General features: G+C 36.1%; 1 protein-coding gene across 2 annotated transcripts; it reads right to left on the reverse strand.

Moving 5' to 3' along the window:
- Positions 1-2,865: 2,865 nt before the first annotated feature.
- Positions 2,866-49,189, reverse strand: CDH19 (cadherin 19). 2 transcript variants are annotated; one of them, XM_037128713.2, is made up of 12 exons: positions 49,065-49,189; positions 33,049-33,351; positions 30,096-30,390; positions 24,268-24,387; positions 20,792-20,956; positions 17,791-17,972; positions 16,872-17,125; positions 12,823-12,950; positions 7,499-7,620; positions 5,949-6,066; positions 4,325-4,582; positions 2,866-3,603 (listed from the first exon to the last, which is right to left on the reverse strand). In XM_037128713.2, the coding sequence occupies exons 2-12, from the start codon at positions 33,241-33,243 to the stop codon at positions 3,110-3,112; spliced, it is 2,331 nt and encodes a 776-aa protein (XP_036984608.2). In that variant the 5' UTR covers positions 33,244-33,351; positions 49,065-49,189; the 3' UTR covers positions 2,866-3,109. The 2 variants fall into 2 exon arrangements, with proteins under 2 accessions (XP_036984608.2, XP_053520112.1); XM_053664137.1 differs by lacking the exon at positions 2,866-3,603 and having other exon boundaries at positions 4,428-4,554.
- Positions 49,190-72,089: the final 22,900 nt, after the last annotated feature.

Genomic DNA, 72,089 nt, shown 5'->3' on the forward strand with positions numbered 1-72,089 from the left:
CTTTAATAGACTCAGATAGCATTTCTGATGCAACTCAAGAAAACACTTTTTAGACTAGAAAATAGTTATGCAACCAGGTGTGCTCTTCTATGTATCCTATGACTAACCTATCATTAACTAAACCAGAATTTAACACATCCACTTCAGGCCAATGCACACAAACATAAAACCCAGCTGACACACACATTAGATCAGTGTGCCTTTTTAGAAGGTGTTCATCCAAATTGAAAAGTGGTTTATAAGGACTTTCATCTGTGACAGAACCTTCTGAATCCCCAGAAATCCTTCTTCTTTATTTCTAATCTATTTCTCCATAGATTGCTTTATCTGTTGTTTATCATACTTTCCAGCTTTTCAATCATAATTATATTGCACTATTTTTTAAATACAGGGGAAAATTCTTCCAGAACTAATTTATTTTAAAAATTCTTAACTATACTCTTTCAATTTTTATGTTAATAGAGTAGAAATATAAATGTCTTCTGAACACAAAAATTGCTATTTTATTTGCAAGTTTACACTCTTTTTTAAAAAATATTTTATTTATTTATTTTTAGAGAGAGCAGAAGGGAAGGAGAAAGTAGGAGAGAAATATCAATGTGTGGTTGCCTCTCGTGTTTCCCCTACTGGGAACTGGCCTGCAATCCAGGCATGTGCCCTGACTGGGAATTGAACCAGTGACTCTTTGCTTCACAGGCCTGTACTCGATCCACTGAGCTACACCAGTCAGGGCAAGGTTTCACTCTTTTAAAATTATTTTAAATATGCTTAATCTTCCCTAAGTACATAATGATATCTACTTACTTTTGTCTACTTTTAATGTCATCCTAAATTGTAGTATGTCAAGTCTAATTTTCTCAGGCTTTTGTAGAAGTGATGATATCTGCGTCCCCACCATAATGGTACTTGATTGATATTGATGAAAAAACTTTTATGACATGGTGTGATGTCGACATTTCAAAGTATAGAGAAAAAATATTGTAGCTGTTCAATTACTATATCTTTAGCTCAAAATTATTCAAAAGTATTGGATTTAAACATACATCCCCAATTTGGTGCAGCTCAAGTTTCACATACTATTTATATAAAGTGAAATCAATTTTTAGGTCACTGTGTTGCTTGTGAGGCTGGAGTCGGGGTGCTTCCCTTCCTTGGGTCTTGCCTTGCTCACAAGAGAATTCAGGTGAGGGACAGCTCACACAGTGGAAATGAGTTACAAGTCTATTTATAAAGTACACTTGAGCACAAAACTGTAGGCAGGCACCCAATTATTCTGAGTGCCGCATGTATACAGCAATAAAATCATGAGTAAGTTTGCTCTATACACTTGAGCCTGGCTATCAGGGTTCAGGGCTTATATACCTTGGCCAGTTTCTAGGTTCCCCTTCCTTTTCCTCCTCCAGATCTTGGGATTAATACACAACCTCCAAGGCTTTCTTTCCCAGCTGGTGGAGATGATACACACAGAAGTCCAAGGGCTCCCCTCGTGCTGAAGGTTCAGAAAGCCTGGCAGTCTTATTTAGCTGGGCTCAGGACGGATGAGTCAGCAGATGAGAGGGTTTCCTTTTTGTTTCCAGCCTCCTGTGTTAAGTTCTTCATTAGGTTGCACTGGGTGAGGGCCCTGCTTTATTTCCCCTCCGGCCGCTCTTTCCTAGCTGCTACCTAACAATTATATTCACTACTTTCTTCCTGGATAAAACTACGAGTTTTAAATTCCACCTGGATTTGAATAGACTAATAAGGACCATTCTTAAAAAGCTGATTAAAATGAAAGTGTTTTATCTTATTACCTAATATTACCATAAAGCTTTATGTCCTGCAGTTTAATATTAATCCCTCACTGTGTTACAGTAAAAGTTACTACTGTACCTAATCCATTATTCCATAATAAAAAAGACAGTGAAGAATAAGTTATTGTTTAAGCTCTTAAGAAAAAAGGAAGAGCTGAGAATTTCGTCATTTTTTTTCTGTGTGTGGTAGGCTTCAGTGCAGTTGATCACAATACTTAGAATGAATATTAATTCAAGTTTGAGTACATTTCTCCTTCATTTACCTCTATCATTCTAGTAGATAAAATTCCAGTTCAAATTTTTCACATTTCCCACCCTTTTCATAATGTTTAACATCATGATGAATAAATATCTTGGCATTGTATTATGACATGATAAAGATGCATTCATTACACATGAACACATTTGTGAAAAACTCCTAAACATCTGTACCCTCCTTTTTTATACTAAGCTATAATATAAAAAATAATACAAATTTATACTATATCTTTGTCTAATTCACACATATTAATTAGCAGTCTAAGTTTAAAGTTAGTTTTAAAATGTGGTCCTGACAAAGATTTAAAAATGTAAAATTAGAATAGATCATAGATTCCCAGTAGTAACTTGTTATTTATATAAACAAAATGTTTTTTTCAAGTTTTATGTGATTATCCAGGCTCTCTAGGTGTTTATTATGTCTGTAGAGCATCAGGAATTTAACACACCTATTCACTTTACTCTCATTTGGTAAGATTTAATAAAGGCAAAAATGAAATATTATTAAAGTACCCTAGGTTCAATGCCTTTCCCACCTTAAACATTCAAAAGTGTTGAGAACTTGTATTGGGTAGCTCTGAAAACAATGGTAGGAGAGCGAGTCAGCAGTGGGTAGGCTAGAGGTGCCCCGACAGCACCTCACTGGCTTCAAATAACCATGGGTATTCACTGCAGGGAAGTCATAAAACACTATAAATCAGGTTTCCCCCAAAGAACAGGAGCATGCAACTCTTTATCCAGAGATTACCAGTTTGCCCAAAAACATATCAGCAGTTTTAACATTTTTATTTTAATGGAATTTATTGGGGTGGCATTGATTAATAAAACTATACAGGTTTCAAGTGTACAACTCTACAATATATCATCTGCACACGGCACTGTGTGCTCACCACCCAAAGTCTCTTCCTGTCACTATTCACGCTTTGTCCTCTCCCGCCTCCTTCCACTCCCTCTCCCCCTTTCCTTTCGGCAATCAGCATAGCACTGTGTGTGTCTGATTCCTTTTTCTGCCTAATCCCTTCACCTTTTCCACCCAGCCTTCCAACACCCCCTCCCCAGCCCTAATCATTTGACTGCACAGTAGAACCAAACATGCATGCTAATCTTTTAAAGCGAGGTCCCAATTCATGAAGGTAATCATAATTGTCATCCCGATCAGAGGCTGCTGATCCTAAAGAGCTCAGTGATTCGGCTAATGACCCTGTCCCCTCAAAAGCGTAGGTCTGGAGGGAGTCAAAGGGAGGGGCGCAGGGGTCAGTGTTAGCTTCTCTGAGCTTTTCCAGAATGAATTCCCGAATGATGGCGTTATCGGGGCCGACCTGCAGAGACTGCCTGTACAGGCTGCTGAGCTCCCCGGCAGCTGTCCTCTTCCGCGTCCTGTGTTCCCTCAGGACTGGGCCGCTCTTCAGCTGCCCAAGGTCAAAGGCCTCTGTATCATCCTCACCTCCCCCTTCATCATCATAGCTGAAGATATTCTCTCTGAAATCTTCACCTTTCTCAGGAAATAGAGTCTGTTTTCTTCGTTGTTTTAGACTGAGAATCAAAAGAATAAGCCCTGGCAAAGACAGTATATCAAAATATTAATATAATAAATATAATTAATAGAACATAAAACAACGTAACATGATTTATGATAAACTTTATAATATTTGCTGTTATTATAAGCTCGACATAAGCTTAGATTTTATTATTTTAAATCTAAAATATATTTTCTGTTGAAAGCTTACAAAAGGGGCTTGCAGAATGACATAGGAAATACAACAAACTTTCTAGTTGGTGATTTAGAGTAGAAAAATATCATAAAATCACAATGAGATGTTTTTGATGATGATCAATTTAAAACCTAACATTTAATTTTTTCTCATATATCGGAAATAGAACAAAGCAGACTATGGGAACATTTTTCAATACATATGCACTTGTCCAGTTAGAATCAAAGATACAGGTTAATAAAAGTTTAGCATAATGGAACAGTTCGATAGCCCCCAGTGAGTGAAATGCTGTAGCGGAATTATATTCCAAGTTAATATTTACTGACTACAAAATAGACAACAGGCATTTTTTTCTAAAAGCTTTAAAACTTTTCATTGATCTGTGCACAGTCACTATTTGTTAAATTCACTCCACTTAATTTAAGAATTATAATGTACATTCAGAAGAGGACTTAAATACACACACAAAGCCACACTGTACTGCCATAATGAAATCATCTATTTTTCCATAATTATCACACTACTCTCAATAAAAGGAGACATGTTTGGTTCAACACTACTTACCAAATATTATCACAATGCATATCAGAACAGCAACTACAATCACAATCTCTGTCTGGAACCTCATGGAGAATGTGAAGTCTCTGTCACTGCAGGTCTGTGTACTGCCATTGTCACCACAGTCACAGACGTGGATGGTAAGGGTGTTAGTACTTGTAAGTGACGGGAGTCCATTGTCGGCAATTAGGATGGACATGTGGAAGACGGGCTCTTCTTGGAGGCTAAAACCAGTTCTATTAGTCAAAATTACAGCTGTGTTATCTAAAACAAAAATTCACGTGCATAATTTTTTCAACAACATATGAGAAATTCATACCAGGCATATGTAGTAGAGGCAATAGTACAGTGATAATCTAAATAATATTTTTTAGTTTAATTTCTTATGCCTCAGTATTGTTTTCCTTTTTTTGTTCTTGTTTTTGGTATCTCCAACCCCTCAAATATTTTCAGCAGCAAACAGACTAACTGTACAAGGCAAACCATGAGATGCAAGCAAAGGAAAGTGTTTCAGAATATACGCCTACTTATGGCTTTTTTCACATCATCTTTTTAAGACCAATTCTCCATCTTGCTCTTGAGTCTACAGAACCCTCTTGATTCTAGTTACTAGACAGATATAAAGGGTGAGAGAATTTATATTTTTGATATATAGGTTATTTATAACTATACACATTAAACATAATCAATTATTTTCTTTGTTTCAATATCTTTATTTTGCCTTAGAGCTTTATTTTGTATCAATACCAACAAAGGTAAGCTACATCTTATTTCTTATGTTGATATTCAAGGTTTTTATCCCAGGTCTAGTTGAGGTCCTTTCGTTGGGGAATATGACAAGGAAAAAAGGAAATCACGAGTCTGTATTTACTGTTCCAACAAAAGATGTCCCCACATTGAAGACAAAATCCTACTGTCCAGAAGGACAGGGGGAGGCATTTGGTAACAGATGCTTGAATAATAAACCCAAAGGTGATTCACAATTTGGGGATATAAAGCAAAATTAATATGAAAATCTATATGACAATAAAAATATTTTACTGAATTTAAGAAAAGAACAGAGTGGCTCTCTATAAAGTTCATCACTTCTATGGAAGGAAAAGAAACACTGTGTCTCTGTATGGGATTCTTAGAACATTTTGTCCTTACAGTGATACAATCATCCCATTTTGAAGGAAAAAAATATTGAACCAACTTCATAGAGTTACAGACATAATTATTGACACCCATTATCTTTGACTTAACCAAGCAAACATGACTATGACAAGTTAAAGATGCATCCCTTTCTCTCCCAGAATCTACTGAAGTTTGACTTTTGTGATGATGTGAAAGGAACCATTGTGTCAGAACTGAAATTACATTACAGAGTCATCCAGACTTTACAAGGATTTATAGCCACTGATGACTTGAAAAACTGCTTCTAATTTCAAGAAATCCAGCAGAAAATATGGGTAGTATTTTCAGCAGTTCACATTGGGTTTTGTTTCCCATTCTCATTTCTACTTCTTGCTCTCTGTCTCAACATTATCATGTTGCAGTAACAGTGTAAAAAGCAACGCTGTAAGTTCACTTAATATCACCACGATGCTAGGAGAGTAGATCAAAAGCCATCACAAGTGAATGGAATTACCTTGGTTATCTATGAGGGTAAAACTAGAGTTCTGTGTGTGCTCCACAGATAAATTAAAGGAAAAATAGTGGTCTTCTATGGATTTATCTCTATCCACGGCACTGATGGTCTGAATTATCTAGAAAAAAATAGAAAAAGTGGGGTTTTTTTCACTCAGGAAAAAAGATCATTGTTACCATTGTCATTATTTTTTTTGAATTGCTTTATAAAAATGTACGGACGTCACAGAGGATAATTATCAAAATGATAGAGATAATAACATATTTCCTCAGGTTAAAATATCTTTATTTGCCCTGTTCAAAAGAGTTTTGAAATTATATAACAAATACATTTTATTATAGCCAGACAGTCTCCATGAGCTCTTTGTTAGACATTCTCAAAGACCCCCTCCCGACCTTCCTGCCATATCCCCTCTCTCTTCCCTATCTGAATGCCAGCCAGTAGGATATGCTGAAAACATATAGCCCCTGCTTATATCAAGTGCATAACTGTGATGAAATTATTGTCTCACTAAAGTATTTGCCAAAGTAATGAGATTTTAAAGTTGATTTAAGAAAATAGTGCATTTAAAGCAAAAGAGTGATATACATGATTTCCTTTGACTCATAAAGAATATAATAAACGTGTTCCGCATCAAACAATCTCCTGTATCTTAGATCATAAAAGGGTGAAGTGATGAGCTATGAAGAAATCAGTTCTCAATTAATTATCTTCTTTCAAGACATGAATGTGTCAGTCAAGTTGTTCATTATTGTCAAAAAGGAAGAGATATGCTGTCAAGATCACATAGTGAGATTGTGATTAATTCTGGAAATTAAAATAAGGTGAATATACAAGTTAATAGCATGTTTATACTCCTAAATGCATTGTTTTTGAGTTATTACCTTTTAATACTTTCAGAAATTGCTTTTAATTATAATTTACATGTGATATTGACAGCCTATGTATAATAATGTGTTTGAATTTGAGTTTATATGTGTATGTTGGCATTTAATTTTGTCTTTTTTTTTGCTACAAGTATTTGAAAAGAATGATACAACTTTTAGGCTATAATTCCTATCTTACAAGGAATTAGTAAATATAGAACTCTATTAGTTAAGTAAATGGGCAGAACTGGCCTTTATTAAAAGTAATTTTGTTACTATGAACAGTAATAGTTAAGAGTAGGGTCACACATTACAAGTTCTTAGCATGGGCCTCAGTCCTTTCTTAAGAGATTCGGAATGAGCTGTAAGATATCTGTGTCTATGAACAGTGTGGTGATTGTTATGGGGAGCGGGGAAGCTTGTTGGAGGATGGTTGGGGGTGGAAGGACTGAGCAAATGGGAGAAGGACTTGTGGACATGGACAATGAGTATGGTATTTGTGAGGGGCCAGGGAGGTTTAAGGGGACTGCATGGTAATGGAAAACTGTAATAAAGATTATATAAAGACATTGAAACACTGTCAAAGTGTGGCATGTTATTGTTTTTCAAAAGAAATGTAATTTATACAGAACACACAGCATAAAAGCATGTGATTAATATGTCAGGAGTTGAGTAGGGTCTTACCTGACCAGAGTCTGCATTTTCACAAACGTAAGTCTTATAGTTGTCAGAGAACTCGGGAGCATTATCATTAATATTAAGAACTTGTACATATACAGGAATGGAAGAAATCTGTTCAGCATTGTCTGCAATACACAGAATAAAAATAAACAATGTTAATTCTTTCACTAGGGGGAAATTTATAAAAAGCATGTTAGAGGGTATGTGATATAATTCCATTAAATAAAAGCTGTCTCAGGACAGCCTCTCCATATGATTCATATGTTCACCAACAATACAGGCTAGAAAAGAATGTTCTTAGCACATTCCACTCAACCAATTTTTATGAAGTGCCTTGTACCTGCCATACACATAGGAGCTGATGAGAAACTATAGTAAAAAAGATAGTTATATGAACATCCTCCTAAAATCCAGGAATTTTTAACAGATTTGTGTTCATTAATCCAATGCTGATGAATATGTGTGCTATTATTCTCCCCAGCTGGAGTATTAAGAACGTTGAGAAACTGTTCAGTGTCATCAATTACAGTTAAATGACCCGCCTAAGGTCACAGCTAAAGCGTACAAGGCAGTTAAGAAGCTGCTAGTCAGTGCTCTTAATGGCACCACGACCCAGTGTTGTCTTTAAAAACAAAACAGGGCATGAAATAATTACCTAAATACGTGGTAAAATAAGATAATGAAAGTGATATCTAAGTAGAGTTTTATATATACATTGAGTTGGGAGTGTGTTCTTAATGAGTCAAGAAATAGAAATACAGGAACTATGAAAGAATGGGAAGATGCGGTAAATACACTTTCTAAATGGCAGAAAGCAATGTAAAAAAGACAAATCAAAACCAAACGGCACTGTTCTGGATAAGTGTTTGCATCACAAGATGAAATGTTAATAGCTCTCATTTTCAAATCCTGACAAATGGCATGAAAAAGACAAATCAGTGGAAATATTCACAAACCACAAATTCCCAGATGAGAAAACTTCAAGTGATTTCAAACTAGGCCTTCTTGGCTTTGTCGCTATTGACACTTTAGACTGGATGAGTCTCCATTTTGAGGGGTTATCTGTGCATTGTAGGACGTGTAGCAGCGTCTTTTGGTCTCTATACTAACCCAATGCCGGAAGCAATCCCGACACTTGCTGCGATATTCAAAATTGTCCTCGGACATTGTCAGATGTCCCAGGGGGCAAAATAGCCCACAGTTGAGCAGCCCACGCTGCTCTATTATAACATTCACAAAGGCTCTTGCTCACCGAAAGTGTAGACAATGATGATTTGGTCCATGAAATTGGTGTTAAATATGGGGGGGGGGTGGTAACAGGGATGGTGGAATGCTGAGAAATAATGGGAAGGAAAACCTGTTCTAGAACCTTATCTTGCAACAGACAGTGAAAGCTACATTACATATATCTTTGGCCCAGTAATTTGCATGGGAAACCTGGGGTCTGCCCCTGCCCAGTCTGAAATGTGTGAGTTCTTGACTCCATGCAGGAAGGATTTCACAGTACCAGTCCAGGCGATTTTGAAAGTACCTTTATTAAAGTTGGGGGCAATGAAGCAAGAGAAGGGCATAAGATAGAAGAGGCAAGACCACAGCAACAAGAAGGAGCCTAGGCAGAGCTGCCTCGGCCTTTGGGAAACATGAGGAAGAGTCAAACCTAAGTGCCGCTGTGTTGGCCCTTTAGAAAGAAAGTCAAGGGGGCAGAAGATGTGAGCTGGCTGGGGAGCATTGACTCGGGAAACGAGTTACAGAGGCAAAGGGTGTCCCTTGGAGACAGGTTCAGGGGTTTGCCCAGGATAAGTGGCTACTTCCCACTGTTCCCCTGGTTACAAGTCTCCTGGGAACTTTTAGAGCTTTAGAGGAAAGAAAGCAAAGATACATCCCTGAGGAAAGGAGGGGGGAAGGCACAGACATGCTGAAGAAAGAGAAAGAGTGTGCACTGGGTCCTTTATTTTTAAGAATTTTTATCTGTTAAAGGCAGAAATTTTATGGGAGGTCTCAGGGAAGGATCTTAATAGAATATTCATCAGCTTTCCAGGTATGTCCTTCAATATGCTGATTTATCAAAATGAGCATACAGAGAGGTCAGGGTCATTTTCCGGTCAGTTTCACCTTCAAAGAATGTCACCAGAGAAGAACCAGGACCGAGGCAGGTGTGCTCCAGCACCGTCTAGAATGTATAAACCATTTGCTCCTAAGTGTCCTTGGTTAGGGGAGATAAGATGTGATTTATTATTTGGCTGTGAATTGCTCAGCTATTTAACTATCTGTCTCCATTCCCCCATTCCACCTGCCAAGGAACTTCCCTAGCTTCTTGCTATCCTGCTTCAGCACCAGTATACAGGAGTATAGGATTCGGTGTATTCATTCCAGAACTGTTGGCATCACAAATAACTGGAAATAACCCAACTGTATATCAGAAGGGAATTGGCAAAATAAATTACAACCATCCTATGAAATTCTGGGTGCTTATTAAAAATGAATGAGTCAATGTAACAAATGTGTTAATATCATGAGTTTTAAAACTGACTTTTAATCTTAGTTCTCATTTTGAGACAATTACTTAGATACTGTTTATTTCAGTTGATTCTCTGCAGAATGGAAATGATACTAGTATCTACTCCCAGAACTGTTATAAAGATTAAATAAATTAATATTCATAAAGCATTTAGAATATTTCTTAACATATAAAGGAGCGATAAATGTCAAATGTTATTTTATCTACTAACCAGAGGTAATATACATATTTTGTGAAATGATTAAAACAAGATGGGACATAATATATTCTATATATGTATAACATTATTTTTAATACTTCTCTCTCATTTAAACATGCTGTTGGAAAGGTATACACAATTAAAGAGTAGGAAGAGGGAGGTTACTTCATTTCTCTTAATGCTTTTATTTATAATCAATAGGTTCTCTTGCTCCTGTAAAAGCATTATATTGACAACTGTAGTTTTTAATGTGAAGCCTCTTTTAAAGAGATAATTCTCAAAATGAACAAGCAAGCATAGTATAGCCAAAGATATTGAAATTGAGAACAGGCTGAGGGGATAATGGGGGGAAAAGGTGAAGGGTTTACAGGAACAATGATAAAGGACACACGGACAATAACAAGGGGGATAGAAATGGGGGAGGGATGTGGAGAGGAAGGAAAGGTAGAAAACTGTACTTGAACAATAATGAATAAAAATAAAAATAATTAATGTTACAAAATAAAATAAAGAGACAATTCTCTCTGTTAAAAGTAAGGGAAAAGACCGTCTTTCCTTCCTCTTAGAACATTTGATATGCATGTAAGCCTTTTAATAGTTAGAAGTCCTCTTGCCAACTTTCCAACACAGCTCTGTCTTTCTCAAGTACTGGGAGCCGACCCTTCAAAATGTGCCATCTAGTAACAAACTATAAAAATGATCCCTGAAAGTAAAGTATAGAATGGAAGGGCAGATAAAGTGCTTCTCAGATAAGATCAAATTCAAGGAGTTCATCATCACCAAGCCCTTATTATGTGAAATGTTAAAGGGACTTATCTAAGAAAAAGAAGGTAAAAAAGATGAACAGTGAAAGGACAGCAAACTCACAGTTCTTAACAACCACACCTAAAACAAAAGCAAACTAAGAGGACAGCTAGATCAGGAGCAGAACCATAGAAATGAAGATCACATGGAGGGTTAGCAACAGGGGAGTGGGAGGAGGAGAAGGTACAGAGAATAAGTAGCATAGATGGTAGATAGAAAATAGACAGGGAGAGGGCAAGAATAGTATGGGAAATATAGAATCTAAAGAACTTGTGACACATGGACATAAACTAAAGGGGGGAATGGTGGGTGGAAAGGGGTGTGCAGGGTGGAGGGGAATGAAGGGGGGAAACAGGACAACAGTAATGGCATAATCAATAAAATATATTTTTAAATAAATAAATAACTTTTAGGGAAAAATGTGTCATCTAGCAGGGAGCAACCTTCCTTCCAGTTTCTGTGAGGGGCTGGGGGCCAAACGTCGGCAAAGGCCATGACCCAACTTGCAAAATTACCTTTTGTCATACAGGAATGAAAAGCTTAGTTTTCATTTGGAGAAAGTCAATTAGCAAACTCAGGTGGGCAATCCAACTACCTAGTGAAATTAAAAGGAGCTGCGTGGGACGAGTGATGTGAAGCCCTCCTACTTGAAGGCTGGTAATTGCTTCTCTTGAGAACAGCTTGTGATGGGCTGTGCCTGCCTGGGTGTGCAAGAGGGAGAGAGTTCCTTCCATCTTGGCAGTCTCTTAGCAGATTTCCTTGAATGCACATCATGTTCTGCATTAATGCTTTTCAGTGATAAAACTGTTTATTTTCCATTGTCATAGAGAAGGTTTCTGGGTTGGGGTGAAATTTTGTTTGTAACTATCTTCCCCAATTAATCAGTTACAATTATGATAGAAATTGCAATTTTCATTTACTTCAATATTATAAATTGCAAGTTTAATATATACCACCAATCCATGGCTCTTAGGAAATACATAAGCCATTAAGAATTATTTCCAGCCTCTTCTCTATCATGGTATATTTAGGAAAACAAATAAACATATTAAAATATAAAAAGCATTCCTAGAGATTTCAAGATGGAATGATTTCAAATTTAAGGTGCATCTTTGAATGATTTAAACATGTAACATATCACCATAGAAAAATTTTTTTGTTTAAGTGAGTGGAAAAAAATTCCAGGTACAAATAAATTGAAGAAAAATTAGTAAGAAATTCATTTTAAGTTTCTATTCTTGTTCTGTGAAAATTCTGTTTAAAATTTTGTTCAAATTAAACTTTTGACATGACTATTTAAAACATACATGTACTGATATCTTCACAGCTTTATTTTAAGATAGTGGTTCTACTCACTTAGCTGACATGCTGATAAATAGCTTGTTGCTTAATTTGGGAAGTTTTCCAGGAAAGAGACTAAGCACCGTGAACTTCATTTGCTGAGAAGGCAAATGTCCCAAGACAACATCTCTCTCCCACAATCCATGTAACTGTTGTGCCTCATGCTTCCAGGTAGCTGCCACATGCAACAGGTGTTTTTTTCTGACACTTTCTTTGTGATCCTCTGTTTTCTATGATTCAGGTGGTTTGTTTATTACTACTACTGAAGTGTAAATGGTGAAGCAATTTATAAGCACAACAGCAGCAACGAGCAGACATTGTTAACTGAAAATAATGAAATAAATACACATGTATAAATTGACATAAAATATTTAACCCTAACTCCAATAACATGGTAAGCAAGCTCTTGTCCCTGTGCCCGGGCATCGAAGTGAACTGATGTGCAGTACCCAAGTGAAGACTTACACTCTTCCACGGCTTCGATGCTCAGGTTTTGCCAAGCACTGGTCTCTCGATCCAGAGGACTGACTGTGAAGATGGTGCCATTGTCATCGATGCAGAACTCGCTGCTTCCGGTGACGTGTATAGAATACCTGAACCAAAGAAGAGTGTCCCTTCATTTTATTTTTTCTCTGTATTCACGCTTTCAAAACAATAAGACACATTGTTAAACGCATGCTCCACATAGCTAATTAAATTCTGAACAATTTTCAGAAAGAGATATATACGCATACATATATATATGCATATATACACCTATATATATGTATTTCAATTGAGTCAAGATAGGAAAAAAGAAACTAAAGTGGCTTCAGGTTTAAACTGATGTTTGCTCAATCTAAACTCATATTCATTCTCAAGAGAGAATGTTAATAAGTGAGTAACTTGTTTAAAAAGGAAATGGCAAAATGTAATTTACAAAATAAGGAGAAATGCAAATAAATGGGGATAAAAATGAATGCATGTGAACCTTTTCTTTTTAATATGAAGCAACATAAAACAAATTATTAGCTTAGATTGCTTTGTCTCACTCCAACACACAGAGTTGCTTGCTAAATCTGTGTATCATAGTATAATCACCTGATAGCCAAGCTATCAGAAATTATTAGTTTTTGTTTGATGAAAGAAAATGTATTAACTATTATCACATTGTTATGTATATAAAGGCAAAGGCAGGTTGACAGTTGTTTGTATGGAAATAATACAATAAGTTATATAAAACATAATGTATGTAAGATATAATTTATAAATAATAATAATACAGGAATAAAACATGTTTTGCATACTGAAAAGTCTGGAAAATGATCTTCAACTTCACACTGAAAGGAGCCTTTGAAGTACTCAGCATGTCTTATCTGGCTGCAAATGATTAATAATGAAAATTAAAGAAGAGTAATAACTAGGGTTAGGGGAGGGCTTCTCATTGCAAGAATATTCCGGAAGACTTTGATGAGACATCAATGAGGTTTGCCATAATTGGATGATAAAAGATGGGACTATTTTAATCTTCAATTGACAGGTTTCTAAAAATGTCACTAATTTGTAGCTTGGTATTCCAGGGAGAATTAAAATAGAAATTACAGAGAATAAAGCTTTAGAGGAATTCAGTTTGAACTTTACTCACTTTTAAACTTTATAAGTGATTTACTTACATGCCCACAAATGGTCAAATTTTCTACTGAAGATATTTGTTGACACATGAAACAGCACTTTACCAGTTAATATTTCATATTAAATATCTAGAATATCCAGTTTCTATACCACACCAGTCAAAATAAAACCAATTAAAAGTTAAAGATTATTTCCAAGTAAAAGTTTTAAAAATCATGATCTTCAGTGAGCAGTAGCATTTTAAGTAATAGTCAATAAACACATTTAGGATAGGAAACACGTCTGAAATACATTTTTAAGAGCCTGAGCTAAAAAGCTTAAAATGTAAATGTTTGATGCTTAAAAGATGAATCTTTGGTTCACTTCACATTGCCTTTTATGGACTCTCCATTTCTTTAAAAATGTACTCAATCGCATACTACTCAGCCATAAGAAAGATGCAATTCTGCCATTTGCTACAACATAAGTGGATCTCGAGACTATCATGCCAAGCAAAATAGAAAAAGTTAAGAACCACATGGTTTCACTCATATGTTATAAAACAATTTAAAAGTTGAATTTTGAAACTGAAAGCAACAAACAGACAGACAAGAAGAACAAATGAACAAAATAAATCTCAGACACAGGCACCATTATGGTGGTTTCCAGAGGGAATGGGGCGGGGGCATAACAAAGGACAATAGGGGTGGGTGCTAAATAGTTGACTCTGGGTGGTGGGCACCCAATGCAACATGGGAGATCACGTGTCATAGAATTGTACATTGAAACCAAGAGAGTCTCATTAACCAGTGTCATGCCCAATAAATCACGTTTTTAAAAAGCTGGATGAATAAAATGGGACGGTGCAATGTTTTCTCGTTGCTCAAAGCCCCGGCCAAAATTATGTAAACAAAAGATTCTTTCATGACTCCATCTCCAGCTGCCTTTACATTTTGTTCTTAACGTTTGTACAACTACAAAAGTTCTATTCCCATTTCTCAGAAGAAATGGACACACATGCAAGCCAAGTATATATAGATTTAATTTTGTTTCCATGATATGTTTTGCACATTTGCTATATTACAAGGGAAAAAACTGAAAAGTAATCTTACTTAAAAGATACTTCTAAATGGAAAAAAATGTCCAGAAAAGGCATCAAAATATATTTTTGTTGATAGGTGCTCCACAAACTATTTTTAAAAGTAATTAATTTCAGTATAAAAATGAAAACTCTTAGTAATAAATATTTTTGTAAAAAAATAAGATAAGTAATCACCAGAAGTGGTACTGTAAAATGCACAACCTCTATTAATATTTGTCTCACCTACTTGCTTCATATATACCTAACATTTTACTTGTAGTAAACATACAACGCTAATAATTTGTATTATCTTTTAAAATCATACTATGTTTTTTAATCAATGTTCATAAGCATTGTTGTAAATCATCATTCGATGCCTTATTTACGTCAATAAAATTCAACATTTAAATTGTTTTCAACATTTTATTATCATAAATAATAATATAATGAACAGTGGAGTCATTAAAGCATTTTAAAAATATTAGGTAGCCCTGACTGGTGTGGCTTAGTTGGTTGGGCATCATTCTGCAATGCGAAAAGTCACAGGTTCGATTCCCGGTCAGGGCACATTCCTGGGTTGTGGGCCCAATCCCAGGATGGGGTGCATACGAGAAACACGCAATCACTGTTTCTCTCTCACCTCAATGTTTTTCTCCCTCTGTTTCCCCCCTTCCCCTCTCTCTAAAAGTAAACAAATAAAATCTTTAACTATATGAATGAAAAATATTTGATATTCTTAAATATTCTAAAAAGAACAACAAGTTGATAAATATACTACAAAAATCTAAACAACTGATTTACTGGGTAATAATGATACATATATATATTATTTATACACTTACAGTTTTTCCTAAGATTACTATAACTAAACAGGAACTATATCTACCTATTAGCAGTTTTTCTGATTAGTAATTAGAGTGGGAAAGTGGGAGCTTCTCTTTCTCTCACAGATTTAAGGAAGCTTCTTCTTCGAATCTGCAGTCTCTGCAAAGCGCACGGCAGAGGCAGCGTCTACATGGGGGGTTGTGGTAAATACAAGATGAAGGGAACATGGAACAGACTTTGTTCTTATGTCTAACCAGACCTGTAATTCACATATTAAAAAAGAAGAAGAAGAAAACAGAGTGAATACAGCACTCTAGTGTATGGCAAATGCTGTTGAACAGTAACAGAAATTTGTTTCTGGTTAGACTTACTCCATTTTTACCCATTTAAGTGGTATCCTATAAAAAACTTTCTCAATTTTATTTTCATTCTCACCTGCAAGTATGTTTATTGATTTTTAGAGAGAGGGAAAGGGAGACAGCGAGAATGAGAGAGAGAGAGAAAGAGCAACAGTGATGCAAGAGAGAAAGAAACATTGATCGGATTGCCTTGTAAGCTGCAGGACGGGGGAAGAAATCTGCAACCCAGGCAGGTGCCCTGAGCAGGAATCAAACCCACATTCTTTTGATGTGTGTGACAACTCCAACCAACTCAGCCAACTGGCCAAAGCTGAAAAAACCTTTCTCAATTTTTGAATACCATTTTAATTAAATACTATTAAAATTGAACCACATTTGGATCAGCTTTGTGTCTTCCTTAATTGGGCGTAATCAAGGATTCCTTTACCTTCACCTTCTTAACCCTACTCATAGAGATGGTCGCATCCAGTTTTAGATGATGGCTGTTTATTTCTTGCATGTTTGCAGTTGCTTATTTCATGGCTTTCTAACCAATAATGAGGCCCTTAAGTACTATATAGATAAATATGGTCACATCCTTGTTTCATAGGCATAACATCGCAAATTTAAGCCAGTCTTTGTCCATGCATTCATTACTGCAGTTGGCCTTGTGGACATACCGGATAGGAGATCCCTTCTGATCTGGATCCATGGCAGAGACCCTGCCCACTGACGATCCCGGAGGGCTTCCTTCGGAGATTTCAAATACGTAATTCGGGAGGTGGAAGACGGGGGGTTCATCTTCGTCTCCCACCTGGACCTTAATGATCGTGGTGGAAGTTTCGGCGTGGTATTTCAGGAGCTGCTCATCAACATGGGGGTTTTTAACTTTTGCTTTAATACGGTAGTTGTTCTGCTGCTCAAAATCCACCTTCTATAAAGAAATACAGCGTACACAGAAGAAATGGCTTTAGTAACCCAAGGCATTACTTAGAAAAAGAAAGATTTTTGTTGTTGCATTACCTCAGTTTCAGTTAGGTTTTACTTTTTTTTCCCTTAAGTTGTTCTGTTTTGTATTTTTCCTCTTAATTTACTTTATTGCAGTGACATCTTTTAATAAGATTTTATAGGTTTCAGGTGTACATTTCTGTGCCCATGAATGGCATATTGGTTTAACTTTTTATCTACCTGGACCCCTTTGATGGAATCATTAAGCAGTTGCACAGTAAATCCCTATTTGTATTTTGTTATTTATATCTATTACAAAATGCTTTGGGATGCTAACTATATTTTTAATTTAGGTTTAAAATTATACTTTTCTGGGGATAAATATCTTGTGGAATTAAGAATTAATTTTTGTCATTTAAGATCTTTTCATAAAGTTTGTCCTCTACCTAGAATATTTTTAAAAAACATTCTGCATATAATTTAAGAAGCTCTGTAATAACAAAAATCACATCTCTGAATTCCATGTCTCCCTAAACCATAAATAAATCACAGGTTCTCATTTCAAAACCAACTGGCTACACAAAATAATTGTATATATTTCTGATTTGATTTTGCATTATTCTGAAGGGCAAATAATTTTAATATATCTACCTTTTTTAATACAACTATTCCTTCTTGGGTCTCATGATTAGTGATGATATCGAATGTTTGTGAATCATCTTCAATGATATACTCCATTTCTGCATTGTCTCCTATGTCATTGTCATAGGCCACGACTTTTCCTATAGAAGTACCGGTGGGTGCAGATTCGGAGACATTCATGCGGTATAAACCTTCAAAAACAAAATTCAAGATACTTCATATAAATAATAAACGTAAGAATCTCCCAATAATAGCACCCTTTATTTATGGACCCTAGGGAAACCCATGCCCATCTTTTTTTAAAGATTTTATTTGTTTTTAGAGAGAGAGAAAGCGGGGGGAGGAGGAGGGAGAGGAACACTGACCAATAAAGGACTGACCCCAGGACCCAGGCATGTGCCTTAACTGGGAGTTGAACAGTGACGCCCAGCCAACTGACACATGTGCCTGTATACATACATGCACTTCCTTTGTTTTTACCATCTGCACAGTTCTTCAAAAATTTATTTGAGCATCTTTTATGCTCTCTTAAATATCTTAGTAAGTCCTATTACCAGTACATATAATTTCCAAATTTCTACTTATAAAAAACCTTCCCAATATCCACTGATATATTTTATTATACGCTTCAATGAACCAACAGTAAATCTGATTAAAAAGTTTTTCAATTTCACTTAAGCATGCTTATACCTAAAATAACCGAAAACATGTAAGCATGAGTTAATGATGGGACAGACTATGAGCTATAGTTGAATTATAAGTATAATAGTTTGACTTTGAGGTTTTGAGCCTGGATTCCATTAGACTTACTTAGTGGAAGTGAAGAAGGAAGTTAGACCCATAAAATTTGGTAAGTGGATGTAGTAGAAACACTATGTTTAAACTAGATGACTTTATTGTTTAGCAACAATAATATAATGGTAACTATACTTGAAACACATAGATAATAAATAGAAGTAACAGCTCTTTTCCTTATTTACAGAAGTATCTTGCCTAAAACTGAAAAAGACTAGCCAGTCTTATATTATTAATTTTTCAATTTATACAAAAATGTAGGAAATAATAATATATTGTATTATTCTAAAGAATGAAACTTCTTAGTATTAAACAGGAGACCATGTAATATAATTTTCTTTAAGGAGATTATTGATTTCCTCAGGAGCATTCTTATTTCTTTTAGCCACTTCACAGATCACCTTGAAGGACTTTCCTTTATTTTTTTAAGTGAAAATGTTACTTTAAAGTTGCTAGCCTGTTATTCTTTAAGGAAATAACAGTTTAGCTGTGATGCAGTGTTTATTTCACTGTGGGGAAATAAAAATAATTGTTTATTTGATCGCACAGTATAAAATTTCCAACGAATTAATCTGGTGAAATAGACTAGATTTGTTCAGTGAATTCAGCCACTATTTTTCTATGTTGTCTATGTATACGCCAATTATTTGATAAAGGTCTGCACATTTTGGATTTCATTAGACATTGTATTCTTGCCTATGGGGATATATTCACGTGTGGAGAGAGTCACAAACACGATACCATTCATAGCGTGAAGGTGAAGGTCACACAATGCTACCCCACTGCCCAAATTGTATTCACAAAGGAATGAGGAGATGTAGCTCAAAGGCTACAAAGCTGCAATTACGTAGGGTGACTACATCCTAGAAATCTAGAAATGAGTTCTAGAAATGTAGAGCGTGGTGACTATAGTTAACATAGCTATATTAAATAATTTAAGTTTGCTAAGGGAGTAAACCTCAGTGCACTCAGCACGCACACACACAAGCAAGCTGGGCAGAGACAATACGTGAGTTAGTTTGACCACAGTGATGATCTCACCATAACTCTTTCAAAACATCATGTCGTACACCCCAAATATTTACAATTTCTATTTGAAAATAACACCAGTGGCTACATTTTCAAACTAATAAAATTTAAAATTGGATGATAGCACAGGAGTAAATATTCAGAATTCTAGTGTTTCTCAAAAGTTCAGAAAAACCTGACAACCCTGGCCTGGCACACAGTGGTCACCCTGAGCGGAGTCTGCATCATTTCATGTGTGTGTGTCTGCTCGATCTACTTCTCTCTTTGTTCTATGCTCATCACATTTTCCTTCCATCATGATAATTGCTCATGATTTCTGGAAATGCTTGCAGATTTATTTCTGTAGCTAAGACAGACACCCCTGAAAAAGAAGCTCCATAAAAAATAAATTCCTTCTTGTTATGTCAAAAGAAATTCTGATTTATTCTTGCTAAATAAAAAATAAGATATATTCATTTTAGATCATTACTGGTCAGAGGCCAGAGAATGACTCCCAAAGGTATTTGTGTCCTAATACCCCTGAAAACATGCAACAGGGAATTAAGGTTTTAGGTGGAATTAAAGTTGCTAGTCAGCTGACCTTGACTGTGGAGATGGGTCTCTCTAAATGGGCCCATTGTAATCACCTGTGTCCTTAAAGCAGAAGAAGAGGTAAAGCTGAGGGTCAGTGTGATGGCAGCCTTTGCTGCCTCTGAGATATGTGGCTTGCACAAAACCCAGAAAGGGTCCTCTAGAAGCTGGGCATGGCCTCCAGCTGACAGCCATTGAGGGGACAGAGACCGTGAATCTACAAACACAAAGAACTGAATTCTGCCAACACCCAAATCTGAGAAAATAGGTCCTGCCCTGGAGCTCAGAGGAAGGAAGGCAGCCCCTACAGTCACACCGTGGTTGGTCAGACTTGACCTGCTGACCCCTGTACCAGACATCTTTAAGGTAACCAGTTTGCGTTAAGACATGAAGTCGGTGGTGATTGGTTACAGAAGCAATCGAAAAAGAACATATTGCTCTTTCATTTGTATTTGACTTTTCACACTAATGAAAATAATCACAATTAGAACCATTAAATTTGTTTTATATAATTTTAGGGCTGTAGCAGTGCTCTTAGAATGCGAACTAACAGCTGCACGTATACTCAGCATACTTACAATGACACTAATAAAATTCCAAGATGCTTTCTACGTACCTGTTTGAAACATGGGCTTATTGTCATTAACATCGGAAAGTTTAATTAATACGCTCGTTGTTCCTGACAGTGCCCCAGGCAGGCCGATCTTGTCTTTGGCTTGAACAATTACCCAATACTCATCTTGCAGTTCTCTGTCCATTTTAGAAGATATTCTTATAGTGCCTTTAAAAGTGGGATAAACTCCAATTATTATTCTATTAACCATGGCACCTTCCTAGTTAATTTTTTAAGATTTCAACTGTATAATCATACTTCTGACATATTTCATATCATCATAATGTACTAGATACGGCTCCAGAGAAAAATAACAATAATAAATCAAACAATTCTGCCTTAATTTTAGTGTGTCATCACAACATTAAGAACACTAGTAGACCCTTAATAAAACCCCACTTTATGATAACCCATGGGCACAAAAGAAGACTGTCTTATTTTTACATCAACTATTTTCTGCTATCTTCTCTAGTATAATATTAGTGTGCTACAACTAACTTTTCTTCTTAACTTGGCATAAGATAGTTTATCATGGGTAAATGTGTAAATTACGACACCAAATTTATGTAAAAAATATTGTGCACCTGTGATGTCTATTTTGAGTCCTGATGTATAAAGAAAGGTTGGTTTTTTGAAACATAATTATGATATGTATCATGGAACGAATTTTGAACGGATGTTAGACTATATTATCGCAATCTATCAGCTGCCTTACACAACTTTAAATAGAAGATGATTTCAAGATATAGTCTGATACAGATGCTTTCACTTGGATAAACTAGGTGAAATCATATATCTGTACCATTTATTTGGTATTTTTTAATTCAGAGTTTAACCTGTTATGGTGTTAACTATGGTTGAAATATCAAGTCAAATGTGTTTTGTAATGAGTTTGCAAGATAAACTTGAGTTAACTGTCAAAAAATAATTACTCATGATCTACCAATAGAGTTGAACATATGCACAAATGTTCAAACTCAAGATGAACCATGATAAATATGGTAATGCATGACCACTTTCTAGAAAATCAGTTAGTAAAAACATTATTGCTGAATAAAGCCTGGGAAAGATTTCAGCGGTTCCTAGGGGAATGCCATCCTGAAGATTTGGGGACACTTAACAAAGACACAGGAAATATAATCCTCAAATGCACCTGGAAAAACAGCCTTCATCAGAAAACTTATGATATCAGCTATTTCTAAATAATAAAATAGACTGCATTGTGACAGGATTTTAACTGTGGATAGGGTATTTCACAATTATAATCAATAATGGGACTCAGTATGAAAACCATTGAATATACTGAACAGATGCGGCTAGTATCTCCCAATGTGTGACTCAAGAGGGAGTTATTTCATGTTAGCACAGGAAAACAGTGTTAGAGCTTCTGGCACATGTGATCCATCCAAAGATGTGGAGGCCAGTTAAGCAGTGAGAGGAACATAGAGACCTTTGCTCCCTGGGTGCAGAGACTTCCATGAACTTCATCTTCATTATTTTTAACTTTTCTTCTCACCTTCAGACTGAACAAAGGATATACAGGGTCTGGCACAAATAGCACCCTTTTTATTACAAAATCTTTTATTACAAAACCATAAGCATGTCATTCTGTGATACAGCAATGTCCCACTCAAGCACACTGTAGGACATTTTAAGTGAAATGTTCAAATTGCTATCTTTTGTGTGACATTCGTGTACCCTACCAGCCACACTAAGGTGTTCTTTCTGCTGGATCTTGTATATTCCCAGACCCTCTCATATACTCCAAAACTTACAACTTCATTTTTTTGGAGGCTCTCATTTTTCTTGCTGCCCACTCCACCTTGTCTCCATTAATGCAATTCATAGCTTTCCCTAAGTTGCTCAATACATTTTTTAAAAAACAGTGATGGTTGGGGGAAAAAGACAGGAAAAGATAATGCTTCAAAATGGTCCAGAAGCTCCAGTATGACCCAGAACATGTCTATTGTTCGGATACCTCGTTTTCTACTCTCCTGCTCTGAGCTTTTCCACGGGGACCTCTACTCTAAGAGCTCACCACTGTCCCAGCTCAGGAGCGCCTCATACATTCTTCCCAGGACCTGGAATGCCCCTGGGCTCTCCGCTCTGCATTCGGGTTCCAGTGTGTTCTGTCTTGACCACACGGTATAAATCAGTCCTCTCTTTCTCTTATTGGGTCATGTTTGTTTCACTTAAATAATATTCACAAGCTGAGTATATGTATCTGTGAGTGCTCACATGTTCAATCTACACTTGTAAGTTCCAGGAGAGGACTCCATGTTCTTGTTTTAGGTTGTAACGTTCCAAATCCAGCGTGTTGGACAATGCCCGTCACGCATTCAACCCTTCTCGACCGAGATCCGGTGAGCGAATGAAAACATAATGTCTTAAGGAACCCACTACACGTACTGACATAGCTTTTGTCTTGTGCACCCAGAATAATAGAGGTACATATAGTACTAGGTACTGTGCTTGGTAGAATTACAAATACAGTCACTCGAGTTCTATTTTTTAGAATCTCTCCCAAGAAGCCCTGATTGATAAAGGCCAAGACATTTATAATCTGCTCATTGAATGAATCAGTAAGAGATGTTTGAAGGCCCACCAAAATGTTTTCATTCTTTTAAGCTTTTCATGTCACCAAGATGGAAAAATAATTTGCCTTTTATCAACCAGCATAAATGTTTCCTTCTTTTGCCACATTCTTAGCAGTTAGTTACATACTCGTATGGGTTTTCTCTTTCCAGTTTTAGAAACTATAAACTCTGAAAGGCAGGATTTATATGGGCTTAACCTTTGTTTTGGACATGTTAATCAGTGTCTGTAAAATGAAATAGTGTCATATAATTCTTATGTATTCAATGCACATATTTAAAAAACAAGAAACATGTCCTATTTATTTTATAAAATATTCAATTAATGAATGAAAATTGGAAAAGCAATATTAGAAATTCAAGTTTTACATCTAAATAAAAAATAGACAAACTGCAAAAAAATTATTTTTTGAAAGTGAATGGCTCCTGTCCATTGCTACATCCAGCTGCAAATTCATGCTTCATGTTAGTCATTCTGGTTTGGTTTGCAGGTGTATCTCATTGTGGTTTTAGTTCAAATTTTAGTGATGACTAATGAGGTGAGCATTTTTAAAATGCTTGTAGACTCTTTGTAAATTGCTTGTAAAGTTCTTTTCCCCATATTTTTAACTGGGTAATCTGTCATTTTCTAATTGATTAGCAAGAATCCTTACATATGGCTTATTTCCCATACACTAGCCATGTGTGGTATGGATGTGTAAAAACCAATCTTACAACCTTAGAAAGATTAGCTAAAAGACTAAACATGATTGTGTTTAAAATAAAACCCATTTATTTGTGTAACAGTAGGTCTACTTTACAGCATGTTTGTAAGCTGAATGTTTTTGCTGTTATATTTGTCTACAGAGAATTATACAGAATTGCACTTCGTTTCATTGAAAATACCTGTTTTTGCTTCAATGGAGAAATACGGTTGGCCTTGCAGCAAACTGTACACAAGATGAGCGTTATAGCCAGTGGAAGGGTCATCAGCATCACTTGCTGTCACCTGGATGATGGACGTCTCTGAAGGGAAAGTAAACGGTTCCAAGAAATTCACTCTGGTATGACTGAACAATCAATTCAGTTCTGCAGAGGTTTCTTTCTTAGCGAGTACGATGATGATATATGGTCAAATACCAGCACACCTCTTTGTTCTGAGTTTGAATACTATGTAATATATTTTTGTACAGACAAGAGAATGCAACCTCATACAGAATGGCTCCAATTCCCATATAGCACGTAGAATTGTGTGTAGACCTAAGACATGATTAAATGAACCATTGACCAATCCGTGACAATGTGTAATTCAGGTTTTTCAAAGGTATGTTATTAGCAGAGAAATGAAAAAAAATGAAAAAACTTTCCTTCAAAAACTATGTTGTGATCAGTAACTCAAAAAATTGGAGAATGTTGACGGAACATTAATAAAGGTTATTAAAATGAACTTGAGACAGTATCAAATTGAGGACGGGCATAACTATTTTGCTTTTTAATTTCCTTCTGTAAACTACCTTGTTGCTTCAAAAACTTTTTTTAAGTACAAAGCAAAATCTACCAGATATTGATTAGCATTTGGCATTAAAATCCAGTTGCAATCAATAAAAATATAAAAAAATAAGTACTTGTACATTTAAGATTAATGCTCAAATTAAATTTCTTTAAAAGTACTAAGTTTTTCATTATCCCTATGGAATCTAGCATCATGGATTTTCTTCAAAATTCTCATTTATTGATTTGTGATGTGCCATATCAATAAGACCGGTAAAACTATAACACAATACCCAGTAGCCCATGTGATTTTCTTTGCAACAAACACCAGGATTTTTTTCATTACAATCTAATTTTAGAAACCAAGAAACTCTACTAGAAAATCCTTGTAATCTTTGGTAATCAAATTGAAACTTTACCATGGACCTTAATTCTATGTAATGTCTTTGTAATGTTTCCTGGGGTTTTTAAAAAGATTTTATTTATTTACTTTTAGACAGAGGGGAGTAGAGGAAGAAAGAGAAAGTGAAAAATGTCACAGGCCCCCAGCTGGGGAACCTGCCCACAACCCAGGCATGTGCCCTGACTAGGAATTGAACCAACGACCCTTTGGTTATTGGTTCCCAAGCTGACATTCAATCCCCTGAACCACACCAGCTTTGTTCAGTATTTTTATGTTAGTTTTTTAACACTTGTTTTATACTGCACGACTACTTAAAATGTACACAAATTCATTTCAAGTGTTTTAGAATATAGTCCTGCCACTTGTGACAATTTGGGTGGACCTTAAGAGCATTATGATAAATAAGATAAGTCAGACACAGAAACACAAAACTAGACAACATCACATGTGGAATCTAAAAAAGCTCAACACATAAAAACAGACGGTAGATGGCTGGTTACCAGGGGCTGAGAGTGGGAGCATTGGGGAGTTACTGGTCAAAGAGTAGAAACTTGCATTTAGAAGATAAGTTTTGAGGAGCTAATGCTCACTATAGTGATTATCATCCAAGATACTGCATTATAAACTTCCAAGTTGCTGAAGGGTTAGATCTTAAAGGTCTCACTGCAAGAAAAGTAATGATTATGCGACGTGATGGAGATGTTAGGCAATGATTTGGTGGTAAGCATATTGCAATATATAAATATATCAAATCAACACATTGTATACCTTAAACATATAGAATGTAAAATTAAAGTTATAGCTACATAGACAGATAGATAGATCAATCGATCGATCCTTGTAATGATTATGAAGTTATTTCAACAAAAGCCTGCTTAAGAGTAATCAATTTAATCAATCAGTTAGTATTTGGCAAGATGTTCTTTTAACTGTTCTTCTGTGAACACATCCCTTACTTCTCCTAAGAGATCTCGTTGTCTTCACCTAATTTCTTTCCATTGTGATTTTCCATTCCTAGTGTCCAGAACTACACTACTTATTGCTGCTTCAGGAATAGTAGTCAAATACATGATATGGCTAGTTGTTGAACCAAAGAAATTTTTAATATTAAAACTCTATATTTTGTAGTGCATTATGAAGATACATGTAAAAAGTAGATGCCAAATTTACTCTAGCTTATTGTAATGCACTTACTAGTAATATTAGAATTTAAAAAAAAACAAGATTGTGTGTTTACCACCCAAGGTTCACACCCAATACAATTTATAGATAATGTATCACAGAATCATGCATTTGAAACCTACATAGTGTTATTAACCAATGTCACCCCAATATGTGTATTTAAAATGGTGAAAAAATTAAAATAAAAAATCAGGGACAAATGTTTCTAGAAAGATTCCAGAAATAAAATAGGATTGAACAGAGATGCCCTGGTTAAAACTGGACACGGCATCACCCTACTTTAGAATGCCTGCGACAATACAAAATCACCCCCAGGATTGTGTATACAGGTCAGTGACTACCCCAGGACAGGTATGTGGATACTGAATTGCCCCACCCTTAACTCTTACTATGCCATCTTAAGACACCTTCCTGTAATTAGAATTGGCAACTCTTAAAGTTTTAACTTGGCTAGATCCTTGACATTGAGTTAGAAAGGAATGTAAACCAGAAAGTACAGAAAGCTTTCTGGGAGAAGTCACATTATCTTGATCAGACATCATGTGTAAGTGCAAACAACTTCATTTCCTGCCTAAAATTTTTCTTAAATCAATTTTATCTATTCTGTTAGTGAACAGGAGTTTAACTACAAAAAATGGTTCTCTCAGAATTATACAAATAGAACATTCAATAGAACAATCCCAGTTTCTACTATCACAATGATAGTTGATAGTGTTGGCCAAAATTACCCTTAAGAGACTTTTTCAAAAATGCAAATTTAAAATCAGTTTTATCTTCCTAGCTAGTTTCTGCATCTTAAGAGCTTATTTTATTTTATTTTTCAAAATAACCTTATGAAAGTAAATTTAAGAGGATATTTGATTTTGCCTATTTTATTAGACACACTGTATTGCAAAATCATATTGTTATGTAGGTCACATAAGAAGTAAAATCATACCAAGTGCTTGAGAGAAAACATCATACTTTAGTACTCCCAGAATCTTCATTTGCTGACATAATTTTTCATTTGTTATGACATAGATAGAAAATTAAAATGAAGTAATGGTATGTTAATATAAAGCATTTATTATGTATGAGGAATGAAAAATTATGCTTTCTATAGTAGTGTTGATAAGTGCTAAAACTTATAAAACTACATAAAATGTTTGAAGGTTGAAAGCATTATTGATAGCATCAATTATATTCTCAACACCTCAGACCTATTTACCCACTGAAAGTAAAATCTGATGTAAGAATAGTATAACTCTGTCAGTGTTGATTTATACGGATTTTAGTACAAGCCAGGAGAATTACAGAGAACTGAATGATTCTCACCCAAATGTTGTTTAATATTAGTAACAAAACTGTATTAGATAGCAGTGTCTCATATTTCACACAGAATACTTTATCTTCTCATTATTTGGGGGAGGCATCCAAACATAAAAATGCAAAACAGTGATAAATTCTGATGGCTAGGTTAAATATCATGTAAGCAACAGAGAAGGCAGCAACCTGTGGTCAGAACATTATGTATGTTAAGTTTGCATTTATTACAGAATACTATATAAACAGCATGCCACAGTGTAATATCATGCTTGAATGCCAAACTTTCAACTGTAGATTTCAAAATGATTCATTTATTTTTGTATGTAATGTTTTTGTTTTAAATCCAGTGCTAAAAGTATTAACAGGCTTTTCTTAGGATGAAGATACAAATTGTCTAACAGAAAAGCTATTCTTACTCGCCGTTTTATGATGAGTACACTTTGATTAATCTCCAACAAATTTATTGAGATGATGTGGACTTGTCTAGTGGTCAAATTCAAACTCACAGTAAATAATATTCTTTTGACCTACAGCCTGAATCTGTGATCTTGGTAACAAAAGCAGATATAAGCTATTAGATGATCTGGTAAAAAGGCAATTTTCAGAAATTAAATGCATGATGGGCATAATGGTTTAATCCGTGAATCTGCACATTTTTGGACACTGAGAACTTGTTTTGTTAGTATAAGGGTTATTAGTTATTTACAAGTATTGATTGGCCCATCCCTGCTTGTATCTGAGATGAAGCTACTTTACAACCTAGGACCTCCAAGTGACACTCAAGAAACAGATGGCATTTCCCTCTTGTCAACACAATTGGGCAAAGTATTCTTTAAGTAATCTTGTTTTCTGTCCACAATCACCTGAAAATTAGGTCATTCTTATTATTCTTGGGTTGCAGTTTTTACATCTCTGTTTTTAATATTATGAGAGAATTTAAGTCAAATAAATTGGTCTGTATTTAATAAATAATAATATATTCATAAAGAACACAAAGGACAATCGATCATAGTACCCATCAATTTCAATTTATGTGTCCAAAGGCATAAGTTTCATAGGATCTAATTTTCATATTTGATGTATTTTAAGAAACAAAGATTTTTATATTTCTGAGAAATCTCTGCTACACATAATGCTTATTACAATTCATGAAAAAAATAGAAATCTGTATATATTTTTCATAAATCCCCTTTCATTTAATCTCCTTTTTATGATGGCTCTACATTATGACATATTTGTGCCATGTTGATGATAAATAATCTTAAAGTGAAGTTTTTTTCGGCTTTATTGAGATGTACTTGACATGTAATATTAAATAAGTTTAAGATACATGATGACTGATACATGCCTATCCTGGGATATGATAACCACAATAAGGTTAGTTAACATCTCCAACACCTGAAATAATTATAATTTTGTTTTCATAGTAACAACAGTTAGGATCCACTCTCTTAGCAACTTCCAAGGATATAAAACAATCCTGTTAACACTACCAATACTATGTATTACATTCCCTGGCATAGAATCATCTCATAATCGGAAGTTTGTGCCCTCACTGGCTAATGAATCACACATTCAGTTAAAACAGTTCTTGAGCATGGAAACATTTTAAATGACCATAACTGGATCACATATCAGTTCATCACATGTTAGTGAATTGTATCAGTTAAATTTTATTACATATTGTGTTATCAAAATTTCCCGACTCAGTGAGTGAGTGGACTAATTTTGCACAACCACTCTAATTCCCTCCTGTTATAAAGACAGTTCAGATTCCTGAGGTTGTCAATTCCATATCTCATGGAAAAGTACTCTACATGTATTACATTTAAAATATTTATAAAAGTGGCATTGGGTTTAAAAAGAAACTTGAAAGTGTGGGCAGCTCCGCAGAGGTATTCATCCAATTTGCTTTGGGTTTAGTCTTCACATTTCATGATCTTGATGCACAGAGAATTTTTGTCTTATAAACTTACTCCTATCTTTTTTTCCTGTATACCTTTAAGGTTGACCACTTTTCCTCTTTAAAATACAAAAGTATACTTCTCTTGGAAAATAAAGTTTCATTTTGAAGAAACTAGTAAGTGAACATGTTTACACTTTCTCTCAAATAAACATGTTTAAACTTTTCCTTATTGCTTTGAAGACTGAGAATATGTTTTAACAAGACAAATAAGTTACCAATATTCACAAAATTTTAGTAGAGTCATTTTTCAAGTGTTTAACTTAACATGCTTATAGAAGGAATTACAAATGTAGAAATTTCAAATAACTCACTTCCAAAGCATATACTCAAAATTCTAAATCCGTTTTCATTATTAATATGTGCTTGATGTAAATTAATATGTAATACCTTCTGGAGACATCTCTGGTACGATGGCCTCGTACGGTCCATCTAGGAACGTCGGTTCATTGTCATTGATGTCCGTGACTCTGATGGAAAATTCGGACTCGGGTCCCACCGCCCTCCCAGTCATGGTGTCTATGACCTGGGCTCTCAGAGTGTAGCGCTCTCGTTCCTCTCGATCAAGCTTCTGTACCGCATATAAGACACCTGTTTTTTCATCAATGACAAAAGCACTTCCAGCTCCATCACCAAAAAGCTTGTACTGATAATCCTTGTTTTCATTGTCTATCCCATATTTCAACTGCAAGTAAAAAGACAGATCCTTTAGTTTCCAGACATGCCAAAAGGGACACTTTTATTGTAATGATTTTATTTTCTTGCCTCTCTGTTATTTCTGAGGTTAATAATTGTGTGTGATTTCTCTGTTATGTTAAATAAGGTATAATATTAATTTTAAGATTAAATTCTACCACCAGGCATATAATACTCAATTCCCAAATATACCTATTATTCTCAGTCTCATTACTTTTATTTTTTCAAAGCAAAGTGAATCTGTTTACCACTCATAGCATTAATATAATTCTTCATTTTACATGTACAAAGGTTATTATGAAATAGGCTATATGTTACCATAGGCTATATGTTACCATTGGCTATATGTTTTTTTTCATATCTAAATTATTTTGACATAGAAAGGAAAGCCTGCAATAAGCTCCTAATTATTGTGATTCTCTGGCTTTCATGTCTCATCACTTATGAATATGCCCTTCTTCAAAGTGACGGCTTCTCTGAAATTTTATGTTAACCAAGAAATACAATTCTAAATTCCTAACTTGTCTGAGAGCTCAAGGTACAGTGTATTACTCTGTACTAGGTAATACTTTTTTCTATGTATTTGGGAGAATACCTGAAGATATCTTGAACAACTAATTTTAATAATTTAATAACATGTTGAATATCACTGCCATGCAGTGAAAGAATCAAATTGTTACTACTAATAAAAAGATAAAAAGGTCTATCTCTTTTAATTTGATAATCCTTCATTATCATAAAACAAAAAGGAAGGCTTATGACCTAATAAGAAATTAAGGAAAATAAATGGCCTCTTAAATAAATATATTAAATGAAAGCAGAACTTTCATTTAAAACCATGGCCCATGGTTTTCAAATATCATTTTGAAGTAGTTTGAAGATTTGATTCAATATTAGAATGGAAATAAGTCAAATTTGGTAATAAATACATGCATTTCGAGTATATTTAGAAGGCAATTTTCACAGATCAGTGGGCTTGATCTTTTTAAAGGCACAGATTTAAATTTAACAAAAAGCAAAATATTGCATTTTGAACACCTGCCTCTTAATGTCACAAGATGTGTAAGTTAAACACATTTCAATTCCATGGCTTCTAGTATTATAAAATTCCTACATTTCCACTCAAAATATATCTTCCTAATGAAGCAGTTATCATCAATTTGGCAAATCAACATCACTTGAAATTTTTGCTTCATTATGCTTTCCAAACTTAATCTCTTTTAACAGATCAAAAAGAAAGTTCTGCCAGACACATCAGCTAAATTTTATTCTTACCAGCTATTTAATTAACAAGCACCTAACCATGCATTATTATTCTCATTTCAAATAGTTATCTATGTATTTTTTAAGCCTAATGAGGTTTTTCAGGGGGAACCTATCTGGTTGACTATTTTCAAAACTACCTTTACAGAATGAACAAATATAGGCAAACTCAATTGGTACACGTGAAAGGAAAGCAAAGGGTGGGATTTGTGGAGGGAGCAGAAAAACAAAAACCAGAACCTGTGACTGTCAGCTAGGGAGGCAGTCCCTGCTCCGAGGACACGGATGCCCTGCCCGGCTGAGCCAGTGTTCGTCAGCCCGCCACCACTATCAGCAAATGCGGAGCAATTATGGAGCTCCGTGGGGCTCACTGTAAATGTAGTTAGGGAGCCCCAGTTACATAGCAGACACTTCATTAAGGACCTCATTCGTGGCTCTCTGCCTGTGATTTACCTGCAGTCACCTTAGAAAATAAAAAGGGACGAGATAGACTGCTTGCGGGCACACACAGTTTGAAATCAGTCCATTTGCCTAAAATCCTAAGCTAAGCCTTTGGTTGAAGGTCATTGGGATGATGGGATAGATGAGCCCCGGCGCTATCTGGGCAGCAGGATAACTCTGTGTCTCTCCTGGAAGGGTCAGGGAAAAGGAGTTAATGAATTTTGAGTACTTCGCCCTTTGGGCCCAATTAAATTTTAGTGCCAGTTAATTAGCGGTTAAACTTACTTCTGTCCATTCATCTAGAGAAAGAGCTTTACAGAAAAAGACAGGATATTGGAACTACCTCTGTTTAAAGAAAATCAAAGAATAATAAAAACCAAAAACATATATAGGAAATGTCCTTTCTCATAAAGGAAATTCTTTTAAAATATATCCTTATAAGAAAGTGAAAATAATTATTCTTTATACTTCAACTTCCCTCATCAAAACAAAAATAGCATAGGCTCTTGAAGCTAACTTAACTGTAAAAGGATTTGACATTAATCTGCTTCATTAAAAATTAGTGAGGGGTAAATCAACCCCGACTTTGCCTAATAGAAAATCAGGCTAAATACTATTTGTAATATTATTGTTCTCAGTGTAGTTACTTAGCTCCATTACCAAAAATAACATCATTAAGTTTCCAGATGTTGGTGATGGCAGCTGTACTTTTTATACGGGAGTCTACAGTGAAATGGGAAAACCAGCACTTTCCTTCCCCCTCAATCCTGTGTGGATATTTTAGCTGCTAACAAATCTGGAACAATTAATTATGTGGGTATTCCAAGTTTTCTACTGGTTCTACTGAGAATATTTAAAATTCATCAAACACCAAAGCTGCCTCGACTCATTTGTTTAGGTTTACACAACGGTACTTCCTGTACCATTTTCAGAAAACCAGTACCTGGCCAATGGAATGATTAGTCCTATTCATTTCCTCTTGTACAAAAAACTGGTTCCACACCCAATCACGCTTCACTCTCCAATGAGACCACCCGGGGTGCTTAACTTCCTCAGTTTTAGAGTTTCCGGTGGCTGTAAGGTATGGCCACAGGAGAGGAATTCCCATCATAAAAGGCAGCAAAAAGCAACAATTCATTCTGTTCCTTCAGCTCCAGCCGAAACTCCTCAGAAGAAACAATATGTTGCCAACAAAAATGTGATGATCCTTTATAATCTTTGTAAACTCTTAGGTAACTTTCATGTCCTAAAGAACAAGAAACAAAACAAAATTTGACATTTTAAAAACAGCTTTTTTCTCACACAATTGCTAAAGAAAGGATACAACTTTTGCATCCATAAAAATGGAACACAAGTATACATTTAATGGACGATTCAATTAAGCTAGTTAATTATATCTTGTAGCTCAGCAATAACATGAATGGAATAATTATAAATTTCTGTTCAGGCACTGTCAGTTTCAGAGGTAGTCAAATCTGCCTGAGGCTGGAAAGTTGCTGGAGCAGTCTCCTGGGTTGACAGCTGACATGTAGATAGACATTAAAAAAAACCTCTTTTAATTCTTTCATTTTATCTCAGTTAAATAAAAACAAACTATCCCACTAAAGCAGCAGTCAGCCCAGCAGAGGGAAGTATAGTTTGTCTCCTATATTTCAATGGAAATATGTTTTTTCATACAATTCTCCAAACTATCATTTATGTAGTAGTATTAAGTAAACAAAAGGACCATTCACCTTAAAACCCAGGGGATTTAATAACCACTTATCCTGATGTTATAAAACACTGTGAATAGAAAGTCAGTGCATAATAGTTACAGTTTTATGCATGAAAGATAGAAAATTAAAGTTGTTTTCATCTTAACAAATGACTCAATTTTCAGAAAATACAAAATTATAGTGCCTGGGTAACCATGGCTGAATACTTTTAATATGTAAGACAGAAGATGAAAGTATCTTCTAGTACATGCTAGTAAAACAAAAAACTCAAACTGTGAAATTTTCCATTTAAAACTCTCCGTTTACCTGGGACTGATCATACCAGCTCCCTCTCAATGATTTATATGTAAATGAAAAGCTTCACATTTTCTACATCTACAGAGCACATCCGTACAACCAAACTGGACTTGTTTGTTTGGATTTTGGGAAGGAAGAGGAATAATTTCGCCACATCTACAATGCAGTTTAATGTCACAATCAATAGCGACAACAAAAAGCCATAGTGTTCCCATTTCTGTTAGGAGTGTCCTATCTGATACTGCCTTGGATGTCCATGTATTTCTGGACAACCCCTGAGAGATGTCTTGGGTCACTGGCTCCTGTTAGGAAGAGCGGAAAAGTACCTAATTAAGAACGAACACGCTGCGGAGGTGCTCTGGTCTCCCTGGAGTTACTCACAGCAAATGTGTTCTTTGATCAGTTTATTTCATGAAGGTCAAGAGGAAATGCAGCTGAGGCGAAACTTGAAGATAAATCTCACCCTTACGTGACTATTTGAGATTCATATAAAGTATGTTATTTAGAAATTGTTAAATAGGTATACTTAATAACTAGTGAATAATGAAAACATTTGGAACATGTAGTTTGCTTTACTGGAAGATGTGTTGCATAAATTTAAGAAATATTACTAACGGTAATATTAAGTAAACTTATAATGTTGGGCAAATAACATTTTTTGTCAATTTTATATTAAGATATTTTCATACATCTAGAAATAGAGAAAATAGTATAATAAACACCTAGACACCATTACTCAACTTCAAAATTATCAAGGTTATGACAATCTTATTTCATCTATGCACATATCCATTTTCTGATATTAAAACAAATTTCACACATCACAGCATATTAACTATTCATTACACAGAGACCTGTGCACTCTGGTAAAAATGCTTTATATATGGGTGTATTTATCCATTTAAAAAGCAAATTTTGAATATTACAAATTAAGGATGTCTTTAATATAATCAAATATTCAATTAGTACACAAATTAAAATATTTAAGTATCTTTGATTCAGGATTCAACTGTGTCCCCATAATGTGGCTTATTGATGCATTCCTTTTGTCTCATTTAGTCCATAGGTTTTATCACTCTCAAATTTAATTTTTCTTTTAATTTATGAGTTGGACAAACTGTGACTTATCCTGTACAGTTTCCCACAGTAAGGATTTTGCTATGTCCTGTAGTGTGATTTAATATGTTTGTTTACCTTCTATAAATAGATAGAGGCTTGATTAGATGCAATTTTAAGTAATTGTCAAAAATACTCATCTTTGCCCTGGCTGGTGTAGCTCAGTGGATTGAGCGTGGGCCTGAGAACCAAAGGATTGCAGTTCGATTCCCAGTCAGGGCACATGCCTGGGTTGCAGGCCAGTTCCCAGCAGGGGACGCATGAGAGGCAACCGTACATTGATATTTCTCTCCCTCTCTCCTTCCCTTTTCCTCTAAAGATAAATAAATGAAATCTTTTAAAAAATCAGAATGTATTTAAAAAATACTCATTGTTGATGCCCTGTACTACCTATTGTGCAGTGTCTGGAGGCATAAAATAAATACCTATTTTTTTTTTTTTACATTTTGTTTTTAGTGTTGAAGCTGTTCTTGTTTCAAGATTCATTAGTAGATTCATGTACCATGAATTGGTTCAATATTATTTGGGTCAATATTGGTTCAATATTTATTGAGTTTCATAGTCACACTTTTTTTAAAGTTTTACCAGTTATTGATGATTATGGCCTAAACTGACTATTTCAGTGACCACGTGGTGAAACACAACAGAAAAATACAAACTCAAAAATCACCGAGAGGAAACCCTACAATGAAAATATAATATCTGAAATGAAAACTAAATTCACTGGGTGTTTTTATCAAAATCCTGAATGCTACAGAGGAAAACACATTGGTTATGAAGACTGTGTAATAGAAATTACTCAAACTAAAGTACAAAGTACAACAGCAAAAATGACTTTCATAATAAATTTTAGTAACTTGGGAACAATCTGAAGTGGTGTAACAAACACGTAATTTGAATCCCCAAAAGGAAGAAAGTGAGATTGGGATAAAATAATAAGACTGGTTAATGGTTTCTCAGATTTGCAGAACAATACCACACCCCCAAAAATCTCAAAACACATGAAACAAGAGGAAAAAGAGCAAAAAAAATGACACACTATATTTAAATTATTAAAATAAAGTATAAATAGTAAATAATAAAACCTCACCAGAAAAACAAACTAATAAAATCTAATAAATGTTCATCACAAAAAATGCAGGACTCATTGAATGATATACATAGAGTTCTGAGAGAAAATGCTTTAATCTACAATTAAACAACCTTCAAAAGAAGAGCAATATAAAGCAGAGTAGAAAAAATAATAGCATAACTGATCTCTGAAAATATTTTTTAAAATGTTCAGATTTAAGGGCATATGAATCTACATAATGCAACATAATGAGATGGAAATATAAAATATATGGGTAAATGTTATTTTGTTTTATTAATATTTTAAAAGTAATTTTACTGTTCATGCATTAATAACAATGTGTGACAAGGTATGTAACATATGTAGAATAAAATCTATAATGACAATGGCACAAACAGCAAGATGTGGAAAATAAAGGCATCACACAACAGCGATTCGGTGACTCTGACATGTGACCAATGTACATCCATATGAGCTATTGATGCACACAATGTCATCTCAGATAATGATGCTGGTGACAAAAAGTCCATATATGGTTCCATTCATATGTCCCCCCAGAAAATGTCAACCTATCACAGTGACAGAAAGCAGGGTGGTAGTCGAGAGAGAATGGAGATGAGGAAGGGACAAAGGATGACTGGGGTCACAAGGAAACCTTGTGGGTTGATGACTGTACTTCTCATCCTGATTGAGATGATGGTCTCACAGAAGTAGAAATATACTAATCTATAAACTAACTATTTTTATTCCTTTATACATGATGAAGCTTTTAAGTTTCTCCATGTGGGAGGCAAATATAAATCAGAATAATTAGGAAAACATATATAAAAAAAGAAAGTTCAAATTAGGGTACTCTATAATACTAATTATAGAAGTGTTTCAAAAAAATTAGAAGGTGATGCCCAAGACTATGGCCATAAATAGATTTTGTAAAATAACTCTAGGTAAAGAAAAATGACATGCAAAATGTATCATGATAATGACCAAGATAGTAGGGAGAGAAAGTGGTTCAAAGCTTGAAGTTTAGAATTATCTGTCACATTGTTCTCCTTCTAAAACAATCTGAAGTATATGTATCAAACAGCGATACTCATTAAATCTGGGTGACTTTTCTACCATAGGTTATATATTTTCAGGTTATGTGTGTGATTGAAATATTTCACAAGTAAATTTAAAATTACAAGTCAAATGTAATTTTATAATCCTAGATCATAATAGATAGGCATATCCCGTTACTTGAACTTTTCTGTATAAAAATACAGAAATGAAATATAGTAATAACAATGTCTGAATGATGAAATAATGTGGCTTTGTTTATACTTTTCCACATTTTAAATTTTCTATAATGGTCAGAAAAAAAAAACACTCTTCTATTTCAGGGGAGGAGAAAACATTTCAAATAATAGTCCACTTGTGATTGAAGACTGTTGGCAGCTGTCAACAGTGCCAGACTGAGAAATACTCAGGGCTGAGTCCAGGCTAATAAGGGAAAATGCTCCCAATTAGCATTCTGAAGCGGTCCCCAGAGAAACGAGCGCTGACATTGTTGCCCTACTTCTGCAATTCTGGTTATATTTTCCAATCAGATGAATGCTTAAAGAAAAACCTGCATGCTATTCTAATATGGAAAAAAGAACATCATGCTAATACTCTCTCAAGTTAATATATTTAGGTTTAATCTCATTGCCAGAATCTAGGCACAATTACTTATATTTATTAAATAAAATGTAGAGTGACTGCACCCTACAGTATACTTCAAAATATACAATGTATAATATTACAATGATATTGATATTAACATATTGCATAAAATTTTACTAACATTTAAATAACATTATTTTCCTAAGCATGAACTATTAAGTCCAAGTAGAATCATATGGCTTTATTATTGAAAATATATTTCATCTATTGTATTACATCATATATGAAGGAATTTATATCTAGAAAGTTTTTAGTGACCTTCCCAATACTAAGTAGTTATTTAACACTAAAGGTAGGACTGGGAACCTAATCTTGAGGTCATAGAGTGAAAAATATATGCTATGCTTTCCTGAACAGGAGAAAGAAAATTCATAGGTATCTAACATCATGCATAATATCTGTCACTATCAGTTCACTTTTAGAATTTGAATAAAGATCTATAATTTGCATTATAGTGTTTGGACAAGTCTTGAAACCGGACACTAAAAATGTTTTCTATTACCCACTTTCAGGACACCTCCATCTCAGTTATTTTCGAGATTCATGAGATTGATTTAAAAGAAAAAAAAGGAAGAATAAGTCAGAACGATGGATTTGGTGGTTGTGAGGGGGAGAAGAAAAGTTGAAGCTGCGGAAATGTGCATGGGGTAAATGTAGAAACTTAATTCTATTTGCCACCTCTTTAAAATCAGAGGAAACTGGCAGTCTTGTGGAGCGACACTCCCCGTGAGGACTTTTAAGTGGCTTTCTCAGAACCGCTATTAGGAAACATGGAAAGAAAGGAGAGTGGGTGCAGGCTGTGTGCCTACGCGAGAAGGAAGCGACACTTCCAAACCCCAAATTGTGATGGTCCCCGTGCCAACTCTCTTGCCCCAGACCTGGAATATAAAGGATCGTTCTTTGTCCCGTTTATGAACTCTCATTAAACTGTGCATAGTTACTGTCAGAAATAAAAGCTGCGCGCTACAGATAAAGCATTGTAAAGTCAGAATGCCTGTGTATGGGCGTCTGGAGCCTTCTTGGACAGCGTAGCCTTCTCCATTCACTGTGTGGTGTCCTGAAGATAGGGACCAGCAAGTGCCATTCCCTGCCTGCACTGGCCATTGTGAACTCGGTTTCTGAGCAGCGAGGCGGGATGTCTTTTAATGAACACCAAGTTTGGAGTGCTCCACACTTGACAGATTGAGCCCACGTGTGCAGAATATTCGAATGAGCAGAGACAGAGTCCAGCTGATGAAATACGCACTGGCAAAATCTCATTAAAAAAGAAACAAAACACATCCCATTTTCTCCCCTCTTCCACTAACTACTAAAACATGGTTTCTCCATATTATTTCAAGGTTAAATCTTTGCATGCCTCTGTGCTGAAGATTTTGTCTGAAACTACTTTTGGACCCTATTTCTAATTATATGTTGTGCATGTAATTAATCTGCATAAAACTCAATTATGTCTTTGCCATTTTGGAATCTAATATTCATTTACCCATTACATGTCCAAAGGCTATTTCTTACACTTCTTTTCCTGTGTGATTGCAGTCAAACCTGGAAAATATCTTCTTTTATAGAATCCCTTTCCCCTTAATGTTCTTTCAAAAATAAGTAATCAGGACAAATAAAGCAATGCCTTATTTCTAATATCCAAAACATTATTTGAATGTGACTTACCTTATTTAAGGAGGTAAAACTATGTGTGTGTGTGGGTATATGTTTATTTTCATTGTATAATTTAAAAACACTGGAAATTCCCTGTCTTAAACCTATTCATTTGGGGAAGATGCATGCAATTGGTCTCACAATTGACAAGTACACAAGTGAATGAAAACAAATTTCAAAACGCATGCTCACATAACATTATTCAGCCATTGAATGTGGTGCTGTAAAGTGTCTTGAAAGGGGACCTTCTGCACCATTGGTGGGAATGCAGACGGGTGCAGCCACTGTGGGTAGCAGTAAGGAGACACCTCAAGAAAAGTAAAGATGGATCTGCCTTTTGACCCAGTGATCCCATTTCTGGGAGCACATCTGACGGAAACCGAAACACTAATTCGAAAGAACATAAGCACTCCTGTGGTCATTGCAGCATTATTTACAGTGACCAAGATATGGAAGTAGCCCAAGTGTCCATCAGTAGATAAGTGGGTAAAACAACTATGGGGCATTTACATGAGGGAATTTTACTCACCCACCCCCCAAAAAAAGGAAATTTTACCCTCTGCAACAGTATAGATGGATGTGGAGAACATTATGTTAATTGAAATAAGCCAGACAGAGAAAGGCAAATGCCATCTAATTTCACTCATATGTAGAATCTAATGAACAGACTGAACTCATAAGCCAAATGGAGGCAGACTCATAGATGGAGAGCAGATGACAGCTGGTGGGGTGGAGGGATTGATCAAAAAGGAAAAGGACTCATGGACAATAGGGTGGGAATTGCTCGGGTATAAGGGGACTAAACGGTAATAGAAAAAATATAATAAAGATTAAATAAAACTGTTGCTGTAATACTTCCTTAGGTTAAAAAAATAAATACATATAAAATGATGCCACTTATTTAAGGAAAAAATGTAGACAAATACAGGGAAGATGTGGAAGATTATGCCCTCAAATGCAAACAGAAATCATCTCTGAAACCAGGAATTATAGATGGATTTAAACTTCCCCCATGTGTATTTGTTTTAATATTTAACATATACATACATAATTTTATAATAAATTATAAAACGATTTACATAAGTATAGGTTTTTCACACCAGGGCGAAGATCAAGAGATCACCATTTATTGATTCTGAGGTCATTCTCCCAAATGTGTGGAGCTGAAAAGTTCTAAAGGCAGCTCAGCGAGCTTAAGAGTGCCACCTGTGCAGGGGGATGACAATGAGAACAGTCGCCACCCACCTACTGCATTACTTTGGGCAACTGGCCCAACCACTGCATGCCTCAGTGATCTCCTGGGAGATATGAGGGTAATAACAGTACTGTCCCTTAGGGTTATCTTGATTAAATGAGAATCTGCATCCATTATACTGTCTGACACCTACCAAGAGTCTTCATCTAACTAGGTGAATATCTTCCTAGAAGTGGGTAGGAAAGATCTGATCACTTCCGTTCTTTTAAACTTTGAAATACTCAGCTGCTGTTATTTCTGTAGTGTGCACACATGTAAAACTTTACAAATGACTATCGCAAATATAGTGTAGGATACATTATGCCTGATGCATGTGTTCTACATGGATTTTCAAATGACTTGAATGTCATTCTATTGTTTCCAAGCATGGCTAAATGACTATGACAAATAAAAATTGTCATGCTTGAAGCAATATGTGATATTGCGTGGGCACATATAGGTTGCAAATGATCCCAGTGTGATTCAGAACAATTATGTTTTCAAAGAAGACTAATTATGACTTAACAGATGAAAATATTATAATCTATGCACTTATACCATTTGTAACTGGATCTAATTAGAAATTGTCTTTTCTATGACCTCTTCTTGGTTACATAAAGATAATTATTCCATCTGTGAAAACTTATAAAAATATAATGTACTCTGGAAGCCTTGTGAAAAGCTGAACTAAGCTCAGCTACAATCGCTTCTCATAAAGAAAAGTGGATGGCAATTAATATAATGTCTCCATCTTTAGGAAACCATTGAATAGGCCTGACCAAAAGAACATTTCAGGAGGCTTATACTGTGTGATGATCAGAAAGTTCCAAAGCTTAAATTGAAAAAGAAAGTAAGAAAAAAAACCTCTTAAAATAATGATTTCTAAAATGGGCTTTAAAAAAGGAGAAAACTTTTTTCTTCCTCAATTTAAAGAAGCATGTCTAACTTCTTACACTGGAGTTTGATGCACGCAACTCAGTGTGAAACATACAGTAAAATGCGGCCTATGGGGCTGGAAGTGGCAATATTATCACAGAGAAAGTAGTTAGTCTTTCCCTTTCTTTAATTTCTTTTAATTTTTAAGGATTATTTATAAAATGAAAAAATGAAGACCTTGCAATGTCTATTAACAATCCCTTTTATTACTCAAGCATTTTTATAATTCCTTATAGAGGAATAGCATGGATGGTTGGTGGCTGGTGGTAGACTATATCTTGAAATTTATTTTTTATATTATATACACAACCTCAATATTCATGTCAAAGAAGGTACTCTGTATTGTGTGAATCTATTTAAAATCTTTACTACTTAAGGCCCTGGCTGGTGTGGCTCAGTGGATTGAGCACCAGCCTGTGAATCAGAGAGTTGCTGGTTCAATTCCCAGTCAGGGCACATGCCTGGGTTGTGGGCCAGGTTCCCAGTAGGGGGCACATGAGAGGCAACCACACACTGATGTTTCTCCCTCCCTTCCCCTCTCTCTAAAAAATATAGATAAATGAATAAGTAAGTAAATAAATAAATAACTATCTTGTCCACTTAAACCCAGAAGCAGGGATATTTTAATGGAAACATATTTAGTTGTTTCAAATGAAATGTTCAGTGTTTCAGCTGAAATCTCTTGGGGAATCTGTATTATTTATGGTCTCACTTCCCTCTCAATGTCTACCTTTATATTTAATTTATATTTCTTTTTATTTTAATCATTAGTTCCAATACAGCATTAGTCATCGGTGAAAGAATTTGAGTCCTCTACTCTGTCCTTAAAACCACCAGGGATCCCAGGACATTGAAATGGTTGCTCTGCTGTGCCCTCCTCGCCGCTCTGGATGGTTTACTGCCATCCTGTAGGTGACAATGCTCCCCAGCATTCAGGCTGACCATGGTCCCCAGAAAGGGTGATGGGAGTGAGAGAAAAATGAGTAACTGAAAACAGAATTCACAAAACTTGATGACCGACTGGATTTCAAGAAAGAGTGCCCAGGTAGGGAATGTCCATGATAGGTTTGGAAATACTGAGGCTACGCTACCTGCAAAAATCACGGCCAATGTTTCTGAATGGGAGCATGGTGATTCCAGACTCAGAGAGAACTGTAATTCTAATCCTCCCTTCCCTTCCACTCCATTGCTCTAAGAAAATGTTGGCTCTAATTCTGTAAGATTTCACAAGCTATCCCTAAATGCTGGACAATTAGTAAGCCGAAATAGATGTGACCAGACTATGAAATACAAATAAAAAAGGAACTAAAATATTTAGTCCCCATGGAAGACAAATTACTGTTTACCAATATCCCTCTTTCAATCAGGCATATCGATCTATCCAGTTTTGCTAATGAAATATAAGTAAATGTGATGTCTATCAGTTCAGAACTGAAGCTAGGGAAGGCCCAGGAATGATGTTCTTCTCTCTCCCTTCTTTGGCAAGCAAGAGTCGTAGTTAGGAGAAAGCGTAGCCTCAGTCAAGATTGGACCACTGAGTGAGGTTGGGGAGCTGGGGGCTGCCCTCCACCAACTCCCATTAAATACTTGTGGTATTGAGCTTGTTGGGAATTGGACAGTTCCTTGGTAACCTAGCCTAGCACTCCAATGAAATCACCAACTACATTCCAGGCACCTTCATGGATACCTCATGTGTTCTCCTTGTTAGTCTTCCTTATAATTCAGGAAGATATTAATTATTAATCTCCTTTTAAAAAAGAGAAGAAAAAAAGATTAAAGTGAGCTTATATAAACTAAGGAGAGAAAGGAAGTCCCCAAGACCAGCTATAGGCAAAAGCTGGAATAAAGACTTAACAGAGGAGATTAAAAAAATACCTAACCTGAATGAATAGAAGTTGAATAGGGTCAGCATTAGGGAGAAATAGGATATGCTCAGGGACAAGTTCATTTGCATATTAATTTAAAAACATTACTTCAAACAGCAGACCAGGTCAAAGTACTTCTAAATCAAGGTATTAAGGCTACAAATCTCCACAGCCTGTAGAATTCAGCTAATTCCTGCTTGTGTCTATTGCAAATCTTGATTTTTCTAGGGTATTTTCTCCACAATATTAGGTACTAACTTAATTCTTCTGCCATTTCTTCACAGTTTTTAAAGCAAATGCTTAAAAGCCTTTTTTCCTGAGATTTTTTCCCCTGAGATTTCACTATTTTTCTGGTGCACTCAGAGTCACATGCATTTCCTACGCATTTATTACCAGGGTATCACGTGTGCACAGCCACAGTTGGTGAAATATTGAAATCAGTTTTGGTTACGCCATTAATAAGTAAAGCCGAAAAAATTCTTCTATGTTCAGAGTTATAATGAAAAATGTTTAAAATTAAAATTAGATATAAAGGTATTTAATTTCCTAGAAAGTAACCAATTTTTTTCTTTTGAGATACACAGCACATTTTTCACTTTCTTAGGTAATTAGTTGAAGTACTAAGTTTTGTTTTATTTTGAAGTGACAGAGAGACATACATATATCCTGGTAGTATTTCCAGGAGGTAGCAAGCAGGAAATAATTTGTTGTTAGCTGTTTCTTGCGTGTGATGTTAATTAACACCTAAAATAGCAGCACTTAGTATTTGGAAATAAGAAAAACAGAAGCTAAATTTTTACAGTAAATGATTTTTATACTTTATGAGTATTTATAAAGATAAAAGGAAGTTAGGAGTAGTAAATAAAGAATATGCAGCTGATGATGAGGCTACAGTTATACACTCATAACATAGTAGCTGCAGGTTTAATGGTCTTGCAAAGTATTTTAACAAATATAGAAAAAATCAAATTCCCTTAACATGAATAGCAGGCTTTAATAGTAAATACATTCCTGCTTTCTATGTCCCAAGATAAAACTTTAGTACAATACTTTAATTCCAAATAAAATGTACATAAAAATTTTAAAAAGATGTTTTTTAAATTTAGAAAATAATACAAGGATACCTCTAGGAATAGAATGGGTTAAAATACATATAAATTTATGGAAGAAAAAGTATCATAAATATAGTTAATCTAAGATAAAAGTGGACTTAAAATGTGAGTAAGAATATCTTTTTTTAGTTTTCTGATTCCCTTGTAATTGATTACAGAGAAGATAAACATGTTATTTTTTAAATGCTTAAATGTAGAAGTATTCAGTATAATATGGATGAATGACTGAATTATTGAGTAAGTAAATTTTTCTTTTATCTTAAAAATTTGGGTTATATGGAGTATAAGTCACTCCAGTTTATCGTGGGCAGGGAGATTAATGCATTCTGTGGAAAGGAATATTTTTCTATGAAATAATTCCTCCCTATTTTTTATATCTGGTATCCCTAACACCATTTTTCATTATATATAGAAGCCAGCTAATTAATATCTAAGATTCATAATAACTAATTTACACATATACAGCTTGACCAGGTTTTCCTTGTTTCTTCATTCTCTACAAACAAAAACTCAGAGATATCTTTATAATACAATTTCACATCATCTCACACAAATTATACCTATGAGTTAAGAGCTGTGTATTTTAAACTGTTAAAACGTATATACATATATATACATATGTAACACTTATTATATAAGTGACTTTATTAAATATATATTTTATAAAATGGCATAGCATTTTACTGTGGTCATTAATTATCAAATGAGCAAATATGTAAATTTGACTTGTATCCTTTGACAAGTATATAGATGCACATATGTACAAGTGTGTACATATGTATGCAAATACATATGCTTATTTATTACTAACCAAGGTGTTTGGAATCAGATCCTGATGTGCCTACAGAACTGGAGCATTTGATAGACATTAGATGGAAGAGAAGATCAAGAGGCAAAGAAAAACCAATGTCTTATTTAGAAGGAGGGTCCGCACCCAGCTGAAAAGTGGTGTCCTGGCCCCTGCATTTTTCATCTGTCACTTTGGGAAAAGGGCTCTTTTTGGCCTTGCTGGATCAAGAGCAAATTTCAAGCACAATCAAGAAGTATTTGTTTAATAACAAACAATACTTTTAAAATTCAAACAAAAGATGCATCTCTGTTCTGTTCTCTTTCTCGTTTTCGTGTTATGGTGACAGTCCCTGTTTGTCTTTGAATCTTGGCAGTGTCCTCTCTTCATCAAAGGATGTCAGAATGTCCACTAGAGACTTTTAAGTAGATGGCGAACTCTTGGAAACAATCCAGCTGTAATTCAACTTAAAAGCGGAAAAACGGTGGCATTTTTCTCCTATGATTTATGTATAACTTACTCATTTTCATAGAAATGACATTTCTAAGTTTTGTACTTAGAGAAAATTACTTAGGTTATTTTAGGCCATAACTGATATGCCAAAATTATTTCCACTTTAACCTACTATTCTGCACATTTATGGTGATCTTTTATTATGGAAAGTCATAGGATGAAGGGGCATAAAAATGTGGATGTACTAATCCTGCATGTTTATACGTCACTGTCCTGTAATAACATTTTAAACTTTTACTTTATTTAGGCCACATTATAGTGTTGTATAACTTTCAGGTCTGCTCCAGGGTGCTCACCACCAAAAGTCTAGTTCCCAGCTGTGGTCACACAGCTGGCCTGCTTTTTCCACATGGTCCCCCCCTCCAAGCTCTTCCCCTCTGGTAACCACTCATCTGCTTCCCGGTTCCATGAATTTGTTTTTCATTAGACCTGGTATGCCAAAGCAGAGTCTCTGAACATTATGTTCTGCTTGAACATTATGGCATCCTTTGATGATTGTGAATGTCTTTTACTGAGTAATTAATGCAGCACATTTCTGATGAAACCACTTCCTCTTTACTGGAGCTAGAACTGCATTCGAAGGGAGATAAGAATTCTCTTAGTGAATCATATGAGAATCCTCCAGAGGGCTTACATCATTGCAAAAGAAACTGACTTGTTGTAAGTTGCAAAAAGGTAGGTTTTAGAACATTTTGCTGGACTCTCAACTGAGTGGTGATGTGAGCCGGTGATGAACACTTTAAAAGTATGGATTATTTTTAGAAAGTATCAGACTTCTTTCTGGTCACTTTGGTAAAAGTCACTCATTTCTCAAATCTACGAGCTTTTAGCAGCATTGCCAGAAAGAAGGATTCATACGGGCTCACTAAATTCCACATTTGTATGTGTAGTCCTCAATCTAATACGTCTCATCAAAGGTCAGGTCGTCAAAGGTCACCATACTAAAGGAAATCGCCATGACAACAAAATGTACATGGTCCACTTCCTCATTCTCATCAGCATGGTTCTCAAACATCAGGTCGGTGGCAATAAAACCCAATGCAAGCAAAGTAGGGAATGAGAACTATGCGTCCCTCTAAACTGTAGAACATGTTAAATATTCTATAGCACCTGAAATCTAACATTACATTGGGAGACATCTGAAGAGTGTGAGGGGCAAAAAATTCAGTATCAATCTATATTCTTAGATAGGTTTATTATAAAAGAATAGTAACAATTCTTAGGAATGCATAGGAAGCATTTAAAGAATAAAATATCAGATAATTTCTAGATTTCATAAGCTGGCTATTTACTTAAAAATGAATAATTCTACACTTAATTTTATAATGATTATTCCTTTTTGAAAAATACTTTTATTGGTTGAAAAATGTGATAAGCAGAGAGAGTCACATTACATTGAAATTTAAATATTCTAAAACATTTTTTAAACTATAGTTGACATACAACGTTACATTAGGAAGTTACTATGATTTTATTTACTATGTTTCCTGTACCTTATAATAGATCCCAGTGATTTATTTTATAACTGAAAAGTTTGTATTTCTTAATCCCTTCAGCTTTTTCAAATAAAAATTATAAGCATGTATATATGCATATTTGTCATACTTAAACAACTAAAGTATTTAGATTTTAATAAGTATTTTGTATGAACTTATATGATTTTACTATATTAATTTATATTGCAAATTACCAAGAATGTGTATATTACTAAATTTGCAAATATTGAATTTAATCTATTTATTTTTATTTTTACTTATTTATTTTTAGAGAGGGGGAAGGGAGAGAGAAAGAGAGGGAAACATCAATGTGTGGTTGCTTCTCACATGTCCCCTACTGGGGGCCTGGCCCACAACCCAGGCATGTGCCCTGACTGGGAATCAAACCATTAATGCTTTGGTTCATAGGCCAACACTAATCCACTGAGCCACACCAGTCAGGGCTACAAATATTTTATATAAATAATACCTTCTGTACAGATATAGTAATTCAAAAAATGAATTCATGGACTAAAGTATAAATTTATATACTCTAAAGAAAAAATTTGCCATTCTATTTAGATACTTTTGTTGTTTATCTCTTCATATTCCAGATCTACTAAATCCCTTTGGCAAAATTTCATTGAAATACTTTATTAATATTAGTAACCTAATTAAAATTATTTTCAACAAATTAGAAACACATTGAATTGTGTCTCAAATTTGGCATTTTCTTAATATACAATTTTATACCTTTCAAAGTTGATAAAATAGCCTTTTATTATATGTAATGAATATAATATTTTCTAATTACATGTATACATATTTCAATATATATGTGTTTATAGTCAAACTAAACTCAGTGGTTTACTTTTAACGGTATTATTTATAACATTCTTAATTCAGCATTTTGTTTATAAAATTTTCAAATGTCTATAGAGAGTTTGATAGCAAAAGAAGAAAATTAAATACTTGTATGTGAAAATAGATTGGTCTTCAAAGAAACATTTAGTTTTATTCAGATATGCAGAAAGTACCATACTTATATCACTTCCTAAATATAAATCATTTATTAGATTATTTACTCTGTAAGTAAATATTTGTTCTCATAATTTCAAGGTTGACAATTTTACTATAAGTATCATCTGGTAGTGTGGAGGTAAAATACATGATAGACTAAAAACCAAAATTCTAGAGAAAGGAAAAAATACAGTGGTGATACATATCTCCTGGCAACAATATTTTAAATATTCTAGATATAAGCAACTTTTTCTCCATCTGAACAATAATGATGGCTAATTGCTCTCACATATATTTGTCTTAGAGAAAGTTCAAAATACATGTCACAGTTTTCAAGCATTAGAATTTTTTCTTTTCTGTGAAGTACACATTGGCGAAGAGCTTTTCAAAGTACTTTTTGGCACTATAGTCATTAAAAAATAATTTATACAGTTCAATGTATGCCTGATTATCCCATTCTTACCTATGTCTTCAAATTCTAGCAGTTCCGAAGCAATGGAAGTTCAAGATTCCTGTTAAACACACGAGGGACAGTAGAAGAGATTATTCTTCTTTTGCTTCCCTGGCGTCTCATCAGACCTGACTGAGTCACTGTGCTCTGGGCTATGGCGTTCAGCACCATGACACTCGGTTTGTCGCTGCTCACTGGACGCTATTTTGGGTTCTCTGAGTAGAGCCTTGAACACTGAGCCCTTTGTGTAAAATACCGTAAGGGTGCTCTGGTGTCCGCTCCTAGTCTGGGGTTAAAATGCAGACAGCTCCAGCAAGTAGAATGAACTGATCGTATTCTTTGCCCTTTTCCTAACAATGAGCAAAAATAAAATAGAAATGAGGTACTTATGGCCTTGAGGTGATAAAGAGGGAATTCAACTTATGAACTTATGTAAGAGGGCTCTGCAGGGGAAAGGACACGCCCCTGCAAGATCAATAGGAGAAAATAAAATGCTTTCTGAGAACAAAAACAACAAACAAAAGCTTAGAACAATGGTAAGCCCTTTTTTGTCAGACTCAGTAAAACTTGGCTCCTAGTTAAAACATATCTGTTAAATGTGGCAACACTTTGTATAGCCTTACAAGATTTATCTGTTAAATTCTAGTTGCAGCAGTATTGGTGTGATATAATTAAAATTTATCTGTTCATAAACATACACATTTCATCTTTTATTTCTGTTTTGTTTTGCTGGTGTGAGCTCACCTTCTCTGGAGCTCTGCATTCAAGGAAGAGTTTGTCTTGATTAAACTGTAATCTAATCCCCATGATAAAAGAAATTGGCAATAAATAACTACATAAATAACAAAATGTCCATTCTATAAAAGACACACTTTAACAATTGACAATACAAAAACAAACAGTTTAAAATACTAGAATTCAGAAACAGAACTCCAGAAATGCAGACTTATCACTGTTGATTGTCCTGATTGTCAATCTCTATCATCTATCATCTTTACTTTCACAAGACTGTGTCAGAGGTCAGAGTGGTACAAAGACACAGAAGACTGTGACCAACCACTTCTTGAAAATGAAAGGCACATGTAATTTTTAAGCATCCCAAAGGGGTGAAAACAAAATGAAAATCCAATAGAATCATTTGGGAAGAGAGGAATGTCAGCCTCCACCACACATGCGATGAGACGTGAAACACATGTTATCGAATCGCTGCAGAGCATGGGAAAACTGTGGAACAGAACAGCTCATTTGTGGACTGAGCTGAACCGTACAAGTGGATGCCCTGTGTGTTGCTTAAGTTTCCTGAAATGCAATTGTACCTCTAAAACGCTGCTACACTTTCTAAAAATCGTGCATATACTTGTGAAAAGAAAGATCCTGCTTAAATGTATATATTGAAACTAATGAAAACTAGTCATTGGAAGTTAGTAATATTTGAACATTAATTAAATGACAATCTTTCTCTACATCACAAATTAAGATGCCCCTGCACCAAATCCACCTGGCCTTCTATTGATACAAATAAGGGTGTTGGAACTCAGCCATTCACATTCGTTATGCATGGTCTCAGTTGTCTGTAGCTGCTTGCAGACTATTATGGCAGTGGGGAGTCCTTGCAACAGATTCTTGATCTAAAAAACCTAAAATAGTTACTATCTTGGCACTCACAGAAAAAGTTGACCAACTCAGGCTTTGTTTTATATAATGTAGTGGCTTTTAATATTTATAGTACAGTATACTTGAACATTAAATTATATATGTGGTCAATAAATATATGTATAAATGTACACATATATATATACACAATCTACTCAGCAGAAATTAGCTTATTCTATGTTATATTTTCTGACAGTGGACCAATTAATTAATATGGTTTAATAAAACAGTATTTCTTAAGATAGCTTTAATATTTCAGCTTATTATTATATATACATGTAGTTTAATTTAATATATATTATATGTCATTGTATTATGTGTGTGTGTATATATATTTTCAGGTAGCAAGGCAGATTCTCTGAGATATTATCCTCAGAATGGGTCTCTGCCTATTTTTTTCATAAAGCACATTCATCATGTGTCTAGGTTTTCCTCTTTGTATCTTAAGAGTGAAGGAAATTTTAAAGGAACATGAAGACCTATCAGTCAAAGAATTTTAACTCATGTTTTTAGAGCCGTGTTTTAGGCTACAGCAACATGGAGCATGAAGACTGTGTGGTCCCTGTGCCCTCACCCACGCACATCTCAGCCTGCCTCGCCGTCCAATCCTACGCCGGAGTTGCGGGTAACCACCACAGTTATATTGATTATAACCGATGAACTTACGGGGCACATCAACCCCTCTCTACCAAAGTCCAGAGTTCACACTGGGGTTGACCCTTCGTGTTTCTCATTCTGTGGGTTTGGACAAATGTTTAATGACCCGTATCCACCATTATAGCACCATACAGCATGGCTTCACTGCCTAAAGATCCTCTGTGCTCTGTCACTTCATCCCTGCCTCTCACTTAACCCCGGCCATCACTGATCTTTCACCTTCTCCATAGTTCTGCCTTTGCCAGAATGTTGTATAGTTGCAATCACAACTATGCAGTCTTTTCACAATGGCTTCTTTTACTTAGCAATATGGAGTTATGATTTCTCCAGGTATGTTCATGGCACAATAGAGCATTTTTTTCACTCCTGAATAATATTCCATTGTCCGGATGCGCCACAGTTTATCTATTCTTCTACTAACCAACATCTGGGTTGCTTGACAGTTTTAACAATTATGAATAGAGCTGTACAGGTTTTTGTGTGGACACAAACTGTTACTATTCGGTGTTAATGATTTTTAATAACTATTTTACAGTGTATTCATTCATGCCCTTTCATGGCATTTTAACATCTTGCTTTTAATAAGCATCTCTAAAAAATTCACCTTAATTTGAACAAAAAAATGGCTTGTGCTTTCAGACACATATCATTAGTTATATTTTATAAATCCACATGCTCAATAATAAGAAAGCCTGGCACCAATACTTTTGCAGGCAAACATATCCAGACCTTCAGAGGCATGCAACTGCATGGCTGAAAGCCAAAACTGCTCACAAACTAGACTACTGAGGCAGGTTCAGGGTGGTCTGCATGCAGAAGAAATGGAAAGCTTCAGTTTGTCTCAGTACACGTGGAATGACTGCACTCTGATGTAGGTTATGCATACGTGATGTTGCTTAATCCTCACAACATTTCTTCCAGGTAGTTGTTGGCCCCCTTACATTGATGTGAACATAATTCAAATAGCAGAGCAGTTTCTGAATAGAGGGTTTTTTTTAACATCAAAACCTCTGTTGTACAACATTCCTTCTTTCCTGAAGAAAACATGCAATTTTAAAAAGACACACTTCTTTTAAAAACAGGGTCAAGCATGCAAGTTCTTCAGCTACTCCATTTCCTATACTGTTCTTAACACCCCTGCCTATTTTGTTCCCTGTAACTGCCACTTTGTACTTCTTAATCCCTGCACCTTTCCCCCATGCTCTCTTTCGCCCTCCCCACTGATAACCCTCCAAATGATCTTCATATCTATGGTTCTGTTCCTGTTCTGCTTGTTTCCTTAGTTTGTTTTTTAGATTCAATTGTTGATAGTTGCGAATTTATTGCCATTTTAATAGTCATAGTTTTGATCTTCCTTTTTTATATAGTTCCCTTTATTTCATATAATAATGGTTTAGTGATGATGAACTTCTTTAGGTCTACATTGTCTGGGAAGGATTTTATTTGCCCTTCCATTCTAAATGATAGCTTTGCTAGATAGAGTAATCTAGGTTTTAGTTCCTTGCTTTAGTCACTTTGAATACTTCTTACCAGTCCAGTCTAGCCTGCAAAGTTTCTTTTGAGAAATCAGCTGACAGCCTCCTGGGAACTCCTTTGTAGGTAACTATCTACATTTCTCTTGCTGCTTTTAAAATTCTTTCTTTATCTTTAACCTTTAGCATTTTAATCATGATGTGTCTTGGTGTGGTCACTGGAGGGAATGGGGTTACTGGGTGGAGAGGGACAAAAGGGGAAGTCTTCTGGGCACCTGTCTTAGCATTGGAGATACACTCAGGAAAACTGCAGACAAAAGCCCCAAAGTGGAGCCCATGTTCTTCTAAAGGGACACAGTGAATGGACAAGATTGATTAGCTGAATATCTAGGACATTAGCTACGCAAAAGTGCTGATTAGAAACATAAATCAGAGGAGAGGATTAGTTAGTATTGTCACGGAGCAGGATGCACAGCATTTAATACAGACACATCAGGGAAGTTCGAGTGGGAAGGAGACGGTGGGCAGAAAACATTCGTGAGGTGGGGAGTGTGCTCTGCAGTTATCTTGCCAGAGAAGAGCTTAGATCCAAGAATCTGTTACCTAAAACATTCAAAGGACATCAAGAAGTCTGTCCTGAGTGGAATGTAGAGAGGTCAAAAGTAGAAGGTGAGGGGGGTGTGTGTGCATGAATGTGTGTGTTCCCTTGTGCACATGAGGGGAGACTTTAGATGGCCTCGCTGGTAATTTTAGGTTATTTAGCTTTGGCAAGGAATGAGATGGTAAGCCATTGGAGAGTTTTAAATAAAGAGAATATGATCTAATGTGCCTTTTAAAGGACCAACCTAGTTTGTGCCTTGAGGTTAGAATGTCACTGTCCAAGCCGGGAAATGATGTAAAACATTTTAGGGGCTACTGTGCATTCAGCATCCAGCTTCCTGATCTCAGCAACCTCGTGACGCAGGTGTCGATGGGTCAGGCAATTTGAGTTGCCAGGAGAGACGAGATTTTTTGTTTGTAGTTACGCTGGAGCAGAGTTGCATGGGAGTACAGGAATAGCCAGGGAGGGGTTGTAGCAGACCTCGTAATGTCCGCGGTGGGAGTTCATACTTGTCCTTTGGTCTCCAAAACTGATTTGGTTAGTCTCTCTCTCTGTTCCTCTCCCACTTAACACTGAATTGCGTCATTATCTTCTTTCTGAGTAAGGCTTTTCCTTCCCTTGGTTTTTGCTTTTGTATAATTTATCTTATTTATGGCTGATTGCTACACCTGTAAGTTCTTAGTGACAGATTTTAAACTTCTACTAGTAAATGCTTATTCTCTTATTACAGGTCTATCTAAACTAACAAGGAAAAAAAACAAAGTAAACAACCTAAAATTACACCTTAAAAAAAGTAGAAGAAGAAAAGAAAAAAGCAGCCCAACATCAACAGAATGAAAATTAAAAATTAGAGCAGAATTAAATAAAATGAAGAGCAAAAAAGCCTATACAAAAAAAACTAATGCAAGGAAGAGTTGGTTCTTTGCAAAGATTAATAAAATTAACAAACCTCTGGCTAGATTCACTAAGGCAAAAAGTGAAAAGACTCAAACAAATTCAGACATTAAAGAGAAGTTACCACAGATTGCAAAAATACAAAGGATCGTACAAGAATACCGTGGAAGACTATATGCCACCAACTTCAATAATCTAGAAGAAACAAATATCTTCCTAGAAATATGTAAACTTCTTAGACTGAATCATGAAGAACTAGAAACTCTTAGCAGACCAATCAACAGTGAAGAAATTGAAACAACCATCAAAAAACCTCCCAAAAAGTAAAATCCCAGAACTAGATAGCTTCACTAGTGATTTCTACCAAACATTCAAAGGAAATTCAATACTTACCCTTCTCAAGCTCTTCCAGAAAATAGAAGAAGGGGAAATATTTTTCTGTTAAAATTGATGAGAGCTATGAGAGTCTACGTACATTAGCAATGGTCCTATAGTTGCTTATCTTTTGTTTTACTGAACTTTAGGGAGAGAGAGAAACATTGATCTGCGGTTCTACTGATTTATGCATTCGTTGACCAGGGATCAAAACCACCAGCATGGTGTTTCCGCATGATGCTCTAACCAACTGAGCTACCTGGACAGGAGCTATTTTATCTTTTGGAGCCATGCCTCCAGCCCGACTTTCAAGGGCAAAGGGAACTGTACCCAAACAATGCTAATTCTCCTGAGCATCCCTTCCAGCAGCAAGATAAAAGGATGCTGTGGCCCTTCTAAGTGATATAGAGATTTCAGGCATTGTGTTATATGCTGGTTGCTATTATTTTCATTCTACCAGGCATAAGGAAACTGAAACTCAGAGAATGTCACACAGTTGGAATATTTTGCAGCCAGATTTCAAGTTTCTGTCTATCTGATGCCAGAAGTGACCCAGTTTCCACTCTATCACGCTGTCTTGTATTTAGACTGCCATTGAATGTCTTTACAACATTCATTTATTCAAGGGATGTTGAGTGTGGCTCTGTGTGAGGCACTATGGTAGAAATGGATAAAAACAAACAAAATTTAAAAAAAACCATACTGTGCTCTTTCTCTACAAAAATCAAGTCATCTATTAGTGAAAGGGCCTTGCATTTTTTAGACTCTCATACATGCTAGGACATATTTTTCACAGGGTACTGCAGGAGCACAGGAGGATGCTACTTAGTCTACCGGTGCTTTACAGATGGAAGTTCGGCGGCACTTGGGAAAGTCCGAGAAAGAGATGGTGCTCATATTGAGCTCTATGGACAAGCAGGTCTACTTACCTTAAGAAAGGTAGCCTAATTCCTGGCTGGTGTGGTTCAGTGCAGTGAGTGCTGGCCTATGAATCACAGGGTCACTGGTTCGATTCCTAGTGAGGGCACATGCCTGGTGTGTGGGCCAGGTCCCCAGAGTGGGGTGGGGCTCACGAGAGGCAACCACACATTGATGTTTCTCTCCATCTTTTTCTCCATCACTTCTCCTCTATCTAAAAATAAAATAAATAAAATCATAAAAAAAAGAGGTAACTTGCGTGCAATACCACTAAGAATGCCACGTTAATGGAATGCCTAAAATACTGGCATACTTGGATTTTGAGGTGGATGTTGAAAAATGTTAGGAGTTAAGCATGAACATATAAGCAGAACAAGAACATGAAGGTGTTTGACTCAGTTGTGAATACACCAATGTCTTTCGGGAAAGGATCATTTGACTAAATCTGAATTTTAGGAAAGTGATTTTGGCAACAGTAAGGAGTGCTATTTAACAGCCAAGGCAGGATATTCGATTATGAGTCTATTTTAGTAATTCTCACACAAATGGATGAAACATAAAGGCATGGGCTAAGACAGTGGTAAAGACATGAAAATGACTTGTCCAGATATTTATCATTAGGCCCTTGAAGATGTGCTAATTGTAGGTAAATAAAAGGGTACAATTGTAGGTACAATGTGTTTTTCCCCCCACAGGTTTCTAGACTGGCCAGTTGTGAGAAAAGTAACAAAAAAGAAAGGAATGAAGTGAAATGGTTGGGGATAATGTTTTGGGTATGAACAGAAAATAAAATAAAATAGGAGAGACAGGGAGAAAAGGGAACAGTGTTTTGGGAAATGATGCCATTGAATTTGTAACCATTGTGGAAGCTATGAAACACATTAACACCCTTGAATCTCCCGGTCTGGGAGCTTGGTGCGGTCTCCACTCATCTGTACTTCCTTATGACTTACATCAGCAGTGTTTTGCAATTTGATTTTGACTACCCTTTGATAAATTTGTCTGTATGGTTACATAGTTCTGACATAGTAACTTGGGACCTTGCTAAATTCATTTATTAGGCATAGTTGATTTTTTGTATATTTCTTAACATTTCTTATGTAAATGATTAATTTATAACAGCTTTTTGCTTCCTCTTTTCAAACCTTTGAATGCTTTGTTTCCTGTAGTACCTTATTGCACACAGCCAGACATTTAGTACAATGTGGATACACATTTTGAGAAGAGACATTCTTGTCACATTAACTAAGGGAAAAACATTCACTTTTCATGATTACATTGAACATGTTCCTTTTCATTTTTAGTGTACTGAGCGTTTTTATCATGAAAAGATAGTGTCATTTGTCATGCTTTTCCTATACCCATTGAAATGATCAAAAGTGTATCTTTATTATTTTAGTATGATGAGTTGTACTGATGGATTTTCCAATGTTAAACTACTTTCAAGCCTATGAAAAATCTCACTTGTTCGTTACAGACTAAGACTTTGTTATACTGGGGGATTTGACATGGTGATATTTTGTTAAGAATTTTTGTCTATGTAAATGCCATAGTTTTCTTTTCCTGTGACTTTTTCTCATGCTTTGCTGTCAGGGTAATGCCGATCTCATATAAATCACTGGCATTTGGTTACTTCTTCTCTATTTTCTTAAAATGTTTGTCTATGCATGGTGGCATTTATTTCTAAATGTTTGATAAATATCACTGGTTGCTTGCTGATTATATAGTTGAAATATTTTTTGGTGGGTAAATTTCGAATTGAGAATTAAATTATGTGAATAGACATAAGGCAATTTATTTTTCCTCTCTTTGATTCAGATTGAATGTTTGTACTTGGAAGAATCCATGAAGTCCATTTAAGTATCAACTTTATTGGCATACAGTTTTTCATAATAGACCCTTATTATCTACTTACTATCTATAAAATCTCTATAGACATTCTTTTTCTTCCCCACTATGAATAAGAAGTTATTTCCCTCTCTCTTTTTCTCTTTCTTTTATGATGGAGGTTTATCATCCTGCAGATTAGCAGGCCATGTAACTTCCTCAACGTTGCACAGAGAGAAAATGATCATTTCACCAATCTTAAGCAGCTTTTGCTTCCACTGTTTTTCTCTATTGTTGCTATTTAGTCGATTTGCATTCTTATATTTATCATTTACTATTCTCTGCTTATTTTGTGTTCAGTTTGCCAGTGTTGGAGGGGGCCTCTTGACTGGGCTACATACATTAGTTTTATACCTTTATTGTTTTTCAGTTTGAACATTTAAGCTGTAAAATTTTCCTGTAAGCTCTGCTTTAGCCTCTTCTGCATATTTGGACATCTTTTTCATGATCATTTTTTAAACATATCTTCTAATATAGGGTACCAAAATTTTTAGTGATCTTTAAAGCTTTAAATAAATGCACGCATGCATACACTCATATACTTTAGGTTGTTTATGTGTTAACAATAATGCATAAAATAACATGTATGTCTAATAAAAGTACACATACACGTGTTATAGTTTTATATTCTCTCTCTATATATGTATATTTTCTAATTTTAGAGTTTAAAATAGTTATTTGTAGGAGATTTTGCCCACACATTTGATCTTGGATTAAATTACTAGAAGTCTGACCCTCGGAACTTCCCTATATCTGTGCACTAAATAATAAAAGCCTATTATATAAAGAAAATGTAAGCTAATATTTATTTTACCTCAACTACCCTAATATATTCTTTTTGTATAATTATATATAAAGGTATATGTTTTTTCCATATAGTTATTTTAATTAATCCTCATGATAGTCCTATTAGGTCGATATTTTCCCCACATTTGGATTGAGTACACTGCAGGTTAGAGAGGCAGGGTACCTTCCTCAAAGTTGCACAGAGAGAAAATGATAGAATTGGAATTCAAGCTTCAGGAGTATGATGCTTCTACCTGCAATCTTAATCTGTTGCTTTTAAAGGTTTTGTAGAAGTGACTAAGGGGTTGTTACGATTGTGTCTGAGTAGGAAAGAGTGACTGGGGCAGACACAGGTTGTTTGCTTTCCAATGATCCTGCTTACTGAAGGATCAGGTAGAAGAAATCTGGGTGCATATACTATGAATACATGTATAGTTTGAAGTAACCCTATCAATAAGGATGACAAACACCATGAAGCACCATTCACTTGGATCTCAATCTGCTCTGTCACTGTAAACACAGGCTCCCTCTAATGCACCCACTGTCAGAGCTGTGGTTGCATGTTAAAGACTTTGGAGATGCTCTCATGCCAACGTCCTGTGAACTGAGCCCCTGGCGTGCAGACCACCTGTGCTGCCAGATTTCAATGCCAGCCCTTGATATAAACAGAAACATTGACTCAAATTATTTTGAGCACTTCCCTGTAAAGAACACTTTCTGTGTGGTTGCTTTGAAAGATTAGATTAGTGGATAAAGACACTAGTTACAGTTCGTAAAATATTTCCAAAGAAACTCCAGGTCACTGCCTCCTTCTCTAGGCCTGAGATTAAAGGGCCTAGATGGGTGGCTCAGGGTGGGTCCCGTGTGACTGTTAGAATAGTGATAGCTCAACGCATAACGTTTACATGTTCCTTCCTCAAAAGCAATGATTGTGTTAAAATAATAAAATAGCACAGGCCAAGTGTTCACAGTTGCTTGTTTCTTACCCACTAATTTGTCTTGACCAAACATCCCTAGAAATGCTCTCCTCCCAGAGTCTGACTCTGCTGGCCCTTAAACCTAGAAGTGATAAGCGTATCAGCCCCTGAACATCAGCTGACCTTGAGACGTGTTTCCTGTCAGACTCCACAGGTCATGCCCCTGGGTTGGCTAACTTCCCCGGAGAGATATCTGTTAATCTTTGCTTACCCTTTCTTATACTTTTTTCTTTCTCTTTTAAAGGACCTTTATTTTATTTTGAGACACTGGCATAGTTGGGTTTTACCCATTCTATTGAATTTATTGGGATGACACTGGTTGACAGAATTATACAGGTTTCAGGTGCACAGTCCTACAACACATCATCTGTATTGAGTGTCCACCACCCGAGTCAGGCCCCCACCCACCACCATTTCTCCCCCCTGTTCCCTCGTCCACTGGCACATTTCTGAAACTGGAGGATGCTGTCTGTATTACTGACCGAGACAGAAATGAACAATGTCAGGAGAACCAATAACAACAAAGAGAAGCTATCATAACTATAGTTTTAATGAAAATGTAAGGAGAGACCATATGTTAACATAAGACTTTTCAATATGGCAATGGCAATGGTTAATATATATCATGGTTTTCTCTGCCCAAAACATGCTTCCTCTGACCTGATACATTCATTCAACAACCCAGAGAATCAAACTTGTCATTGTTTTTGTTTGTTTGTTTTTGTTTTGTAGTATTTGTTTTTATGACTGATGGATGGCATATACAGCAAGTCTATGTTCACCTCGAGCTATATTTTGAAGTGCTTGCATTATTCTCAAAAAATAAAATTTGACATATCAAAACAGACAAAATGAATAAAGTATTCTCTTATAAAGTGCACACACACAAACTCTGACAGATCTATATGTTAACCTCACAGTACTTTGTTTTTTGTTGGGGTGAGTTTTGTCTGTGGGGTGACTGCCCCACGGATTCACCCCCATTGGCACAACAGGGGAAACTTTCATGCATGACACCAGAGGGTTACGTTTAGAACTTTTCATAGACTCAAACTAGCTCCTCTCAGCAACCCTGCCCTGCTGATACATGTTACAGAATTTACCAGAACACGGCTGGGGTACTCATGGGAAACAGTAGCAACATGGATTTTAGTAACAGTTAGGAAGTTAGTCAATGTAAAATTCAAGTACACTGATGTTACAGGTTCTGTTTCATAGCCACAGCATGTTTTCACCCCTCAGGTTAAAGCCACGGACCTCTCCCACTACAGAGGGAGTGTGCCTGTGTGGATCAGAAGCATGCTTTCCACCAGCAGTAAACATCCAGGTTTAGACCCTGACTTTCATACCGGTGGCCACCTCTGCATGCCTCGTGGCCCAGTGACTTATCAAGGATGTTCTTACTAACAGATGCTGTCTTTTCTCTGAGAATTGTGTGCTTCCTTAGAGATCCCAAACAGGGTGCCCAGCCCAATCATATCTGGGCTTCTGACCCACAGCAACGTGTGATGATCAAGGGCACTATTCTAAGCTGCCCACTTTTGGTGTGACACATTCTGAAATAATGATCACTAAGACAAAAATAGTCTAGAATCCAGTGTGTCCTGCTTTACCAAGTGACCATGTGAAACCTCATATGTCACATACAAAATTAGCTGTATTTGTTCTATTATAAATGCATTATCTACACTGCTACTACAGCATAGAAACCTATACAGAAAGACATTTCTTTTTCTTTTATGATTATTTTATTGTTGTTCAAGTATAGTTGTCTGCATGTTCCCTGCACCACTCCCTCCAACCCCAGCCAAACCCACCTCCCTCCCTTGCTTCCACCTTCCCCCTTGGTTTTGTCCATGTGTCCTTTATAGTAGTTCCTGAAAACCGTCCTCCCCATTGTCCACCCTGCCCTCTGATCACTGTCAGCCTGTTCTCTATTTCAGTGTCTTTGGTCATATTTTGCTTGCTTGTTTGTTTTGTTGATTAGGTTCCTGCTAAAGGTGAGATCATATGGTATTTGTCTTTTACCGCCTGGCTTATTTCACTCAGCATAATGCTCTCTAGTTTCATCCATGCTGTTGCAAAGGGTAGGAGCTTTTTCTTTCTCTCTGCTGCATAGAATTCCATTGTGTAAATGTATCATAGTTTTTGGATCCATTTATTTACTGATGGGAACCTAGGTTGCTTCCAGCACTTGGCTACTGTAAATTGTGCTGCTATGAACATTGGGGTGCATAGGTTCTTTTGGATTGGTGTTTCAGGGTTCTTAGAATATAATCCCAGCAGCAAAATTTCTGGGTCAAAAGGAAGTTCCATTTTTAGTTTTCTGAGTAAATTCCATGCTGTTTTCCACAGTGGCTGCACCAGTCTGCATTCCCACCAACATGCACTAGAGTTCCTTTTTCTCCACATCCTCTCCAACACTTGTTGTTGGTTGATTTGTTTATGATGGCCACTCCGACTGATGTGAATTGGTGTCTCATTGTGCTTTTAATTTGCATCTCTCTGATGGCTAGTGATGCTGAGCATCTTTTCATATGTCTCTGGACTCTCTGTATGTGCTCCTTGGAGAAGTGTCTGTTCAAGTCTTTTGCCCATTTTTTAATTGTTTTTTTTTTGTTTGTTTTCTTGGAGTGGAGTCATGTGAGTTCTTTATATATTTTGGAGATCAAACCCTTGTCCCAGGTATCACTGGCAAATATGTTTTCCCAAATGGTCGGTTCTCTTTTTCATTTTAATGCTGTTTTTTTTAGCCGTACAGAAGCCTTTTATTTTGATGATATCCCATTTGCTTATTCTAAGAAAGACATTTCTTAATTTATTTCAAATGTACCCATTCTTTTGATTATTCAAAACTTTAGTTAACCTTATAAATGTCGGTGGCCTTCTACATTACTTTTCTTTTAAATGCTTATAAAAGGTACATTTTAATGTGAATTATTTCCCCTCCAGGTTCACTTTGTCCTTGGGGTTCTTACCCTGTGGCCCAGTTACAATGCCCTGGTTTGCAGGAAGCAGCAGAAACCCAAAGAGCCCGCGTGAAAGGCCGGCCGCTGACGGCAGCTGAGAGCGCTGCTGAGGCCCGGCTGCGTTTTAGAAGTAGTGGGTCTTGTCAGATTTCGGTAGTGCTTCTCAAAATAATGTTAAGGAAAAAAAATGCATAGAGTGGGATCAGGGTTTAGATTTTAAAGGAAAATGTTGCAAAGTGCAGCAAAGGTTATTTTAGTTCAAAAATTTAGATTTAGTTCTAAAAGTTATAATTCAGAACTTCACATGATAATCTGTAACACATTTTCAAAGGCAACAGTCCAAGGTAACTTTCCGAAGGACCTTTCTGTCCCCAGGGCACCAATTAATAGTTAACAAAATAGTGCCTCCTGCAACAAACCCTTCACGGAAATAATTTTTGGTAATTCGGTGAAAGTTGGAAACATATTAAAGTGTTTGAAGGAACCTCGTTATGACCCCCTGTCATTTTCTCCTTTTAATAGTTCTGTTGAGGATGTTTTCTTCTTTAAAAAAAATGCAAACCATTTATCACTGCCATGCTGGTGAAGGAACGGGGTGATAGTTTTCACACTTGGCCTGCTTCCCATCAGGTAGCTGAAATTGTTAAAGGATCGCCGGAATGTTTTTATGCCTTTTTTCCCCACCATGGAGCTTATAAAACCAGGTTTTTGTCCATGTATGGGCTGAGTCAGTGCACGGAACTATGGCGAAAGAATTGACCGATGGTAGGTTGACCAGTCTCTGAGATGCAGGCATGGAAATGCACTGGAATAGACTTCAACTGAAGTTCTTCCACATTTAAGATATGCAACGAAACTTGTTGTGCAACTTGTTTTTGTTATGTGTAAAAGGGAAAGGATTGTCATGAATATTCAAATACATAATATAAATAAAGTTGTTATAGGCACCCGGCTCGTGCTTACACATTGTCACTTTTCCCTTTGCTAAAAGCAAATATTTTGCTTGCTGGTACTATAAAAGATTAGATGGTGTTGCAAATTAATTCTAACTAACTAGCTTTAAAACTTTGTGAGGGTATTTTTTCATAAATGCCCTTTAGTGAGGGAAGGAAGAAGGGATACATAGGTAAGACCACCGTTACCCTAGACTCCGTCCTCCTGTAATAGGACAGAGGAGAAAGTTCACAAAGCCTGGTGTTCTGGGTGAACCTCCCTCCCGTCAGCCTCCGCAGCACCACTGTCAGGAGGGAAGACGGTTCTAGATCTCTGCATGAACTGGAAGGACCTCAATGCCTCTATTTTCTACCCACCATCCTGAGAGCCTTAATGCCACCATCTGGGGTCAGCAGATGAGATGACCTAACCTAACCCTATTTATGGCATAAGGACTCGGAGACTCCCAGATCATCCCATTTCCAGACTTCCGCACCACAGAGCTGTGCCCACCCATTGTCCTTCCTGGAATAGTCATGGGTGTTAGCAAAATTCCTCCAGACACTGTTGATAAGTATTTTCTTCAGTTTCTCGCCCTAAACAAATGCAGCCCTCCCTAAACACACTACCTCCCAAGCCGTCTTCAAGCTTCTTTGCCTTTGTTCGCTCCTAGAAGTGAGGCCTTGGGGAGAAGGGCCTCGACCTCAGCTCCACCACGCACAGCTCTTCTTGACTCATCAGCTACGGAACCTGGTCCGTTTTTGCCCACATTTTGAAGATTTCAACAGATTATACTGCTACTCTCTCCAATGAGCTTGTTCAGTTTTCTCTAGGAAGACTCTTCATAATTCTTAACAATGTCTACATAGATGGTCTTACTACTTTGAGTTTTCCCCCTCCAACAGCCTTCACCACTTCACGTCAGCCTTTTACCAAACCCTAGACCTTGTCTTACCAATAAGTGTTAGCTATTTAGCATCTTATTTTCAAACTTCACATTTTAGCTTTCCATCTGACAGCTCTCCAGTGCCCAGTTCTTACAATCTTGGACCACAGAGGGACAAAGGGTTCCTTCAGACACACCATGTCCCTTCACCTCCTACAATCGTGTTTGCTCACTGCACCCCAGCTGTACCTTCCTCCTGCGGTTCATCCATCCCAAAGGTTGGAGGTCTGCTGCTTTGGCACATTTGTATGTGCTGGTTCATCTGCATCGATGGCCTTTTGCTCTTTAAAAGCTACATAACTAAAAAAAAAAAGGTTCACATGCAAGCAAACTGTAGTGATGAAGAAACAGGGAATACTCTAATAAATAGGAAATAAGGAAAAAATAAGGAAAGAGTCCTCCATTGAGTTTATGGGCAGTGGTGGATGGGACTGAGCAGTCTTACAAGCAGGAGGTAGTTCCACCATAACACTAACTTTCTGGGCTAACAACAATCACGCAAAGATCAATATGCCTATATACTCTGAGCAAAACACATTTCTTGAGTGCTGCTCATTTACTTTAACTTCTCCAGGCTAATGAATGAATGCTCTCACGCAGGTTCTGTTATCTGTATCGACATCACTGTTTGTGTCCATCTCTGGCATGTGGATCTTGTTTCGAAAGTTTTAGATACCCACTAAGCATGTCTGAAGCATCAATTTACAAATGGTGTTACAAAATTTAACTAAAAATAGTGGATTATTGGTTAAAGAGACTAACATGCACTTAAGTTACACCATATATACTGCTGGAGTATTCTATGGTGAATAAACCAGTCTTTCAGATCTATGCTAGCATCTTTTGGAATCAACTATAGTCAATGAAAAGTCCAGAAAAGTGTCGCCTTTCAAATGCTCGCTGAGGATTTATACAATGTGTCCATCTCTACCATCCAAGAAGCACATGGCAAGGTGAGATCAGGTGTGCAATATTTTATCAGGGCAAGTGCCCAGGACTGAGGATGGTGAGGAATCAGAAGTTGCCAGGGAGAACCGTCAGACCACAATGCCAGCCTGATGCCTATGAACAGAAGTGGGGAGGAAGGAGGGTGGGCCAGGAGACATACGAGATGGCATCACCATTCTGGTAAAGATATGGTGTCTCCCTTGTGGGTCGTTCACTCAGAATAGCCTGCCAACGGAGTCTCACAGAAATGGGCGTGTCCTCCTAACTCTGCCACCATCAGTCGCTGGCTGGGAGCAGCCGCAGTTGGCGGGTCAGGACTCCAGAAGGGTGTTAGTGGGAACTGTCAGTCACCTATGTCACCATAGCAATGAATGGTGTCGTAGCCACCACAAGGACCATTCTGGGGGTTCACAGGAAGGTTTTCTTTTTAATTTTTTTTTGCCTTGTAAAATGTATAGATGTATAAATTAAATATTAAATATAAAGTATTATCTTGGTAGATAACTACATAATCAAGTCACTTACTCGATCACCATTTGACTTATATGAGCAGCCTGGACCAACTAAGAGTAATCAAAATGCATTCCCATCATTGTTTTATGTTCTCACCTGAGTGCTCCACCAGGAGAGTAAGATGCCCCACCCTCCTTGTCTAGGCTCCCTCCTACTGTGGACAGTCACTTCCCATCAAAACTCTAATGTGTCAACAGGGTGTTACACCTTCCCTGCTGAAGAGGGGAATAGCCAGTAAAGGCTGTTTCCTGTTAAGCCTGCTTTAGGACTAAATGAAAAGAAGCTATGAGTGTGTCTTTAAAGGAAAATTTTTACTGTGGAATTAAAATTTAGGAATGGTAAATTTAAAGGATCTTAACATCTTGGAATTTTCTCTGAACCTGGGAAGAGGAGCGCTTAGCCTTTCCTGAATCATCCATCCTCTGCTTCTTCCTCTCCTGACGCAGTTCTTCCAAGTTCCTGCCTGTGCTACCCTCGTGTACTTATTACAATTTTCTCTGATAGCTAGAATTGTCAAAGTACTCTATCTATAGTCAAGGGTACTTTTATCCACGTAACTTGGACTGCCTGCTAAAATGATTACAGTGCACTTCACACAGGTACACCAAGTTTCTGTATAGAACAAGAAATGTCTTCTTTCATTCGCTTGAATGCTTGCATTTGAAGTCTCCAAGTGAATAAGAGGTGCTTGACTTAGCTGCATAGCATGAGGCATTAAATTGTCCTAATGGCATCCAGAATGTTCAACGGGCATCAAACACATGAAACCAGTTCCGTATGACACTACTCTTTACAAGGTTGGCAGTGGGCCACTCGAGCCTGTCCCATGGGAAAACAGTGCAGCGTCAGACGACATAACGAGCTGTGAGGCTTTCGGACGTTCTGGGTTTGTTTGCAAATGTCTTTATGTTAAAGTCACATCTGATGTAAACAGTGCAGATCAAAAATAAAATGACTCTTAGAAATTTGTTTCAACAGTGTGGAGAAAAACACAGAGGCACATTTTTCATTTGTGTTCAAACCCAATTGATGTTTATGCAAAAACTGAAACTTTAGAAATAATTCCATTCATAAGAAATTAATTTATGCAATGCTACTGAATGTCAACCTCATTCACAGGTAACCAACCATTATAAATACTTAGTAAATCAAAAGGCACTTCCAGGGTTTTTAATGCTAAGTATCTGGTCAGTTCAAATATTCTTTGGCATATGATTTTATTGGAGAAACATATAACACCATGTTAATTAAAAAGCTGGTAGTCTCTTGATAAACTAAGTTTAACTTTTACTGCTCAAAATTGTTTTGATCTGTTTTAGTAAATTTTTGCTTTCACTAAATAGTATAACTAATGAGTTATGTTCTAGAGAGCAACTTACTTATAGAGGCCGATTCACATCCAAGAACTTATGTTTTTCCATTTCGCTACCCTTTCTGAAAAATCTCAAGAACATTTTCATGTTAAGGAAATCTGGAGCAAAAAGATTTCTAACCTAAACCAATGAGTAGTTGTTTTCTTCACTGATAAAACGGATAACTACCATGAAGGCGTATTTTCTGTTCTGAACTCTCCTGGTCAATGTTCTGCAATTGCTTTACCGATTGCTTCTCACTGGGAATCACACGTAAATGGGATATGCACTATGTAGGTTTTCCTGTCTAAAAACAACATTGTCAGTGGGACAAAATGTAGGCAAAATGTGTCACTTCAACAATTTGCACAGCCGTCCTGGTAGGCAGGTGCTCAAGGCTGCTTGCATATCCTGAAGTCCACAGTGCACTTTGGCTTTCTGCAGCAAAGCCTTCTTTCCCTAAGGCAGTATTTTCCTTAATATGAACCACAGATAAAAGGGATCCAAGGTTAATGGTTTCTCCTACATGCAATGATAATTAAAGAGGCACGTCTGGATAAAATGTTATTGTTAGATTGTTTGATGCTTTAATAATTAACTTGGGAAATAGAGCTGGATAAAAATATGCACTTTCCCCTTTCTTGAGTAATTTTCAGTAAATTGCATCTGTCAGGATAAACTAAATCAGGCTGTAGTTTAAATAAATATACATACATATATATATATACTTACTGGCTAAAAAGCAAACGATTCTTTCTCCTAAAACCACGTTTCATGAAGGTTAGCGAGCTGGGGTTCTGTGCTGTGCACTTTCGCTGGAACTCCTGCTCCCAGGGCAGGCACCGTGTGGAGTGGGTGCCTGCTGTCAGGGGCACGTGAAAAGACTGATGGGCTGTGCATTGGTTCTCTCCTTCCACAACTGGACCTCACGAATGTCATTTCTACTCACATTTTATGGGTCTTCCATGGAGCAGGACAGTGAAACCACATTAGTTTCTCAGAAGAAGAGCCAGCAATACTAGCCGGACAGCCCTAACGATCCTATGGGCTGTCTACTTCTGCTCGATACTCACTTTTTCTCCTTACTGTACGCAGACACGCTCTCGTCCACTCCTCTCGGAAACAATGTGAAACTCTCATGAAGTCATTGTGATGTCGAGGCTTTTTCCTTTTATTTTACTGTTTTTTCTTTTTTTTTTTAGATTTTATTTATTTATTTTTAGAGAGGGGGGAAGGGAGAAAAAAAGAGAGGGAGAGAAACATCAACGTGTGGTTGCCTCTCATGTGCCCTCTACTGGGGACCTGTCCCACAACCTAGGCATGTGCCCTGACTGGGAATTGAACTGGCAACCCTTTGGTTCACAAGCCAGTACTGAATGTGCTGAGCCACACCAGCCAGGGCTTATTTTATTGTTTTTAATAATCATTTCCAGGTATAAGACCTCTCGGCCTAGAAACCTACACATGACAAAGACAAGTTTTCTCAAAACTCAAACAAACAATATGCACTAGTAGAATAAGCACAGAACCCACAATAAACTCTTGCACATAGAAAGAAAGAAAGCCAAGTGCACTCGCTTTTCCCTGAGGAGGAGTTGCCCAGTCAATTTTCCTCTGTAGGTGTTGATGTCATATTCTGGCATTTTTTAATCCATCATTCTCCCCAATTATGTCTAAAGTGGATTGAAGGTTATACCTTCATGGGAGTTAAGCATCTTACTCAGCCCATTTCCCACCTTTAGTTACCTGGACCAAAGGAATATTTTAAGTCTAAATAATGACAGTTTGTGTTGGTCTGAGAATAGTAATGGTGGGTATTCTGGCATCTCAACTTCCTAAAAACCTAGTTGGCCTCTGCTCTGTTTGATTCTAGTCACATCCACGTGCTAAAGGGCTATACTCACCTTCTTTCTAGAATCCACTTCCTGAACTCGCTGTGCATTTCACTTTCTAATTCCCACCCAAATTATAATCAGGTACACAGTAGACAGAATTCTAAAAACATTTTTCAGCATATAATTAAAATTGAACACATATAAAAATAGTTGCCTTGAGTGACATTAAATCCCTTTTTATAAATGGGCAGTTAAGAGTTGACTTTCACTGTTACCAGAAACAGCCATGAAGGGATAAATTTGCACTAACCAGGAAGGCTGAATTGTTTACCTTGTTTGTGTTTTTATTAATATTATCATAGTTTTTGTTTCAGGTTTTACAAAAAAATAAGTTTCCAACATGGAGTTTTCTTCACTTGACTATTTGCTTTGAAGCCAGTGATGTGAAATTTTGGATGCTGGTATTTTATCTTTAACATTATTGCTGCCATTTATAATAAAAATTGGAAAGGTAGAGAAATTTTTACCATGTGGTTTACTCAACAACTATAACTGTAAATTCTGCCAGATGCTAAAGGACTATGATTTCACATACATATATATGTGGAATAGACATGGTGAAAATATTGATTACAGAAAACAGTAATTTAAATATGTTTTTGTCATTTAATTTTATTTTATTGTTCTAGGTTTGATTACATTGTGAGGTTATGCTTGGCAGTTAATATTATTTGACTCACCAAAAATCCTTGTATCTAAATGCCTTCCAGTGATTAACTAGGAATCACAAATGTATGTACAAGATTAAGACTGCTCACTATTTTAAAAAGAAATTTGAGAATAAAAATTTTAAATGTTAAGAAAATGTCAAAAATATTGTAATTAAATTTGAGTACTGGTATAATATCAGAAAAATGAGAACAGAAGTATTCTCTATCTCCTCAAAATTTTGCAAACAGTTGTATAGTGTTATCTTCTATATTAACTGATTACCAGGATTTGCCTATGAAACTATACGGTACTAGAATTTACATTCTTATAATTAAAACTAAAACTTACACTTCTCTAATAGATATAGGACTAGTCCCATTATTCATTTTAAGTTGATTTTTAAAAAAATTCTCACCCAAGGTTATGATTAAAAAGAAGAAGAAGAGAGAGAGAGAAACACTGATGTGAGAGAAAAATACTGATTGGTTGCCTCTTGTAAGTTGCCTGACTGGGGATCGAACCCATAACTTAGGCATGTGCCCTGACTGGGGATCAAACATCCATCCTTCTACTGTATCCAACGATGTTCTAACTAACTGAGCCACCTGGTTCTGGCTTTAGTTGCAGGGCTTTGGTTTTGTAGTTTATGTTATTCAAATGTTTGCTCCTTTTCAACTAAGTGTTACATTTATGGACATACAATCTTCATTATATTTACTTCAGAAGGTTAAGATAAATTCATAAATTAATGGATATCAAATGCACTTATTAAATTGTAAATTCCATGCAAATAGTAGTTATCTTAATCACTTGGTATCATACATCTAAATGATGGGAAACAGAATTATTCTCCTTAAGCCAGGGTTCTCCACCTTGGCATTCCTGGCATTTGGGACCAGATACTTCTCTGTGGTGGGGCTCATCCTGGGCACTGTCGAATGCTCAGCATCGCTGGCCGCTACGGCAGATGCCAGCAGCAACCTCCCCCCAAGGATGAAAACCAAATGCATCTCCAAACCTGCAGACTCTTCCGCAGGGCAAGCTCACTGCTGGTCCAGAGCCACTGCCCTGGGCTGAAGGATGAGATGAAACATCTCAGGATGCAGTATGTACATTCTTTCGTAAATAAATGAGACATAAATCATTGTTCCATGTATTTTGGTTTCTTAAATAAACAAAAAAGTTCACTAAAATTTGACCTTTCCAATAACCTTTTTACAAAGAGATATTTACGGATGTCTTAGCAGCCACGTGGGAACAGCAGGGAATGCATTATTGTTGGGATTGAAAGTCCAAGTGAGAACTAGTCACTCTGTCTTTTCCTGACCAGAGTAAAGATAAAGATACTCTAATAAACTGAAAACACCTGACCAGCCAACGTTCTTTGTTTCTTCTCCTACTTTTAAAAATATCAAACTTGAATGGAACCACATTTTATGAAGTAATCACCTAAGTGCTTACTCATGGTGGTAAGTTATAGAAGACTATGATGATAAATACAGGACACTCACAATTTTGCTCTGTATCTTTCCTCTGTTATACAGCAGCTCCATGGTAGCGGCTTATTTTTAGAAGTATAAAGGGATAAATTCAATGTGACCTTCCCTACACCGTGTGTTCTGAAAATATGATACGCTCTGGGGAATTAATGGCATATCATCACCATTACCCTAGCAAACACATCAATGCTGTAATTTGCACTAACCATAAACTGGGTGTGGGAAGGATACTGAAATGAAATTGACATTGAATGAAAGTTAAAATGACGGCCCCTCTCACATATGCGGACATGGCTTCCTCATTTTAACAAGCCATTCATTACCAAGGACCATTCGGACTGATAGGTGTTTGGTATTTATGGACCATCTAAAAGAGATGAAAGTTGCAGAAAACCTTATTAAGAGTGGTCTAACTAACTTTTCATAACTTATGATGCACTTGTGGAACTTCTCATCTTGGTGGAAACAAAACTGATAGGATATCAACTGCTTATCGTTTGTTTATAAATTTTGCGATGATATAAATGGGCTGCATTTAAAAAAATATATCCATCCTAGAAATTCAGAGGTTTACATATTAATAACGTGTTCACATATAGATGTTAGTTATATTAAAAAAGTATATTCAGCTACTGTTCTCTAATTTTGTATTTCTACTTCATTTTGCTTCAAAATGTTATTAAAAGATAGGAATGTTGCTAATGCATCTTGTAGTGAAAACACATGCTTACTTTATTCAAATCTAACTTGCTGTGATGGAGTAGCTTATAGCACACTCATGTTCTTCTGATAACCACTATGGAAAGTAGATACATACATCCAATAAAAATCCAATATGATGGAAGGCAACCAGGACTTAAAGGACCAAAATCGTGGGGAGAAAATAAACTCATGGAAGTGAGCCCTGCATTCTGTCCACATCTTTTTCTTCAGGGTATTTTCACACTTTAGAATGGAGAGTGTTTGAAAAGTTGGTAAGTGTTAATAACATGGTGATTTCTAAGGAAAAGAAAAACCAGCAAAGTTCTCAGAAACCTCACAAATTGTACTGATGAACACTGAAGTTCACAGATTTCAAGACAAGTACAAGGGCTTAAAAGGGCAAGAATGT

The sequence above is a fragment of the Artibeus jamaicensis genome, unplaced genomic scaffold (assembly GCF_021234435.1).
Source record: "Artibeus jamaicensis isolate MK-2021 breed Jamaican fruit bat unplaced genomic scaffold, CSHL_Jam_final contig_354, whole genome shotgun sequence".
Taxonomy (NCBI): Eukaryota; Metazoa; Chordata; class Mammalia; order Chiroptera; family Phyllostomidae; genus Artibeus; species Artibeus jamaicensis.

Coding starts and splice junctions, on each gene's coding strand:
- CDH19 (XM_037128713.2), bottom strand. CDS start 33,243: ATGAATTGTTGCTTTTTGCTGCCTTTTATGATGGGAATTCCTCTCCTG. Junction 17,126..17,790: donor GAATAGTTGTATTAAAAAAG/GTAGATATATTA, acceptor ATTTCTTTATAG/AAGGTGGATTTTGAGCAGCA. Junction 12,951..16,871: donor CAGAAGGGATCTCCTATCCG/GTATGTCCACAA, acceptor TCTTTGGTTCAG/GTATTCTATACACGTCACCG.